Source organism: Felis catus, chromosome E2 (genome assembly GCF_018350175.1).
Source record: "Felis catus isolate Fca126 chromosome E2, F.catus_Fca126_mat1.0, whole genome shotgun sequence".
Classification (NCBI taxonomy): Eukaryota; Metazoa; Chordata; class Mammalia; order Carnivora; family Felidae; genus Felis; species Felis catus.
The window spans coordinates 39,835,691-39,907,779 of NC_058382.1; positions in this window are offsets into that span (position 1 = coordinate 39,835,691).

Below are 72,089 nucleotides of genomic sequence, written 5' to 3' on the forward strand. Positions count from 1 at the left end.
GTCTTAAAAAAACAGAAGAAAATGCAGCCATATCTTATTTTAAGCAAGGTTATACTAGGAGTCTTATTTATTTAATTACTGCTTGAAAATATATTCTGGAAATGTATAACAAAACTCTAGAGAGAAGGGTGTGAGAGACTCAATGGCAGGGAAGATATTTTGAGTTCATCTGAATTCTTATCACAGACAGAAGGAAAAAGAGACAGACATAAAATCATACTAGGTTGAATGATATATCAAGCAACTCTGGGTCAAAACACTAAACAATACTTACAACTCATACAAACAACCTGATTCTGTAAATTTCTTTCTAAATTGAAGAGTAGATTCCTGCAGGCTTTGAAAAGGAATTCTTTTCTAAATTACTGGGTAATTTTCTCCACTCCAATTGAGCTATATAATCAGACATGGTCAAAACATTGTACTAGGAAGCATAACAGAAAATGAATTCAACAAAACCATGACTTCATGGACCCACAGCTGCAGAAAGGGGTCAGAAATTGAAATGGTAAATGTATGACCTGGACTTTAGCTGGTTTTTAGTTGAAAAAAATTCATTGTTGTATTGTATTCATGGAGCTTTCAAATTATTGTGAGTAACTGAAAATACATTTTAAATTATATATTTTGCCATATTAGACCCTTAGAATTCTGGACCCATAGTGAGATGTGCTCCACATGCTCTTTATTTCTCACCCCTAATACTAATTAGAATGAAATGAGGCCCATGAAACTGAGCAAATTACTATAGCCAAAGTGTCCTTCATAGTAAAAAATTAAATCTTGTTTCCCACCCATGCTTAAAACAGAACTAACAGTTCCCTGCAGATATATTTTGCTTGATGTCAGCTGTCTTAAAAAAATTAAAGTACACAACCCCCACTCCCACCCAAAAAATAACAACTGGTTTTCATAAGAGTGTGTATTTCAATGCAAGCTAAGTATATAAACAATTTTTGTTTTTGTTAAAATTGTTCATTTGTTCCCAATTCTGCTGTCTATGACACTGGTTATCTCTACTGTTTTGGCCTCCAGAAATGAGAGAAAATTCCAAATTATGCCCCTGTACAATTGCTTGGCCTGATATCCACATATTCTTGGCCTTGGAAAAGGATGGAATAGCCAGATTAATGGCTAAGTAAATTTTTTAAATGCTCTTAATGAAAGAAATACCTCTACCCCATCCCCTCTTTGAGGAGAGTAATACACTTAGTATCACAGGGTATCAAGTTGTTGACAAGGCCTCAGGTTACTGGAATACAGCTGGCAAGTACCATTACAAGGGACAATTTTCTTTCATTCATTCATTCATTCATTCATTCACTCACTATTTTTTGAGCACCAACTGTGAGCCACACAATATTCTAAGCCCTGATAGTGCAAAGGTGAACAAAACAGAGAAGTCCTCTGAAGACCTGCATCTATTGTCTGGGAAACAAACAATGAAGACTTAAGTACATTGTGTCCATGCAAAGATTTTCTTTTTGTTGTTTTTTACACTTAGGTTTCATTCATTCATTCAAGTAATCTCTACACCCAATGTGGACTCAAACTCACACTGCATGCTCTTCTGACTGAGCCACCCAGGCACCCTGATTTTTTATTTGTAAAATTTTCCTTATAACACTTATTAGAGATTGGTATATTAGGATAAAGTAGTTATAGCAGACTTCCTTGGAATGTAAGCTTTGAGCTAACAACCACAAGATGAGACAAGAACTGGCCATATGAAGGGCAGAGAGTGGAGGTGGAGAGGGTAGGGGTGAATTATTTCAGAAAGATCACTATTAAAGCAGATACTTCTTCACAGAAAATTCTTATCTGTCAAATGCCAAAACATTCATGAATTTTACAGATATATGTACATTGAATTTGCTTTAATTTCTTTATTATGCATACTACCTTACCTCTTGGACCATACACATAGTATTGTGTTGGCTTTCTCTTGCTTATACATTTTCCTACCTTTATTTTTGGCTATATATACTACTCTTATTAGGTTTAAGTTCAAATATCATGCACTCTGGAAGGTTTCTATGACTCCTAAGTATAAGGATATATAAGTCTTCTTTTTATTCTATTGACCTCATTTTTATATTTAAACTGTAGATAAATATATCACCATTTCAAATAAGTAAGTGAAGTACTCCTACATTCACTGCAGCACTATTCACAATTATCAAGATGGGTAAACAACTTAAATGTCTATTGACAAATGAATGGATAAAGACAATATGATATAAATATGCAATGGAATATTATTCAGCCTTTAAAAAGTAGGGTATTCTATAATATGCGACAACATGGATAAATCTTGAACATTAAGCTAAGTGAAATAACCCAGTCACAGCAAGACAAATAGTGCATGATTCCACATAAATGAGATATCCAAAATAACCGTATTTATGGAATCAAAGAGTGGAATGGCAGTTTGCAGAGTATGGAGGTAAGAGAAAATAAGGAGTTACCAATCAATTGGCATAAGATTTCAGTTAATCAAGATGAGTAAGTTTTAGAGATCTATTATACAACACTGCACCTATAGTTAATAATACTGTATTGTACACTTAAAATTTTTGTTATAAAGATAGATATCATGTTGTGTTCTTATAATAATAATGATGATTATGATTATTATTATTGACAATAATGCAAATCAAAGATAACTAGTTCCAGGAAAAGTAAATTCCAGGAGCAGAGAGAAATCATCACATGAGTTTACACAAAATAATCTTGTAGAAAATGGTTCACAGTGAAGGACAGAATAAGACATTTATTGAGAAGGGGCGCCTGGGTGGCGCAGTCGTTTGGCGTCCGACTTCAGCCAGGTCAAGATCTCGCGGTCCAGGAGTTCGAGCCCCGCGTCAGGCTCTGGGCTGATGGCTCGGAGCCTGGAGCCTGTTTCCGATTCTGTGTCTCCCTCTCTCTCTGCCCCTCCCCCGTTCATGCTCTGTCTCTCTCTGTCCCAAAAATAAATAAACGTTGAAGACATTTATTGAGAAATCTCAAGAGAAGATATAACAGCAGATCCTTCTTCTCTGTTTCTTGGAATCTGACAACACTGGACAACCCTACTGGTGATTAGAATGTGGTGATCGGCATGAGAACAAGAGTAGTTATGGCAGATTGTATGGTGACTAGGCACTGTAGTAATGATAAGTCTGGGGGTGGAATTCTAGTAAAGGAACTATAGGTAGGCAAGGGGTTTCCTGATATCCTCCTGCCTACAATGGAATTACTTTGCTGGACTGGTTCACTGCTCTTTAACATGGTGAGTTAGGTATAAGAATTGAACAAACAAACAAACAAAAGTGGCTTCATGAAAAACTTTGAAATATTCCACACACCCTGACTACCATAGCCACCAATCCAGAACAGCACTGTTAGATCTGTACATAGAAAATCTTACGCGGTCTTCTAAACATACCTACAAATTAAGTGTGATTACCATTCCCAAGTCTACATGAGGGGCAGAAAGCAGAAAGGGGTTTGAGAACTTGCCCAAAGTCATGAAAGCAATTAATGGTAAAGCTGGGATAAAAAAACACAGGCACTGACTTTAAACTCTTAAACATATTCCAAAGCTGAATCAAGAAATAAATAAATTATTGAATATTTAGGAATGATGAAACATGTATCAATGAGGCTATTAACCTATGTGGATTAATATATTATGAAAGAGACATGTGTATAGGCAAATGGTTCTCACTGGGAGCAATTTCATCAATTTTCCCAGGGGATATTTCACAAAGTCTGAATATATCTTTGCTTTTTGTATCTGTGGTCAGAGGCATGCTACTGGTACTGAGTGAGAGAGAGGTCAGGGAGCCTACTAAACACTGTGCAGTGCCTAGGATAATACCTCACAACAAATACTTGTTGGACCTAGCAGGTCAATAATACCGCTGAAGAACCTGGTTGTAGATCTTATATGAATCATCTCAATTTTTCTGAATCTCAAATTTGTCATTTGCTAAAAAGGAGAGTCATATCTATGTAGGAGTCATGACAACCAAAAGTAAGATAGATTGTGACATCCATAAGAATGCCTGACATGTAGTAAAGAGCTTTAACATTTTAGGCTTATTGGGCAAATTATATGTTTGTTGTGTTTTATTTCATATATTGTTTTAGAAAAATCACTCTGATAGAAATGAGGGGAATGAATAGATGGATTGGTGAATTTCAGAGGGGAAATGAATTACAAAGATAATATAATAAACTAGGCAAGAAATAATGCACCTTTGGACCTGGGAGGGTGGTACTAGAGGGATATTCAGACCCATCTAGCACAAGTGACTCATTGCATTGATTAGAACATGAGGTCATTTTTTTCATTTGTTTAGTTTTTGTTGTTTGTTTGCTCTTAGTTTTTGTTGTTGTTTGTTTTTTTTTACTTTTGCCACTTCATCTCTATGAACCTGAGGATCATGTGAATTTAATCTTTTCTTTCCAACAATGATGCCTCATTTCTTATATCTAAAAAACAGTTTAGTCTATGAAATGAATTATATGTTCACAAATCAGACTGTCTTCAGGTAAGCTGTGTGTGCATGCACATACACGTGCATACACACACACATACATACACAACAAATCCAATTTGGAGCTGTGAATTATTATTTGAAAGGTGTAGGTTTCACATGAGAAATTTCATCATCTGAAATTGCCTTGTCGTTGAGGATAATAAGAATTAAATTCAGCTACTGAAAGGAACAAAGACAAATATTGAAAGATGGGAGACTTTTCTAATCCACTGCAGAACTGTAGAGTCTTCTATGAGATTAGACTGAGGCACCATTTGCAGAAATCTCTAACTGTTTCAGTTTATTAAAAGATTAACAGCAAATCTATTTGGGTAATATGTGGTTTGCAAGACAAGAAATTTCTCCAAAATCAATGCTTTTGCTTTTTTATTTCCTCTCAACTCACCAAGAGGTAATCAACGTGGGAGTAGCTCTGATCATACTAAGAGAACATTCTGATCTTCATTAGTGCAGGGTCGATGCAGGAAATTTTATTTCACATCAAATCTAGAGACAGTTCCCCTAAAATTAAAACCCTCTTCTGTTTCAATACATCAAGCCTCAGGGTTTCATAATCCCCATAATTAATACACTACTGTGCACACAACTTTCAAAATAGGGCTTTGGAAGGTGGAAATTGAGGCTGCATGTTTGAAAATCAATAAACTGAGATATTTATCTTCCTTTTTACTTTTCATTTTTTTCACTTCCTTTTGTGGGATTAGAGAGGGGTGATATGTGAGATGATGGTAAGGAAATGTCAGAAAAAAAGACTACTTTTCCTTAGCCTTTAAGGTTTAATGTTATCTTCTTTATATGCAGGAAATGAAATGCAAATTGTTTCCCAGTGATTTTGTTTTGGCTTATTAATGCATTGGTGAATCTATTCTTTCATTTAGTCAATAAAATGTTACTTGAGCATATATGCTAGTCATTATGTTGGGCATATAATGTCAAACTAACACAGGATCCATTTCCTCCAGGAACTCAGGGTCTTAAAAGGAAGCAGGCATAGAAATACAAAAACACAAGAAAAATTGTGTGAGAAGTACCATGATTAACATAAATACATGGGGCTATAGTAGCAATGAGGAAGGATTGAGCCTGTCCCTTTCAGAGTGCTACTGAGAAAGATTTAGGAAAGTAATGAGCAGTTTTGAAATGGGTGTGCTCAAAATGGGTGTGCACAGTCCAACCCTTCCCAACCCTCACCCCCACCCCTGCCAAAAAAAGCAACCCAAGAGCAATCCAGTATTGGATAACTTACTTAGTAAAGTTACCCAATGTGTGTGTGTGTGTGTGTGTGTGTGTGTGTGTATATATATATATATATATGTATATATATATATGTAGATAGATATAGATAGATATATATATATATATATATATATATATATAGAGAGAGAGAGAGAGAGAGAGAGAGAGAGAGAGACAGAGAAGGTGGGAGAATTTAACTGTGACTAGCCATTTTTGTTATGTTCCTAGAGTTTACAAAATTTCATTTCAAGAAACTGTAAGTTGGTTAATCAAAAAACAAGGATGCTTACTTATTTTTCTGTTGGCACGCAATTCTTGTTCTCTCTCCTTTTTGTGGTGACTTAGGAGTGAACTTCTCTCTCCCTTGTTCCATCATGGTTATATAGTGGCCTGTTTGAGTACTGTTCATATTCTGTAAGAGTTCTTTATGTTCATTAGGAAACACTGCTGACCTATCAACTCCTGTCTGTCATAACCAACTGCCAACTATCAGGACCATTTTTCAAAATGTATTATCCCAGCACACTACATGTCATTGAATTACTTCTATACAAAGATATTTATATTCTTCTATCTTATTTGTTTTACCATATGCAATACTATAGTGAATATCTGCAAAAATATCTTACAAAGATGTAATTTCTCAGAATTAGGGATATAAATATTAAGATTATTAGATACTGCCAAATTCCTATTCAACATTCCAGAACCAATCACTGTGCGGAAGTTCATGTCAATTTATATTTGTCCAAACCATCAATATTGACAGTAGTTTTGTTTGCCAATCTAATTTTATATATATATATATATATATATATATATATATATATATATATATATATGGCAAACATGTGTGTATGTGTGTGTGTGTGTAATTATCCATAAACATGTATACATGTGTATATATATTTCTATATACCCATATATGCATGGGTATGTATACTGTATTGAAAAGCTTAATTACCTTGGTCAAGGTTATACAGCTGATAATGAACGAGAGGGTTAGCTTTCCACAAACAAAATCACTGCTTTCATTGTCACCCCATGAATAAGTCCTCATTCATATATTGATTTTAACACTGTAATTTTTCTGTTCTGTGAAATGCTTCTTCCTTTATCCAAATTTCCTTTGATTATTTGTCGCCATACTAATTTTTAAATAGTTCTTATGTTTTATGGAAGAAAACAGTTATTAGCAGCTAGTGTCTCCATTTAGTATGCTATCAGCTGAAGCTGATTTATATTATTTTCTCAAGGAGATTTTTTGTGAAGGCACATGGATAAACAAGGCACAAAGTCTGGAGGAAAAAAAAGCATAAATTTAAAAATACTGTTAAGGGCAAACCTGATATCACTTACTTAGCTAGCTACTCTATTGAGTCCTATACTTTCATAAAGCTTACCAGATAAAATTTACTCCATGACATTGTGCTGAACTTTTGCCCATGATCATCTACGTATTTCTTTCAACACTTCCCTGATTTATCTACTATACTAGAAATTATCTCTCTAGCTTTAAAAACAAGGTATTCTGTATCTTTACATGAGATGAAAAGTTACAGTTTATTTTGTATTTTTCAGTGTTTCACGTGTGGAGTAGATGCTGAAAAAAACAGAATAGATGAGAATAGTTGAAATTTTTTACTGGCAATTCCTTTGACTGCTATTTCCTTTGGAAATCACTTCACAGTGGACAGAAATAATTTTCCATACATCTGTTTCATTTAGAGGCAGCTGAACTTAGACTTCAGAGCAAAGCCATTCTGGTCTTAAAAGCTAAGTCTCTCATTATCAGCTGCATAACCTTGACCAAGATAATTAAGCTTTTCAATATTCAGTTTCCTCATCTACAAGAAATGGGGAGTTGTTATGGTACACTCCCAGTAAAGTGTTTATATGGAAATGCAAGGAGGCCTTGAGTGCATTACTTGTCATGCCAGGATATAACAGATGCATCCGATATCTGCGACTGTTCTGATTAAGGCTAACCATGTACACTTCCTTTAAAAGTATTTTTTTTCCTGGTTCTTACTATAAGAGATCATAACTCAGGAAAACTGGATGAGGGGGGCACCTTACAGTCTATTTTAAAAATACTGCCTTTGGAATCTACTGTTTAACTATTTGAACAAAATTATCTGCTTTTTTGAGAAATTGCATTTTAAGAAACATAAATCTACTTTCTGATTAATATACTTCTTAGTGTAACTGATACCCAGTTTTCTTTTATTTCTTGTTAATAAAATTCTAATATTATTCAGACACCCTTCACCCAGAAAATGTGAACTAACTCATCTTTAATTTAGAATTTATAAACTTCTAAATAAATCATGGAAAATCCTCTTCTCTTTGATAGTATGGCCCATTGTTGTCCAAAGAGATATAAGATAAGACCTAATGTGGGATTATAGTAAAAATTTTCATTTCTCTCTCTCTCTCTTTTTTTTTTAATGTTTATTTATTTATTTTTGAGACAGAGAGAGAGAAAGAGTGTGAGCAGGCAAGGGGCAGAGAGAGAGGGAGACACAGAACCCAAAGCAAGCTCCAAGCTCTGAGCTGTCAGCACAGAGCCCGACACTGGGCTCAAACTCACAAACCATGAGATCGTGACCTGAGCCGAAGTCCGAGGCTCAACCAACTAAGCCACCCGGGAGCCCCCAAAATTTTCATTTCTCTTAAAAATAGACTAAAATGAAGATCATGCTTCCACTTTTGGTTACTGAAATGCTGAATGTGATTTATAAAACCATTGCAATCAAGTATTTCCTGTAGAGACAGTTAACGAGAAAAGAAAGTTCAGATATTGAGGACAGAAAAAATGGATATTCGAAAATCTATGAGGTAACTCACCTGTAAGCCAGGCTTCTGTTCTTTTGAGTAATTATTATGTGAGTTAATGCTTTTTTTTTAATTTTGATACCTCTTGATTTGCAATCAAAACCATTTCAATGGTTTATAAAATAAATGTGCCATAATAATCAGCACTTTCAATCATTCACCCACCCAGTGAAAAATTATTGACTGTCAGCTATATACCAGGTGTTAGCTAAGAAAATGTTAGGTCAAGATCTTATATGATGACATACAAGAAGGAGAATGTATTCTCTTCCAACTCTCAGAAGAACATGGTTCTACCAATGACTACATTCAGCATTTTCTCAGAAGAAAATCATTCTACCAATAACTACACTTACAATTTCCTCAGAGGATAGAGCATCACAATTGTGACAGGTAAGGTGAGGCTCCAGATATGACATGGAATTGTAGTATCACAAGGTGGATATTCTTATTCATTTTATGATATGTAGGTCTAATTTCTTAAACAGTGTAAACATATGTTTCAGCTCACAGGACACTTGGAATAGTGATTGTCTAATTCTATTTATATTTTATATTTGTATTTGAGAAGTTCTATTTATTAGATCATTACAGAATTAACTAAATTAAATGTGTTTTGTTTTTTTATTTGGTTGTTTGCTTTATGTGAAATATAGAAATGAGAATGAGAAAAAAATGTCTCTGGAAATGAGGAAATTTAAATGCAATAGTATAGTCTGGAGAAGGGAAAAGAAAGAAAGTTACTCTCTTTGAGTGCTTATCATACATCAGGCAATTAACTTATTTAAATCCTCAAAATAAGCATGCATTTTTATCTCCATTTTATATATGAGAAAACTGAGATAGAAGAAAAAGAAATGACAGCCCTTCAGCATGAAAACGTGAATTCACATATGTCAATACTTAAAATCAAAGCTGCCTCCTTTCACATCAGGTTGACTTAAAATTCCCTTCACTTGGAAGGTGGGATATTGTCGTTTCACGGGCTACCTTGAAACTTCTCTTGGCACTTTGAGGAAACAAATAAGAAAAATTGTTTCTTAAGTAAGTGAAATCTCAATGGGAAAAATTCAAGAAAAATTCACAAATTAAATCCTCGAAAGATCAGGAAGGCATGTGAAATGCATGAAGGTACACAAAACAGTGAGGCAGGGATCTTGGTTAACTGGAGAACACGTGTACCAGCCAATTACTGCATTAGAGAAATAAGAGTTCACTGTTGCCAGATGTTAACTTTTTTTCAGAGAAGCCAGAAATTTGGGTTTCTATATGATATCAGTGGACAAGCAATTCAAATTTACAGAAATGTAAGGCAAAAAAAGCTACTGAATTCTGAGAGACATATTTAGAAAGATGCATATCATACAGCCAAGAATTTATGACAAGTATAATTACTATACACCAGCAATTCCTAGCTAAGCTATTTACAAAGCATTTAGACAATATTTCCAAAAACTTCATTGATTGCCAAATTATACTATGCAAACTATTTGTGACCTAATTACTGTCACTGCTTACAATTAAATTGACTATCTAGTATCTTGTAAAAGGGAGGCAAGACTAAAATTCCTTTCAAATGTAAAGTTTTCTATCGCTATTCATAGAAATTAATGAAGTAATACTAGTTATTTATTAGATACAAAAAAATATTCCTAGCTCCGCTCATGATCGAAAGTAAGTTAATATTGTATCTGTTGATAAGTATTAATTTCTTGATTTTTCACATTTTATTTGGAATTATTTTTAAATAATTTCACACTTAAACATAAATGTTGCAAAAATAATACAAAGAACTTGAGTATACTTTTCCCTAGTCTCTCTTTCCCTTCCTCTATCTCCTACTCCCTTCTTCCTTCTCCCTCTTACTATACACACCCCCAAATATTCATACATAATTTTTTTCAAATCATTTGAAAATACATTACATGCATTGTGTTCCTTCATACTTAAGGAATTTAGAATGAACCTCCTAATAATAAGGATGTTTGTTACATCACCATAGGATTATCAAAATCAGGAAATTAATACTGATAGAGTAGTATCATCCAATCTACAGGCCTTATTCAAATTTTGATGAATGTCCAGCTATTGCCTTCGGTGCAAAGGACAAAAAAAAAATCTGTCCTGTTATCAAATTCAAGGTCACAATATGCATTTAAATGTCATATCCTTTATGGTCTCAATCTAAAAATTTTTCTTTGTCTTTGTTATTCATGATCTAGATATTTTTGAAGAATGCAAATATTTAGTTTAAAATTCTCTTTCAGTATGTTTCTTTTTGATATTTTCAAGTTTCTTAACATTAATACATAGCTGACCTTTAAGCGATGCAGGGGTTAGGGGCACCTGCCCCCATACAATTAAAATCAATGTATAACTTTGGACTTCCTCAAAACTTAACTACTAATAGCCTAGTGTTGACTGAAGGCTTAACTGATATCAACATACATAGTCAATTAAAACATATTTTGCATGTTGTATGTATTATATACTGTATTATTAAAGTAAGCTACAGAAAAGTAAACATTATTAAGAAAATCATGAGGAGAAAATATAGTTACAGTACTGTAAGGTATTTATCGAAAACCTTCTGCATGTAAGTGGATCCGTGCAGTTCAAACCCGTGCCATTCAAGAGTCAACTATAGTTGAATGCATTAATATTTTTTTTCCTATGGTTAAAGCTTCTTATTTAAGTACACCTTTCCTATCTCAAGGGCATAAAGATATTCTCTCACATTTTGTTTAGAAGTGTTCTTTATTTTTTAATCTTTCAAATTTAGATTAATAATTTTTTCAAATTATGTTTTTGTTTCTGGTATATTATAAAAGTCATTATTTTCTTATGCATGTATATGCATGTGATAATATATGTAGATAAAAAGGCTATATAGGAGTGTGGGTACATATTAGATATACATATATATATGTATATATATATATATATGAATATTTAGATAATAGGTAAACATGGAATTATATATGCATATTTGATATGACACCATTTATTGAAAAGAGCATAGTCAAAAATGTTTATCAAGGGCTTGTCAAGGATTATATAAGGAATATGCCAATCTCATTTATATTTTCAAATTTAAGAATATGAAATCATGAATATTATCAAATTCATTAACCTCAAACCTGAGTGATGAGCTCTATTTACGGTCTTCTCCCCCTTTAAAAGTTTTGGTAAACTGTAGTAGTAGTTTTAGTAGCAGTCCATATTATTACTCTTTCCAGCAACTAGCCAAAACTAAATAACTTTGGATCTCATATAACCTCTATTTCACTCTTTTCCATTTAATCTTGCTCTTACCTTTAGTATTTTTTTCTTATACATGCTTTGAAATTATTTTGCTATTCTTTCATTTTTTTTCTTATGGTGAGTTCATTAGTTTTGTTTTTTCTTTCATTCTTATAATATACATGAAAGGCTTTAAAATTTCCCATAATTATTGTTTTCAGTAAAACTTACTTTTTTGATATGTTTTATTCTCTTTTAGATCAAAATATGAACTATTTTTACTCATTTGCTATTTTCACCCATGGGTTATTAAGCAATGAATTTCTAAATGACCAACAAAAAGCAATGTGAGCTTTATTTTTATATTTCAATTTTGACTGAATTGCACTATTGGCAGAAGACACACTTTGAACTTTTGGGGAAATGGTTTATGACCAAATACATGGTCAATTTTTTGTAAATGTTTTGTGAATGCTTCAAGAGAATGGTGAGTTTTGTGGTACTGAATGTAATGCTCTATAGATCTCAACATGTTGAAATCATGCTATTTGATTATTTTATATTATTTGTAATATTTTCATATTGATTTTTCAAATATTCAGTTAAAATATAACCATTAGAATTTGCATATTTCTTCTGGTACCTCTGTCCATTCTTATTTATACAGTTTAAGGCCATATTACCAAATAGAAAATGGTAATTAAAATTTGTGATTTTTACTTCATTATCAAGTAATGGCCACCTTTATCTCTGATTTTTGCATTAACTTCCATTTTTCCGTTACTAATATAGATATACGAGTTTAAGTTTGGTTAGTTTTGGTATATATCTTTCATTTGTTTGTAAGTCTCATATTGTTGCTTGCTTGCCACTGCCCTATAACAACTTTGGGGTATTCCTAGAAACTTTGTTTGGTACAACTTTTTCTAGAGAAGCTTTCCATTTGCTCCTGCTGAACACCTAGGAGAACCTAGGGTCCCTTCTGCTTGGTACTGCCTCCAACCTTGTTCCAAGTGTAAAGGTCCCAAGATCATAAAGGCTATGAATACTCAGGATAGAGAAAAATACTATGCCCAAAGCAGGAGAAGTGGCAATGAGAGATAGGGCTTTCTCTCATGGTGAGAACATAGCCTTATAAGACGCCAGATTCTTATGGGATGGTCCTCCCATTAGACTTTCCTTTGTTCAAACCCTGAGTCCTAACCTCTGACTCTTGCTCAGAGGGTTTTAGAACCAAAAACAAGAACAAACAACAACCAAACAGCAACAACCACAAAAAATTATTTGTGATGTATATTTTAGGTTAAATGGGCTTCGGTGCTTTTATATTTATCATGACATCCTGATTATAGGGTTTCTTCCCAGAATTGGTCCAGACATTCTGCAATACTTTTTCAGATTTTCAGACATTTGTTTGTTTTAACTCAGTATTTAATAGCTGTTGTTTCCAGAGCCAGTGTTGTTCTGACTCAACCTAGTCTGCCACTACTACTATGATAAACTGAAGTCCTTCCATATATATTTTCTATTCCATGTTTTCTTCACTCACTCATGTAAAAATTGAGACTTTATATGATGCTAGCTCATCAACTCCAATATCCTCCTTCGTGTTTACAGCCCCCAAATAGTTTTACTAAAGGAGGTGTGTGTGAATTATATAAGGAGTAGAACTATTGACTTACTATAGAAAAAGCCCACAGAGGATTCATAAGTGAATTAGAATTCTTATTTTAAATTTGGGAGAAATTATTTCTACTTCCTGATACCTATACATATTCACGTTATCACGAAGTTTAACGTGAATCCCTCTTTCTGATATCTAAACCAATACTGTTTTCCCCCCAGCCAGCCGCTAAACCTGGAAAGTAACTCTAGAATGTCCATCTACACTGTTTTTATGATGAAATAAATCAATACATAGCAAAATGTGTGGCTCATGCTAGACTTTTAATGTATGTTTGTTGAGTGAATCAAAATGTCAAATTTTACTTGAAAATTACCTTGCCTATGTCAGATAAAATTTTATGATCAGGTAGTTAAACTGTTGTTTGATGTTTATAATGCATTTAAGACAATGGATATACCAACAAAAAAACCCAGTTAAGATTTGTGCAAATATACATTTATCTCTCTCTCTAGGCATATGTATTATGCATATATCCATGTATGTGTGCATGTGCATTCCACAATGTAAATCTTTGGCAATGTTTCATTATGTTTTTACATGACTTCTTAAAGACACGAATTAACATTGAATGTAATGTCTCTAAAAGTGAAAATTGAATTCTCTCTGGGGAATACGTTTATCCTTTATATTAATGCTAAGCTTTTATTTATTTATTTTTTAATACATGAAATTTATTGTCAAATTAGTTTCCATACAACACCCAGTGCTCATCCCAACAGGTGCCTTCCTCAATACCCATCACCCACCCTCCCCTTCCTCCCACCCCCCATAAACTCTCAGTTTGTTCTCAGTTTATTTTTTTATTTTGTTTTATTTTAATTTTATTTTTTTATTATATGAAATTTATTGTCAAATTAGTTTCCATACAACACCCAGTGCTCATCCCAAAAGATGCCCTCTTCAATGCCCATCACCTACCCTACCCTCCCTCCCACCCCCCATCAACCCTTAGTTTGTTCTCAGTTTTTAAGAGTCTCTTATGCTTTGGCTCTCTCCCACTCTAACCTATTTTTTTCTTCCCCTCCCCCATGGGTTTCTGTTAAGTTTCTCAGGATCCACATAAGAGTGAAAATATATGGTATCAAACTTTCTCTGTATGGCTTATTTCACTTAGCATCACACTCTCCAGTTCCATCCATGTTGCTACAAAGGGCCATATTTCATTCCTTCTCATTGCCATGTAGTACTCCGTCATGTATATAAACCACAACTTCTTTATCCATTCATCAGTTGATGGATATTTAGGCTTTTTCCACAATCTGGCTATTGTTGAGAGTGCTGCTATAAACATTGGGGTACAAGTGCCCCTATGCATCAGTACTCCTGTATCCCTTGGGTAAATTCCTACCAGTGCTACTGCTGGGTCATAGAGTAGGTCTATTTTTAATTTTTTGAGGAACCTCCACACTGTTTTCCAGAGTGGCTGCACCAATTTGCATTCCCACCAACAGTGCAAGAGGGTTCCCTTTTCTCCACACCCTCGCCAGCATCTATAGTCTCCCGATTTGTTCATTTTGGCCACTCTGACTGGCGTGAGGTGATATCTGAGTGTGGTTTTGATTTGTATTTCCCTGATGAGGAGCAATGTTGAGCATCTTTTCATGTGCCTGTTGGCCCTCTGGATGTCTTCTTTAGAGAAGTGTCTATTCATGTTTTCTGCCCATTTCTTCACTGGGTTATTTGTTTTTCGGGTGTGGAGTTTGGTGAGCTCTTTATAGATTTTGGATACTAGCCCTTAGTCCGATATGTCATTTGCAAATACCTTTTCCCATTACGTTGTTTGCCTTTTAGTTTTGTTGATTGTTTCCTTTGCTGTGCAGAAGCTTTTTATCTTCATGAGGTCCCAATAGTTCATTTTTGCTTTTAATTCCCTTGCCTTTGGGGATGTTTCAAGTAAGAAATTGCTACGAATGCTCAGCTTTTAAAAGAGAATGTTAATGTCATTTTGGAATGCGCCAACGTATGTGTGTGTGTGTGTGTGTGTGTGTGTGTGTGTGTGTGTGTTTGTGTGTGTGTGTGTGTGTATGTACATGTTAATACATGTCAAAATGACAGATGAATTAAGTAACAAATCATTGTCTTAGGCATGGTTAAAAAAAAGAGGTTGCTCTGCTGGGTGTTTCCCATGTGTTCTTCCATATTTACTTTCCTCCCACTGTCCTCTGCCCTGGGAGGCTGGAAAATAGACTGTACTCATAGTCTCCCTTGATACGTTGATTTGGTTTCGATTTCAAGGAGTTGAGGTACTGGTAGGAGTGGACAAGGGAAGACAGTAAATGTACAGTTTGTCCAGGTTGTGTCCCTCAACCAAAGGTCACTCTTTTATTAAATTTTCCTCCATTTATACTAATTTGAGTTGTCTATTTGCTTCCTGTTGCTACCCTGAGTGATGTAGGTTGTTGAGCATGGAAGCAGGGGAAGGAGTTGCTGGCGATCTGAAAGCCATAGAAACTAGCCTACATCATTTAGTTAGTACTTAGTACAAATATATATATTACTAAGCACAAAGTACTTGATTAAAAAAATATGTACTATATGACAAAAAATATTACTGTCAAAATAATTCAAATAACTCTGGGCCACTGATTCCCCATAATTAATATTAAAATGAAGATTCTGTCCTCTAACAAGGAGTCAGCCAAACAAGCTTTGAAAATTGTTTCTGCTCATTTATCAGTACCATTAGAGCAACATTGTAAAATATAAATGGTTTAAATTAAAATTTCAGTATAGAGTTCAGTTCTTATATATTGTTGCTGCTTAATTCAACTTATTTAAATAACAGCAACAACACTTCACACATTTCTCCCACCCCGACTCCCTGGCTCTAGCAACCACTAATCAGTCCTCTGTACCTATAAGCTTGGTTTTATTTTGTATTGTCAGTTGCCACATATAAGTTAGATCATATGGTATTTGTCTTTCTCTGTCTGATTTATTTCACTTAGCATAATGTTCCTGAGGTCCATCCATGCTGTTGCAAATGTCAAGATTTTACTCTATTTTATGGCTAAATCATATATATACACACACACACACACACACACACACACACACATATATACATACACACATATATATACACACAAATATATATACACATATATATACACAAAATATATATATATATACACAACACATAGATATTATATATATATACACACATATGTATACACTATATATTATATATATATATATATATATATATATATATATATATATATATATATACCATTCCATTGTGTGTCCAATTATTCATCAACAGGTACTTAGATTGTTTCCAGATGTTGGCTACTATAAACAATGAATGAATATGGGCGTGCATATATCTTTTTGAGTTAGTGTTTTCATTATGTTAAGAAAGTTTTAAAAGGCAAAGGTCTTACAATGCTCACCTGTATAAAGAATTCCTTTCAGTCCACACAATATCCAAGCTTATTTGTTTTTACTATTTTAAGGGTAATTTTGTAAAACAAAATTAATTTTAGAAAACTGTCTCCAAGATCCAGAGACTACTATAAATCAAGACCATACATTCATCACAAAACCTAACTCAAATTTACATATATACCAGAGAGACTTAGTGGATTCACATAACTAAAATTTCTAGAAGCTTCAGGAAAGGTGAGAGCCTACTCATTCAGTCATCGAGATTTGTCTTGCTCCATCTCTCGGCTCTGCTTTCCTCTGCCATTGCTTTACTCACAGGGAAGCTTTTCCTCTGAAGACACAAGACTATTCCCTACCTCTTAGAAAGAAGTTTTTATTCTTCCTACCTACCACTGCTGCATAGAAGAAAGCACTACTTTCCAAACAGTACAACTGATAGTTCTGAGGTAGACTATCATTGGCCAGACTTGGACTATCTTTCCATTCTTGAGCCCCAGCCAGGTTTATCTTAGGCTCTAATTAAAAAAAAAAAATAATAAAGGGGGGGGGGGGAGAGAGAACTCTTACTTTGTCCACATGTAACAAAAATTCTATAACCAGGGGTGCCTGGGTGGCTCAGTCGGTTAAGCGTCTGACTTCAGCTCAGGTCACAACGTCGCAGTCCGTGAGTTCGAGCCCTGCGTCGGGCTCTGGGCTGATGGCTCAGAGCCTGGAGCCTGCTTCCGATTCTGTATCTCCCTCTCTCTCTGCCCCTCCCCATTCATGCTCTGTCTCTCTCTGTCTCAAAAATAAATATTATTTTTTTAATTCTATAACCAAAAGATGCTAAACTGGCAATTAAAAACAAAATAAAAGCAAAGCATGCCCACCATAAGGCATTCTTTGTTGACAAATAATTCCTATTAGACATATCTCTATGAGATGTTTGGCTATTAGGTTGTCTTATTCTACTCCATTAATTCCATTTTGAGTCACTGAATTACAACTATAACACCGTGGGGCCAGATTCCTTGTTAGTTCTTCTGAGCAAGGTGATCAATTAAGTTTCCTAAAACTGTATGGAAGTATTAAGAGGTTCCTGAGGCATACAATAAAGAAAACACAACTGATGCCTTTTACTTTCAAATCCAAGTTCTGTTAATGCTCCTTAAACCTGTAGTGAACCAGTAGCATCACTAAGTCAGCAGTCTTGGAACTTCTAGTTTCAGATTCAACATGTAAAGACCTTGACAGTCATTACTCCCATCCCTAACACCAGAAAAAAATGAACAAATTGGAAATCAATTACTTTTTTTAGTAATATTCTGACATCTGGGGCACCCAGATGGGTCTTTCTGTTCAGTGTCTGACCCCTGATTTTGGCTCAGGTCATGATCTCACAGTTTCTGAGTTCCAGCCCTGCATCAGGCTCTGCACTGACAGTGTGGATCCCTCTTGGGATTCTCTCTCTCTCCCTCTTTCTCTGTCCCTCCCCCATTTGTGTTGTCTCTCTCTCTCTCTCTCTCAAAATAAATATATAAACTTTATTTAAAAAAAACATTCTGAATTCTGGAAAGACAGGTGAATTCAAGGAATCACAATAGAGATCAGGCTACTTAGGGTGAATGCCACTAGAAACATAAACCAAAAGAATATCTAAAAGGTAATGTTGATTAATTGTTAGATGCTGAGTGTAGACTTGGGTGACAGTGAGGCACTTTTGGGGGAGGCAGTCTGAGGGAGTCTCCCAAGTTTTCCTGGGACTTACCTTCAGAAGCCATACCAGGTTCCCATGGCAAGGAGTCAAGGAGACTAAACACTGTCAAATATTCCTGGAGCATTCTGTATAAAAAAGGGCTACTTTTTAGGGAAAAGGCTTTACCAGAGCCTAATCTCCCAATCATTACATTCTACAGGAATGGGAGAAGGACCGTCCTACCATTACAGTCTACAGTAACTTTCCTGTCAACAATGATGGACAAAAATAAGAACTACTTGTGAAGGCCAACATCTAGAGGTGCAGGTCTACTAAAGACTGAGATTTAATCATGATATAAATATTTATAAAATAATTGTAACATTTATAAGGAAATGCAAAAAAAAAGCCACAACAATTTAGAATAACCAACAAAATACTGAAAAAAGGAGGAAGAGGAAGAGGGGAAGAAAGTTGCAGGATTCACATATTATCCTTTTTCAAGATTTACTATGAAACTATAGTAATTTAGACAAAGTAGTATTGGTGAAACAATAGCTGCATATATCAGTGTAAAAGAACAGAGACCCCAAAAATATACCCATATGTGTAATGTCTGATGAAGGAGCAAAGTCCACTCAACAGAAAATTTATAGTCACTTCAAGAAATGGTGATGGAGCAACAGTATATCCACATGCAAAAAGTAGAAGCTAACATAGACTGCATACCTTTCACAAAAATGAAATAAAAATGGACCATATATCTAAATAAAAATGGATAACTGGAAACCATTCAGAAGGAAACACAGAAGAGAATTTTGAGGACCTTAGGTTCGGTAATAAGATTTGTACACAGCAGCAAAAGCATAACGTAGGAGAGCAAAAATCAATATAATGGACTTTATTATCACAAAATCTGCCCTGTGAAAGACACAGTTAAAAAAATGAAAAGAAGTAATAGACTGGGACAAATTATTTGCAAAATCATATCTGACAAAGGGCACATATCCACAATGTACACATAACTCTTAATAATGAACAATAAGGGGGGGAAATGGGCAAAATACCTGAACAGATACCTCACGAAAGAATATATCCATATAGAAAACAAGCAATGTTTTTCAATAGGGAACTGCCAGTTCAAACAAGGTATCACTTCACATCTAACAGAATGCCTGAAATCCCCCCCTCACCCCGCCAAACTGACAATATCTACTAATGCACAGGAGGAGAAGCAATACTAACTTGCATTCATTTGCTGTTGAGATTGCAAAATGGTAAAGCTACCTGAAAAATAGCTTGAAAATTTCTTATAAAGCAAAATAGGGTCTTAAGAACCAGAAGGCATGCTTTTCATCCAATTAATTTGAAAATTTATGTACACATAAAAACCCATACAAAAAATGTGAATGAAGCCAGTCTAAAAAAGACTTCATCCTTATGCTCTCAACTGCATTCCAGGAAACTGAAAGAATAGTAAAATAACAACAACAACAACAGCAGCAGCAGCAGCAGCAACCACAATCAGTGGTTCCTATGCACTTGTGAAGAGTGGGTGGGATAATATAGATGAGGCACAAAGAATTTTTTGTGTAAAGCTCTTCTATATGATACCTTAAGGGTGGTTTCATAACACTGTGCTTTTGTTAAAACCCACATAATTTAGAACAGAGAATGAAAATTAATGTATACAAATAAAAAAATCATTTAGAATGTCATGGGATCCTTGGATGGAATAGAGAATATGACAAAACAGCCTGACTATATCACAAATATATGAAACAACCTCAGTGAAGGATGTGGGGTTAAAGGATGCTGACCTAAGTAACTCTGGAAATGAGTGGAGTCTTCAGTCTAAAAGCAAAAGAAAGTGAACATAAGCAGTGTACTGTAGTTCCCACAAGGGCATAGGTTAACAATCATGATACTGCCTTACATGTATACTGAAAATGAACAAGTATGTAAACAAATGCCCAATGGTGGGAGCCAGATTCCTCACTGTGGGACAGGGAGGCTAATGACAAAGAGAAGAGGCTAGAATGATCCTTGTGTTAATGGATTTGAGTTGGAAAGATCAGTATGAAGTCAGATCTAGCTATAGACACTGGTTTAGTATACAGAGATATATCTTCATGCTTTATCAGCTGACAGCATGTGGAAGTATTTTTAAATTTTATTTATTTATTTTGAGTGAGAGGGAGAGAGCAAGTGGGAACAGGGGACGGGCAGGGAGAGAGGGGCAGAGAGAATCCCAAGGGGAGCTTGAACCCATAAACCCATGAGATGATGACCTGAGCCAAAATCAAGAGTTGGATGCTTAAATGACTGAGCCACCCAGGCATTCCTAGAAGTATTAATACTGGAGCACCAATGATCACATGCACCACCCAGAACTAGGTTTCAAACACCATTCTCCAATATAAGAAACAAAGACTCCTTGGAGGAAGTACTGATTCTGAGACATGAAAGAAATCATACAAGATGAGCTTCAAACAACTTCTTGTAGTAAAAAAAAAAAGAACATGCTGAAATAAATTTAGAAACAAAAAGGCCCTCAATGATGACAGTATTTCAAAGGGAAACAGGAGTCAAATGAAAGAGTCCCCAATGGCCAGAGCTAGAATAATTTAAAAAATAAAATAAAAAGAGGACTGGATTATAACCCAAAGTATAAAATAAAAATCAATTAATCCATACTTATATAAATAAATTACTGATTCAATAAATAAATTGGAGAGAGGAGACAAATATCCTACACAGAAGAATATCAAATAATTTATAGATACTCTACCCTCAAGGATGTGGGAATAACTCCCCATTCCCTTAAATGTTGGCTATACATAGCCCCTTCTTTCCAAATAGTACAGTATGAAAAAGCAGAGGAAAAGAGACCCTACCTACCATACTACCTCAGCCAGGTGATCAAGGTTAACACCAGTGGTAATAAGTCATGTTTATATGTGACCTTGATGTACGATTAAAATGGTATTTACCTTTGGAAATTCCTCTCCAAAACCCACAGTCCCAGTTTAATCAAGAAGAAAATATGAAACAAATCCCAATTGAAGGGAATTCTATAAAACACTTGACCAGTACTCTCCAAAACTCAAGGTCATCAAAAATAAGGAAAATATGAGAAATTGTCACAACCAAGATGAGCCTAATGTTGCCTTATGAGCAAATGTAATATGATATTCTGATGGGATCTTAGAACAGAAAAAATAATAAATAAATGAAAGACAAAAAATTGAGAATAAAGTATTGACTTTAGTTTACCTATCAGTATTGATTCATTAATTGTGCTGTAATAATGTAAGATACTGATAATCAGAGAAACTGGGTTTAGGGTTGTAGATTCTCTCTGTATTTACTTGGCAATTTTCAATAACTGTAACACTTTTATGAAATTAAAAAGTTTACTTTAAAATGTTAGTAGATAAGTACTGAAATCATTATGATACATGGTGTGCAACTAATCATACATTCTCTAAGTTGTGATGATATGAGGCAAACTATCTTGACCACTGTTATGAAACCAGCAGCCAGTTCTTTGAAAAAAATTTAAGAAAATTGATAAAACTCTAGCCAGACTTATGAAAAAGAAAAGAGAAAGAATCCAAATTAAAAAAAAATCACAAATTAGAGAGAAGAAATTACAATAAACACCATAGAAATATGATTATAAGAGAATATCATGAAAAACTATATGTTAACAAAATGGACAACCTGAAAGAAATGTATAAATTCCTACAAATGTATAAACTACCAAAACTGAAACAGAAGTAAATAGAAAAATTGACTAATAACCAATAACCAGCACAAAAAAAAAAAATCACTTAGTAAACAAAAAACTCCCAACAAAAGTCCAGGGCCAAATGGCATCACAGGCAAATTCTACCAAACATTTAAAGATGAGTTAATATATTTTCTTCTCAAACTCTTCCAAAAAATAGAAAAAGAAGGAAAACTTCAAACTCATTCTATGAGGACAGCATTACCCTGATACCAAAACCAGATAAAGACTCCACTAAAATAGAGAACGATAGGACAATATCCCTGATGAATGTAAAAATCCCTGGATGTACATCCATCCCTGATGGATGTAAAAATTCTCAATAAAATACCAGCAAACAAAATCCAACAACACATTAAAGCAATCATTTCCCACAATGAAGTGGGATTTATTCTTGGGTTGCAAGGATGGTTCAATATTGACAAATCAATCAACATGACATGCCACATTAATAAAAGACAGGATAAGAATCATATGATTATTTCAATAGAAGCAAAAAGCATTCAAAAAGTACAACATCCATTCATGATTAAAAAAACCTATGCCAGTAGGCTTAGAGGCAACATACATCAAAATAATAAAGATCATATATGAAAAACTCAGAATGAATACCATGCTTAAATGGGGAAAGAAGTGAGAGCTTTTCCTCTTTGGTCAGGAACAAGACTGGGATGATCACTCTCAGCACTGTTATTTGGAATTCCTGGGCCAAGGCAGTCAGACAATGACAAAAACAAAAACATAAAAGTCATTCAAATTGGCAAGGTTCACTATCTGCTGATGACATGATATTCTATATAGAAAACTCCACCAAAAACTGCTAGAACTGATAAGCAAATTCAGTAAAGTCGCAGGATACAAAATCAATGTGTAGATGTCTGTTGCATTTCTATATGCCAATAATGAAGCAGCAGAAACAGAAATTAAGGAATCAATCCCATTTATAAGTGCACACACACACAAAAACAACCTAGGAATAAACCTAACCAATAAGGTGAAATACCTGTACTCTGAAAACTATAAAACACTGATGAGAGAAATTGAAGATGATGTAAAGAAATGGAAATCCATTCCATGCACATGGATTGGAAAAACAAATTTTGTTAAAATGTCTATACTACCCAAAGGAATCCACCCATTTAATGCAATCCCTATCAAAATACCAAGAGCATTTTCTTCAGACCTAAAACAAACAATCCTAAAATTTGTATGGAACCACAAGAGAAACTCAATAGTCAAAGCAAACTTGAAAAAAGCAAAGCAAAGCAAAGCAAAGGCATCTCAATTCCAGACTTCAAGTTATATCACAAAGCTGTAGTGACCAAACCAGTATGGCACTGGGACAAAAACAGACACATAGATCAATAGAATAGAAAACCCCAAAATGAACCCACAACTGTGTGGCACACAAAGCAGGAAAGAATATCCAATGGAGAAAAAGACACTCTTCAACAAATGGTGGCATTAACACTGGTCGGAACATGCAAAAGAATGAAACTGCACCACTTGATCACACCATGCACAAAAATAAACGAGACAGATTAAAGATCTAAATGTGAGGGTGGCTCAGTTGGTTAAGCGTCCAACTTCAGCTCAGGCATGATCACATGGTTCATGAGTTCAAGCCCTGTGTCAGTTCAGCACAGCAAGCCCTGTGCTGACAGTTCAGAGCATGGAGGCTGCTTTGGATTCTGTGTCTCCCTCTCTCTCTCTGCCCCTTCTCCACTCCCATTCTGTCTCTTTCTCAAATATAAACATTATAAAAATTAAAAAAAAATTAAGACCTAAATGTGAGACTTTAAACCATGAAAATTCTAGAGAACACAGACAGTAACCTCTTTGACATCAGCCATAGCAACTTCTTTCTAGATACATCTCTTAAGGCAAGTTAAACAAAACAAAAACGAACTCTCGGGACTCCCTCAACATAAAAAGCTGCTGCACAGTGAAGAAAAAAAAAATGAAAAGACAATGTATGGAAAGGGAGAAGACATTTGCAAATGATGTATCTTACAAAGGACTAGTATCTAAAATATATAAAGAACTTGTAAAACCCCACACCCAAAAAATGAAAAACCCATTTAAAAAATGGGCAGAAGACATGAATAGACATTTCTCTAAAGAAGACATACAGATGGCCAACACAGACATGAAAAGATGTTCCACATCACTCATCATCAGGGGAAACTCATATCAAAACTATAATGAGACACCATCTCACACCTGTCAGAATGGCTAAAATCAACAACTCAAGAAACTACAGATGCTGGCAAGGATGTGGAGAAAAGGGAACCTCTTGCACTATTGGTAGGAATGCAAACTGGTGCAGCCCCTCTGGAAAAACAATATGGCAGTTCCTCAAAAATGTAAAAATACAAGTACTCTATGATCCAGCAATTGCACTGCTAGGTATTTACCCAAAGAATAACAAAAAAACTAATTCAAAGGAATACAGTTACCCCTATGTTTATAGCAGCATTATCCACAATATCCAAACTGTGGAAACAGCCCACATGTCCATCAATTGATGAAGGGCTAAAGATGTGAGATATATCTATATCTATATCTATATCTATATCTATATCTATATCTATATCTATATCTATATCTATATCTATATCTATATCTATATTTATATCTATATCTATATCTATCTATAGATATATATATACACACACACATACATATACACACACATACATACCTGCACGTACACACACGCACGCACACAGGCAATGTAATATTTCTCAACCATAAAAAAGATTGAAATCTTGTTATTTACAATGGCATGGATGGAGCTAGAGAGCATTATGCTAAGTGAAATAAGTCAGTCAGAGCAATACAAATATCATATGATTTCACACATATGTAGAATTTAAGAAAAAAACAAATGAGCAAAGGTGGGGGGGAAGGGGGGATGCAAACCAAAGACTCTTAACTATAAGGAACACACTGATGGCTACAGTGTGGAGGTGGGGGAGGGGGTGCAATAGATGATAGGGATTAAGAAGTGCGTGAGTGCATTTGTGATGAGCAGCGGGTGTTCTATGTAAGTTTTGAATCATTATATTGCATGCCTAAAACTAATATTACGCTGCATGTTAGCTAATTGGAATTTAAATAATAACATAGACAATATATAAACAAAAATGACAATTTCTGTCATCTTGTAGGCAGGGGATAATCCTGGAGTTCTGAAATGTTACTTTTGGAAACCAACCCATATCTTCAGCAACTACACCTGCTGGTTTCACACTCTCTCACTCCTAAACCAACTAATCTCACATCACAATAGTCATTTCATCAAATAAAGAGAATTTAAGTATTTTTTAATAATCACATTCCCTCAATTCTCATGTTCATAATTTTACCAGTAAGTTATCTTTATTTTTCGCCATATTCTCTTTTTAACCATCCCAAATTTCTTCATTCTTAGTTGATTTCCATTTCTGTGGCCAAATGCATTTATTCTATAGCTTTATTTTGCCTTTCATTATTTACATTTAACTGTTTCCTTATTATTACCTTCTTTTTACAATAGTCTAAATATTAAACTTCTCATAAATTCATTCATTTTGCTGTTTGCATTTGGATTTGCATGCAGTAGTTTCTAAAACCTACATCCTTGAGTCTTGACCAGCTTCCCACACCCCACATCTGACTTCAAACTGCCTTCCATACTGAATTTCCAGCAAGCACTTAACATCTAACATACACTAGTCATTGAGACAGCGTTCTTTCCCTTTCAAAAATTAACTTGGAACAGAAATGAAAATTTCGGAAAACACTTCCTGACATCACAGAAACTGGAAAGAATATTAAGTCTTTGATAATAGAACTTAAAAGGAGGGGCACCTGTGCAGCTCAGTCGGTTAACCTTCCAACTCAGTATCAGCTCAGGTCCTGACCTTGTGTCTGTGGGATGGAGCCCCACATCCAGCTCCTCACAGGATGTGGGGGCTGCTTGGGATTCTCTCTCTCCCTCTCTCCTTCTGCACCTACCTCCCCCAACTCACTCTCTCTTGCATGCATGCTCTCTCTCACTCAAAATAAATAAACATTAAAAAATAACTTAAAAGCAGATGCAAACATAGGTAATGGCACAGCAACAGAGGAGCAGTGAGATGACAGAATTAAAAAAAAAAAAAACTTTCAAAACAAAGACACTAAAATAACATTAGAAACAGCCAAGCAGTGTAAATAGAGCTCAAAGTGGGGAGGAAACACAGAAAAAGGACCAAGAACAAGGGCTAAACCCTCTTGTTATTTCCAAATTCAACCATACCAGCTCACTTTTTCTTTTTTCCATTCTAGAAACACCATTTCTCATAAACTTCACACAGCTCCTGAACAATGGCATTTACAGATGCATTTTATTTTCACAGAGCTTGCTTTCCTGTCCCCAGTGAGCTTCCACCCACCTCAAATCTCAGATCAAATATCATATCCTTAGAGAAATTTCCCCTTACAACCCTGTATAAGTTTCATCCAGATGTTTTAGACTTCATACTCTTCTAATACCATGCACGCACCATATAGATAGATGGATACATACATACATACATACATACACACACAGAATTGGGGTTGGTGGTAGTGGTCATGATTTTTGTTGCCATTGAGATTGTGCATAAATTTATTCTATTATTTGATTAAAATCTACTCCCCACTACAAGGTTATTTATACTTACTGGAAAACTTGCAGATTACAGTATTCCAGGAACAAAGTGGCTGTTCTTTAAATGCATACTTTATCAGAAACTTAAGATGGTAATAACATACATTATGGATCTACTAAAAGGTCCTATTGTGTATGTTTTTAAAATTTATTTGAATCTGAAATACATTCTGTATTCTTCTTTTGGTTACACGGCCAGCTTCATATATTTTCTACCTTCCCTGATGCACACACATGTATGTGTTTGTGTGTGGGTGTATTGTCCACTAATCTCAAACACAAGTGATGATTTAAAGTAAAAAAAAGGATTGAAGTCCAACAGTACGTATAAGAGACATGATGTTAATTCATATGTCATGGGTGTGGACAGCAAATTCATCTGTCATCATCATGATTAACTTTATCATCATCACAAGAAAATAATGCGATATAAAATATCCTACACTTATTAAGCTCTTACATTGAATTAAGCTCTGTTCTGAGCACTGTGAATACATGATTTATGAGCCTAATACCAACTTTCTAATTGCCTCCAGGTCACACTTGGTTAAAACTCACAATTATAGATGCACTTAAGAGGCTACACCATATACAAGACAGCATTTGAACCCAGGTCAGGCAAAGGCCCTGTGGTCTCCTGATTGGTGCTACTTTCCTAAACTACTTTCTCTTGAATTAAAAAAAAAAAAGGTAAGAGAGGCTGACTCGAGACATTTGTGTGGATTACATGCGATATACTAAAATAGCTATTCCACAGTTTGAAACATAGTAGGGGTTCAACAGACAACAATTAGGAACAAATTAACACACTTGTTAAATATTTACAAAAATGTATCAATCGACCTCAGCAGGTTGGAAGCCCCATGAAGACTAGAATAGGTGGTATTTCCACCATCAGATGAAATGGCAATACTGGAGATAAAATTGATAGAGGCAGTAGATGTACAAACCAATTAATTGTTCAACAAACATTCACCAAGCACTATGTGTTAGGCAATCTTTTAGGCTCTGGGGAAATCAAGATTTATCTATACCTCTTAAAGAGAAAGACTGCTACAGAGCTCAGAAACAATGTGGTTAAGGGTGAAGAGGCCGGAGATAGATGGTATATTGGCTACACAAACTTAGGTTTTTATAATAAAGCTGCCAAGCTATAATTTAAAACATCATTTAAAAAAATATCTTATCATGTAATTGTTTTTCAAGAGAACAGTTATGTAAATAACCTTTTTTCAAATGAACTTCCATGTATTTAGTAGATAGTCTATCTGACTATTACACTTAGCCTTGTCAGGTAAATGGATGGTATTCCATTCTTGCCTCATTTGCTTTCCTCAACAGTTATTCAATGAAAATAAATAATTCACCTACATTGTCACAGACTGAAATTCAGGATCTTTGCTCACTCCAGACATGAACAGCATAATTACCTGTTAATTGTTCTGTGATTACATTTACCTTTAACTGTCACAACTTTAACAGGTACCCTAATTGCAGCTCAAATAATAGCTTTCCTCCATCATGTTACCTTCAGCTTCACTGCAATGCAGAAAAAAGGTATTTAATTTCTTTGAAACATGATCATCTCATTCTGGACATTAAAAAATCTTTAAAAAGAACCAGTTATAAATGAGGAAAGCTCCTTCTATTTGCACTTGTCCAAAAGGGAAATTTATCAGAAGGCACAAGTAATGTGCTAATGTAAAAAGACGCTCTTAAAAGGACACATCTAATTGTAAACTTGTTTTGATCTTTTCTTTGTATAAAGCCTGACTGGTGACTGAAATCTTTTTAGAGTAATGGTAATTGGGACAGCATGGATCACTGACAAGCACAACTAATATTGTTTATAACTGGCAATACAAGATGCCTTCTTAATGAGATGACTTTTAGCCAGAGGGAGAAGGATTTAGTTAACCAAATGGAGGAAACAGAAACTGGCAAGTGTTTCCTTAGACTATTTTCTGTGGCTTTCTCTCTTTTTGTCTCTGTCTTTTTAATTTTAATAAAAATAGTTTGCAGGTGTTTTATGCTGGTGGTTAGCCTATTTATAAGCTGTGACTTTCCTTTGGTCCTATGCCTTGCTCAGTTGAGGTCAGTGGACCTGCTTCTCCCAGTCACAGATTATTCTGAATGGGAAAAAGAATACATTCGAAGCTATCCTCACCGGTGGTGAGTGAGTGGATATAAAACAGCTTTTGGCACCCTTAGCCCTCATGTCTTGGGGAGGAAGCTGAGTTAACTAGCCTTTTGGAAAGATCTCAGCTTTTTTAAACAGAAGGTGGGTGGGAGATTGGTCTATTTTGAAACCAGTGTGTTAAAGAAGCAGTGGTAACACCTCAGGCAAAGCTTCAGTGGTGGTAGCTGATATTAGCAATGAATGCTTGAGAAATGTGAATAAAGGACTACAATTTGGGACTGCATGATTATTTTGTTGCCTTTCTTTTTCAGGAGATGCAACTTCCAGTGATGCCAAAGAAATGCTGTGAGCCTGTGTGTATAATATTATGTGCATATATGCTATAATTTATATTAAAACATTATTTTTATTTATTTTCCATATTATCTATATTTATTTATTTTATTTATATTAATTTATTACAGAAGGTAATAGGGCAATGGGTAGCATAGAGGCTACGTGCAGGGACTTTGGAGTCAAACAGCTGCAAGTTAAAATGATCGTAACCAACTACTTTAACCTTTTGAAATTCAATTTTGGAAAATGTAACACGCAGAAGATTGAAGCACTAATGCGTTGTGCTGTAGTAAGGACTGAATGAAGTGATGTACTTAAAGTACTTAGAATGGTGTCTGGCACATAGAAACACCATTATTATAGTATTACAATATTATTATTAAACTGTGTCATGCTCTCATCATCTAGGGTCAAGAATATTTTTCTGTAAGATCTGAATCCTATCTTTGGCACATTTAAATCTTTTGCTAAGATGTGAATATATTTTATTACACTGTATATAATATGCATGTACACATGGGGGGAGTTATGTGTGCGTGTTATTTATCTAAAATGTTAAACTGCTGTATCTGACCTGGTATTTTTTTTTCCACAAGTATTTATAGTCCATGTATCCTTTAAACAATGATTTTTGTTTCTCTGTCTTACTGACAGATGTATCAATTTCTAAACTTTATTTGTCAAAAATATTAGTATTGGTGAACCCACACATTGCAGCTTTGTAACCTCTTATATATGAGGCGATATTTTCTGAAATTCTAGTTCACCTACCTCTTGCATCAAGTACTTGGTTAATATACAATTTATATATCTAAAATTTACCCAATGTATGTGTACATACACATAGTAAATTTATGTTCAATAAATTTATACATGGCCACCATCTAGTTTTACATTTCCATCACCCAAAAAAGCTAGTCATGTTGGGGCACCTTAGTGGCTCAGTCAGTTAAGAGTTGGCCTCTTGATTTTGGCTCAGGTTGTGATCTCCTGGTTGTGAGATTGAGCCCTGCATCAGGCTCCGTGCTGAGTGTAAAGCCTGCTTGGGATTCTCTCTCTGCCTCTCCCCTGCGCATGCTCGCTAAAACAAAATAAATAAACTGTAAAAAAAAAAAAAAAGTTATTCACATTAATCCCCACTCCCACTAAACCCCAAACTACTGATATGCTTTCTGTCTTTATAGGTTTCCCTCTTCTTAAATTGCATATAAATAGAATCATAGAGTACACAGCTTTTTTTGTAGCTGATTTCTTTCGCTTTATCATGGTTTTTTTTTAGCTTCATCCACCTTGTATACATCTATAGTTTGTTCTTTTAAATGCCAAGTAGTACTCCATTAAATGGATATGCCTATTTTATTGATCCATTTAAATATTAATGGATATTTGGATTGCTTTTGTGTTGAAATTACTATAAATAATGGTGCTATAAACATTTGCTCCTTTACCTTTTTTATGTGAATGAATCTTTGGATTCTAACAAATTTAGCTCCTATCCTCACAGAAACATAAACGTGTACCTTGCCAGAAAAACAGATTCAGTTTTAAGATTCACAGGCTCCTTGAACCTGAATGTCACCTACAGTTCCCTGGGTCTTAAATTAAAAGCTCATTCCCAAGAATCCTACTATGTTAAGATTCACACATTCTTATTTCCTTATATACAATTATAAGTATACTATGTTTTAGAGAAAATGAAGCAATTGGCCTCAAAAAAACTAAAAGCTAAAGTCATTTATCAACCTAATCATGATTAACAAACTACACACAAGTAGAGTGGCCTGGGGACAAGAAAGAGCTGTGACCTGCTGTGACATCTGCTATGATGGCAATGTACAAACAGACAAGATACAAGCAATCTATACCCCAGGAAGTACATAATGTAGTAAAACAGCAAGATGTTTCAATATGATGACTGGACATCAAGTCCTGAATCGTGGAAAAAGAGGGATAAGAAGTGACACGCATCATCAACAATCATCACTGTTTGAGTACATGTCCATGCTGTATGCAAACAGTTGTGGAGTTAACAATGAGTATCATGTGTTGTGCTTGCCCACAGGAACTTGGAGTTCAGTGGTCCGCAGAGAAATACTCTTCTTATTGAACTTTTAAAAATAGTGCCAATGTCAACATACTGGAGCCATTTTAAACGCACTCCCTGTAAGATTTATGAAGCTGAGTTGCTTTTAGAAATATGACATAATTATGTGGATACGGTGCCTAACACAGATTAGGCATTTAATTCATTATAGCTGTTAGGACTTGTCCCATTCCATTATGATCCTGATATAACAGCTGGGGAATGCGATGTATAACTAAGTAACTGCAAATAATTGATTAATGTTGCAGTGGAGGCATAAACAATGTGCTTTCCAAGCAGAAAGGAGGAAACAGGTGTCATAATCTGGCTCGGTAGGAGAGGGATCCAGATGAAGCACTGAAAGAAGAGAAAATCACGAACTGGGTTTTGAAAGATGAGAAGCTGACAGAGTAGATTAGAAATAAAGATTAACCAGAGTATTTGAGACAGAGGAAAAACATGTAATAAGACATGAACACATGGAAGTATGTGGAATATTCAAGGACCAGGGAGTTTTTCAAACATGGCTAATTTGAATGGGTGTAACAAAACAAGTAGGGTGGGGTTTATGCCACCTCAGGGTTTTTGCAGTCTAGGAAAGCAGGCGGAGGGGACAATCCAGTGCAGCTGATTTCTGGCTATGCTCTACATTACTGTTTTACAGGGAGATGTTACTGTGGCCTGCATTTGCCTGCTACTTCATGCTGCAGAAAACTTTTCATTTAGAATTGTCTCATTTGTTCCTTAATACTACCTAGACATAGAGGTGGCTTAGCCATCTTTGGACTCATTTTTAATCAGGAAACTTTGCCAGAGAGGTTAACTGATTTTCCTAAATCTCAGAGGCAGGTAGTTGTCTGATTTAAAGTTAGGACTACTAACTGTAAACGTAATGGTGCTTTTCAATTGCCCTTAATCTTTGAAGTCGGACTAAGTATTAATATGGAAGAAATGAAGATTTCCAATAATGGTGCTGGTGGCGATGATAATGTTGATTCCCATGGTGTTTTTTGTTTATTTTGATTTTGTTGTATTTTGTTTTGTTTTGTTTTGTTTTGTTTCCTGGGTGATTTATTGTACTACTCTATATTTCAGGTTAAATAAATGACTCTTTGGTTTGAAATCAGAATAAATCTCGTGCCAGGCACTTCACTAACCAATGAGAATCAGAAGATGAGGAATCTTGAGCCTTCTTTCAGAAACTTGGAAGATGTCTCAGAATCGCCATACTATATAATAACATTATTATGCAAACTGAGTACATTTCTTGTTATACAACATTTACTCCAAATTCAAATTGTTTGTCCATATAAAGGGATCACAGAAAATTAAAATGACCATTTAAAATCAATCTTCTCTCTTCCCCACACTCTACATTAACCTAAAGAGCAATAAAATACAGCACACCCTCCTTTGCTAGAAAACTACTCTGCAGCACCCCGAGGTGTGCATCACAAGTGGTTGAGTAGTAATTACACGTGGAGATGTGTCCGTTGTAGACGCTGGGTTCCCACTGCATAGACAGTCTAATTACCAGAAATGGACAATGTTGCCTGATAGGCTGTTCCCTGTAAACACTGCCTCTGCCCACCTTTTTTCTTTCCCCAGACTGTATTATGTTGTGCTGCATTTGTCAAACTGGAAGAAGATGGGGAAAACTGACAAAGAGAACTTATGCTGTTGTTTTATTTTCTGAAGGAAATAAGTCATTATAACATGTATGAGTAAATAGGAAAATATAATAAAATACTTTATAAAGTAAAAAAATGTATTTTAAGTTGAACCATCTACTTTTACTACTACTCTAAGTGATAGCAGAACTTAAAAGAAGGAAAGGATTCTAAATATCTTTAGGGCTCTTAGGAGTAGTCTATTTTATATTTTACCCAATCTTCAGCTGAAGACAGGTAATATGAGAGGATGAAAATACCTTTTAGGCATTGCTTAAAATACTGACAGGGACTTGCTTAACAATTCCACTATCTAACTTCCATTTAGCTCTTTTTTTGGGCCCAGCATTGTGCTAAATTTTTCAAACAGTGAATAATAAAGAGTTTTCTATTGTCGAGGTTTTCATCATGGCAGGTGGTATGGAGAGATAAAGGAATAAATGGGTAATTGCCCTGAAGTGTGTGAAAGTCTATGGTAGAGTTAACTTGCTACCAAGACCATAGCCCTACAGGGTATTTAGGGCAACTTCACATAAACGGAGAAAGTTCGAACCTATAAGAATTGGAATTAAAACTCTAAAAATATGAACTAAGAAAAAAGGAATTTCCAGACAGTAAATCAACAAATAATGGAAATGGCTTTTCCTAGGTTAAGGTAAATGGCTGGAGTAAAACATCTTCAATAAGTGGGATGTGAGGAGTACTAAAGAGGAGGCTACAAAAGGAGATTTTTATATAACTGTGTGAATTGGGATTTGTAGCTGTCATTTACCATGTTTTTCTTAAGTTCCTTCTCTACTAGTTAGAAATAGATTTGAAATTAAAATTGACATGGTCCATGGCCTACTGGCAGGTAAGAAACTGTCTAGTGGAGGATGCAGAAAATTCAAAATAACAACAGAAATGACTATGTAATTAATACAACTTTATAAGTATTGAGAAGATGAGTCTAAAGGTGCTATACAAGAATTTTTTAGTCTTGGGGCACCTTTAGTCTTGGGGTGGCTCAGTCGGTTAAGCATCTGACTTTGGCTCAGGTGATGATCTCATGGTTTGTGAGTTCGAGCCCCGTGTCAGGCTCTGTGCTGACAGCTCAGAGCCCGGAGCCTGGTTTGGATTCTGTGTCTCCTCTCTCTGCCCCTTCCCCACTCATGCTCTGTCTCTGTCTCAGAAATAAATAAAAATTAAAAAAAAAATTAAATAAATAAATAAATACATAAATAAATAAATAAGGAGGCACCTGAGTGGCTCAGTCAGTTAAGCATCCAATTTCAGCTCAGGTCATGAACTGGTGGTTTGTGAGTTTGAGCCCCGTGTCAGGCTCTGTGCTGACAGCTCAGAGCCTGGAGCCTGCTTCAGATTCTGAGTCTCCCTCTCTCTCTGCTCCTCCCCCACTCAGGTTCTGTCTCTCTCTCTCAAAAATACATAAAACATTTTTTTTAATTAAAACAAAAATTAAAAAAAAAAGAATTTTAGTCTTTGGCTCTTAGAGAGTCAATGCATTATAAGCATGAAGAGTAATGATCAAATATTCTTCAAGATTAGAGTTTTTTTGTTTGTTTTGTTTTGTTTGCTTATCACAGATGAAGTGGAGTCCTCAAAACTGGACTTGGTTCAAGCCATCTTCACCTTAGCTGGTCTTTTACTATCAGCAGCAGAGGGATAAAGAGACCCAGACAATTTTAGTAGAACTCTCAGAAGGAAATGCAATTGACTGTACATAAAGGAGAGGTGAGAAGAAGGGATTTACTGAGCTTATGTCAATACTGACTGAAGAAAAATGCATCCATGCCTCTCGTGCAGAGTCCAAGAGAAGATCAGGGAATGTTGAAAGGAACTCAACCCATTTTTTTTCCTTCTCAGAGGGGAGATACAAACGTGTATTGTATTGGAACCTTGGATATCTGATATATTTCAGAAAACTGAGCTCTATTTTTAAACATAGACTAGAAACCTCTCAATAAAGTTAGCATTTTCCCCCAATTTAATATTTCCCCACTTGGGTGATAAGTGAGTTATTCACAGTGCTTCTGAAGACACACTCTTCATTCATTTGTGTAACAAATCATTCAGTGAGCAACTACAATATATCAAGCACAATAGTAAGGACTTAGTAATAAGAGTCAAAAAGAAAAGGAGTTCCTATCTTTACCTGGTACATATGGTCTAGTAGAGAAACCAGACATTAAACATGTTATGACAATGTGCATATGAATTATAGTAAGACAGGATTTTAGGTACTGCATGATCTCCCAATATCAGGAGAAAAAAATGTAACAAAACTTGAAGTGTCTACAACATTAAAAATACGGTGGGGGTGCTGTCATGCAAATGGGTCAAAATAGCATCCAACATTCAAATGTCTTCCATATGGGAAGAAAAAAAAACTCTTTTGATGACCATAGGAAGCAGAATACAAAAAAAAGTTAAAGGGTATCAGATTCCTATCAATATAAGATATAATTTTCTAATAATCAAAACATTATGCTAATGGAAAAGTATTCCTTGTCACTGGAATCATTCATGCTCACGCTGGAAGAATTCCTAGAGATGGGTTCTGGGTGTGCATATTCAAATGCATAGGGATAAACTCAGGTGAAAAAATTAAGCAAGATGGACCAATTGAAGAGAATGCACATCCTATAATGTGTTCATTTTTATATTGTATTAATTCTGGACTTAGAAGTTGTTTACGCTCAAAGAACAAGTTTAGTCAGGGTGCCACAAGACTTCAGTCTGGTGAACTGGCAGCAAGTTTGTGACACTTGTAAGGTTATGTGAAATGTGAAAAGTCAACTTATTTTATTTTTTTTAATATGAAATCTATGGTCAAATTGGTTTCCATACAACACCCAGTGCTCATCCCAACAGGTGCCTTCCTCAATACCCATCACCCACCCTCCCCTCCCTCCCACCCCCATCAACCCTCAGTTTGTTCTCAGTTTTTAAGAGTCTCTTATGGTTTGGCTCCCTCCCTCTCTAACTTTTTTTATCCTTACCCTCCCCCATGGTCTTCTGTTAAGTTTCTCAGGATCCACATAAGAGTGAAAACATATGGTATCTGTGTGAAAAGTCAACTTAAATACAGGATCTGAAGTCATTCATTATTCTTCCTTCACATCCTGATATCTAATAGTTTTGTTATTCTCTGATAAATTCCATCATCCTGAGAAATGCATTGCTAAGCACACTTACCCCAAAACCTTCAAATTATACCCTGCCTGCAACCACTGGTGCAAATGAAAGGGCCAAGAATACTCACTAGCCAGGATACCTCAAGTGTTTGAGATCATTGCTGAATTTTGGTTTCATCATCTGCAATTTGGGAAAACTTGTTTTAGCAGAGAAAAAAAAGTCAAAGTCCTACAAGTTAACTGTCTTGTTGAATGAGCCAGAACTCTTGTCTGGGCACAAGGAGGTATGTGGGAAATACATTTTGTCCTTATATTCCAGTTAACCCCTGAACTGCCACTTCTCCCTTGCTCCTATTGTCAGATACTACCCTAGGGACTTCCCCACGTCTCCCAATGCTTATGTATACAATTTCCAAGGGACGAGATAGGAACTTACAGGACCTCAGTCCCTACGTGGCTGGTTCACAAAGGATCACTTGATACAAATTAGGTCATTCATAATATTCTGACTCCCAGGGACCACTGTGCTGTAGCTGGGCCAATAACTTCCTTCCCTAGGCTGACTGGATAAGGGGGAAAAGGCTGAAGTTGTACCTCTGAGAATTGTCAAGGGCAATGTTTTCCATCATATTAAAAAAGAAAAAAAAAGTCATGTAGAGAAAGTAAGGTATATAAAACTGACCCACAGAGAGGAGGAAAAACACAAAAATGAAAGCTCTGAAAATGCCAAGATCCCCATAACAGTTGTCCCTGTGGCTGAGTCTACCCCTTCTAACATGGGTTGGTGGTTTCACGAGATTATTTCAGTATCCTCTCCATGAACTTTCTTTCTTCATGTAAAGTTCCTACTTATTACCTATTTTACAAAGTCCTAATAAACACATCAATATAATCTTACTCAGAAATTGTAAGTCTAAAACATGTATTGGTAAATAAAACAAACAAAAAAGGACATGGGTCCCTCTTTCTTCTTCTTCTTCTTCTTTTAATGGAAAACTCAAACCAAAAAGAAAATATAAGTATGTTCATTAACTAAGTGACACCTACAATTAGCAAATTTTATTAGAAGCATTCTACTAAGTGATACATTTGGTCAGTCCTCATTCTAGCTCCTGTGAAGCCGCTGGCTGCCCTTGAGTCATGTACTAGAATGACTCCTTAGAAGCTGGAGGACTAAAGTCTGTGCTTCTCTAAGGTCACCACCTGAATGCACAGAGTCCTTAGACGGATACCAAAGAGATGGGGAAAATGTAATTAAAAAGCAATCCAGGACCTCTTGTCCTTACATTCCTTGCACCATGTGGGCAATTGCCACTTAGTAGTATCTGGGCAGATGTTATTGGAACAGATGGCAAACTCAGGGGAAATGTGGTGTCCTGCAGAGAGCAAGGACTTCACAGACAGAGAGACCAAGGTTCAGATCTTGACTTTGCCACTCTCTCTTGAGCCAATGATTTAGTTTCTTTGACCCTCAACTACTGTAACTATTAAGTGAAGTGATTAAGTGAATAATACATAAAGCACCTTGACATCCGAATGAAGTCATGTATACGAAGTACACATGACTTGCATATACTAAAGATGTGATTAAAATACATGTACATGCAAGTACATGACTTGCATATACTAAAGATGTGATTAAAATATTACTTCTTCCCCAAATGGATCCCTCTAACACATCCACTGGGACAGTCTAACCAGAAAATTAGAGGAGGTGGGGAGGAGAAAGAGACAAAGGGGAGGGTTATATAAACTCATTATCATTAGTCTCAAATTATCTGGCTAAAAGCCAAGGTGAGAAAAATTGCATTTCAAATGCATACATGCTCCCAGCTGTAGCTAAAAGCCTTTAGGTTTCTGTTTCCAAGATAACTTCTCTCAGGATGTTTTAAGAACATATGATGTGGATACCTGTGTGGTTCAGTCGGTTAGGCAACCAATTCTTGATTTCAGTTCAGGTCATGACCTCACAGTTCATGAGATGGAGCCCCACATCAGACTATGCACTGACAGCACAGAGACTGCTGGGGATTCTCTCTCTCTCTCTCTCTCTCTCTCTCTCTCTCTCTCTCTCTCTCCTCTCTCTCCCTCCCTCCCCCCCCCCAATCAATAAAATAAAACATTTAAAGAAAAAAGAATATGTGACAGATTTTCTGGAATAGTTCCCTCATTCAAGCTAGAAATCCATCTGCAAGACCTGTTAGGATTGAGAGCGGACAATCAAATAAATACCTGGTATCCACTCTCTATTTTAATGACACATAAGAAAATTGTTATACTAGACAGAAAGGATTAGGATAACAATGACAAATCCCATTTATTGGGCACTTAGTGTATGCCAATCACTCTCCAAGCAATTCTATCAATATTATATTTCAAAAAGAAACTTTCTAAGAAAAATACCTAGGGATGTCACCTTACATTTGTTAGATACAGCATGTACAAGACATAGTTAACAAGATTTTTAAAGGTCACCAGGACTTGTGACAGGCATAGAGAACCAAGAGTTGAGTAAAACAGTGTTCCTGATGTCAAGAAGCCCAAAATAAAGAAGACATTGTAAAATCAGGACAAAATACAAAATAATAATAGTAGCTGTTCTTTATTATGCAAATTTACTTATAACTTATTTAGAATGATTTATTTTTACAGAAAAATAAACAGAAGCAGAGACTATATTATATATACCAACTCACTCTTTCTGAATCCTCTATGTATTAGTAATACCATTGTGGACATAGATATAAATATCTCACCACAATGATAGGCAGTGGGATATCATTAAGGATTTAAATGCCCTGTTTTGCTGTGTTATCCCTTTCCACTGGGAAGTTAATTCTTCAACTCCTGATAATTTCTTGTTACTTCCTTGACAAATACTTGCTGAATTCCCAATAGGATGTAAGGAGACTAAGATGAATAATACCATGACAAATGACAAGTTTACTGAAGAATTTACCCAGGAACGCTCATGGAACACTCAAACTCTTGGCATTAAGATACCTGGAAAGGTAGAAAAACCTATGGTAAAGGTTAAAAAAAAGGCACAGGTCCACACCAATATCCCAAATTGTGTTAGGGGCTGCATCTCTCAAAAATGTTACTTTAGGGTCACCTGGGTGGCTCAGTGGGTTGAACCTCTGACTCTGGCTCAAGTCATGATCTCAAGACTCATGAACTGGAGCCCCACACCAAGCTGGCTGATGTCAGCGCAGAGCCTGCTTCGGATCCCCTGTCCCCCTATCTGTTTCTCTGCCCCTTCCCCGCTAGCTGAGTCTCTCTTTCTCTCTCAAAAATAAATAAATCTTTTAAAAAATGTTAGTTTATTTTCTAGGTGAACCAGCCTTCTACATTTGGTTTCTTTATGGGTAATGCTATGTGATATAGTTATGTATTTGTTTCACATGTTGAAAAATATTTTAAAATATATTATATTTTGCATTATTAAAAAAACAAAATTCAACTGAGTGAATTTTAAGATCTGATTGGCTTTATTAAGCAATTCATGCATGGGGCAGTATCCTAAGTAGCAAGTAGAGATGCTCTGGGGAGTAGTACAAAATAGGTTTTGATAGGAAGGAGAGTGGGGCAAGAAGTTATTAGCAAAAGAAAAGAAAAGAATTGTTACCTTCACAGGACATCACCAAGGCTGATCAAAAAATTTCAGATGGACTACTGAAAGGTCACATTCCTGAGACAGGTATGTGTTGCCCCTTTGCAGTTACTCTGTTAGCCAGTTGTTTTGGTTTGGTCCAGGGTTGTTAGGGAACGGGGCAGTCCCATTTAGTATGGAGTAGCAGCTCCAGTCCAGTGTTGTAAGGAATGGGCAGTCCCATTTAGTACGGAGTAGCAGCTCCAGAGAGCTTGGGGAACACTGATCCAGATGAGGTTTTAGTTGGCTCATCAGAAGTAGTAATGATGGAATATGGAAAGTGGCAGACTTCTTTTACTTATTTTGAGAGGGGGGAGGGGCAGAGACAGAGGGAGAGAGAATCCCAAGCAGACTCTCCACTAACAGTGCAGAGCCCTATAAATCACCGGAGCTGAAATCAAGAGTTGGACACTTAACCAACCAACCCACCCAGACATCCCTCTAGGGGCAGATTTTAAAGTAATCAGCAGTACAGGGCAAATATGAATCGTTAAAAAAATAATAAAGTGCCTGGATAGCTCATTTAGCAGAGTGAAGCAACTTGAGAATTAGCTATGTTGCCTACCAAGTAACTTTTTTTCTTCTCTCAAAGAGTGAATTGCTTACTGTGAATATCAGAATTACTTGAGCTGTTGGTTAAAATCCAGAGTCAGAGGATTGCAAGCAATGACACTGTAATGTATGACATCCATACAAATGAAATGTTATGGAGATCAGGGCAATCCTAATAGTTATGTGTTTTGTTTCATATTGTATTCCAACTCTTAGCACAATGCCTACCAAATTACAGATGAAGGAAGGGAGGGAGGGAGGGAGGAAGGAATGACGTTTTGGGGTGATGGTGGGCTTCAGAGCTGATGGCCAAGAAAGAATTCTTGAAGATGTCTTTGGTGCAAAAATGGTGATTTTATTAAAGCACAGGACGAGGACCCTTGGACAGAAAGAACTGCACTTGTCCAGGGAAATAGAGTCAAGAGGGAATTTCCAAAGAGACATTCATATGCTAAAGACTCACAGATTACTGGAGGCCTAGCTGTTGTCAAGCTAATGTTGTTTTCCCCTCTAACAAATCATTAAGACAGTAGGAGTTCCTGGAAAAAAGTCCTAGTCTGTATTGCCCTCAAGTATTTATCCATGAGCTACAGGTTATAAGGTAATTTAATTTTACCTGCCATTTCTTTCTTGCCTTTGTCCCCATATCACTATGAAGGGGTGATGCTGGGGCTCCAGGAGCCAGAGTCTACAGGTTACTGGAGATTAGGCTATTGATAAAATTACCTTTTTCTTGTAATTTACTAAGATATTTGTAAACTTACGGAGATTCATTAGTTTAACCATTTCTTTTCTGTCCTTTCCTTTGTCCTCTGGTAGCCAGGAGAGCCTGAGGAATATCACACATATCCCACCTGGGTGGGGGTGGTGTGTGCCAGCTTGTACTTGGTCCTCACCTTCCCTTAGGGTCCCTTATCAGTAGGAAGGAGAGAAGGAAGGAAGGAAGGAAGGAAGGAAAGAAGGAAGGAAGGAAAGAAGGAAGGAAGGAAGGAAGGAAGGAAGGAAAAAAGGAAGGAAACAAGGAAGGAAGGAAGGAAGGAAGGAAGGAAGGAAGGAAGGAAGGAAACAAGGAAGGAAGGAAGGAGGGAAGGAAGGAAGGAGGGAAGGAAGGAAGAAAGGAAGAAAGGAGGGAAGGAAGGAAGGAAGGAAGGAAGGAAGGAAGGAAGGAAGGAAGGAAGGAAGGAAGATAGGTGGGAGGAAGGAAGGGAGGAGAAAAGTGCACAGGGCAGAGGAGGACTGAGGATGGGAAGAGGAGGGAAGGTGAAGGGAAGGGGGAAATTCAACAATATCAAGAAGCCATATTACTTTTTCCTTTTTTAAATTTATTTATTTGTTTCAAGTTTTTAGGTCTAACTTTTCAATGGTGTGTGTGTGTGTGTGTGTGTGTGTGTGTGTGTGTGTGTGTGTGTTTTCAAGAGGGTCTGGGAAAGGTAACAAAAGGTAGGAAAAGATGAGTCTCTACCTCACTCCTGTGTTTTGCTTTTTTTGATGCTAAGAGTGAGGAAGGGAAATCATTTTGACCTATACATTCAAGAGCTCAGTCCCAAGAATATTTGTGTCAAAGGTCAAGCTTTCTTAGCCCCTCTACATCCTTTTGTAAATTAATCATGCTATTAATTATTTGTATTATTTTAATATTTATTGTTCTCCTATATGCATGACAGGAGACAGGACCTGGTAGATTACTTGATGACAGAAAGTATGTACTAAATAATTGTTAGCTGTTTATGTGAAAGGCTAATGATTGAAGGCTCAATCTGCATCACAATGACTTGATGTCTAGTGTTTATTTTTTATATCATTATCTTGTGACCATTCATTTCTGCCTCAAGTTCTGTGCAAGCTGGGAGGACTATCATGAGGGATGTTGTTGGATTCACATGTACAGAACACATGGTTATAGTGAGTTATGAGGGAAGGGAGACCTGGGAGATGACAAGTTGACCAAAGTACAACCATTTTGGTTTTAGGCTAACCCTTAACCTAAAAGTCATTAGGTCATAAAAAGAGTCACACAGTCCAATTCATGGAAAACCACAAGACTCTACTCCCTCCAGCAATAAAAGCCACAAAATTTGGACATTCTTAAAATTGTTCTCTGTAAGGGCACCTGGGTGGCTCAGTGGGTTGATTGTCCCCACTCCAGATTTCAGCTCAGGTCATGAAGTGGAGCCCTTCATTGACCTCTGTGCTGACAGGATTCTTTCTCTCTCCCACTCTATCTGCCCCTCCCCTGCTCTTGCTCTCTCTCAAAATAAATAAACTTAAATAATAAAACATAAGAAATAAATTTAAAAAAAAAACCTGCTCCATGTAGATAATTACACAAACCTAAGCATAACATTAAGACAATGGAAAAACTAACCACCTTCTACAAATGATAAATGCAAAGTTAAAGAGCTAATTTAAACACACACACACACACACACACACACACACACACACACTTACAAAACCCTTCCTTAGAGGCAAAAGGGGATCCTTTACCTCATTTGGGAGGAGAGAACACTACTTTGTCGGAGAAGTAGCTCCATTCTTACTTCTAGACTCGATAACTCTTTGTCTCTTTCTCTAAATGGCTTGCTCTTGAATTCTTTCCTATAGAAAGCCAAGAACCCTCTTGGCAAGGGGCCTGGGTCCCGCCATCTCAGGGCCTCAGCCCATCCAGCTTCACTAGTAAAAAAAGAAACAACTTTATGGGAGAAAGAAAAAAATGATGGATGGGAGGAAGGAATTAAAATATCCTCAGGGGTATTAAAATAAAAAATTTTAAAGGATAATAAAGAAAATGGGGAAAATCTTACTTTCCAGCATTGATTGAAAGTAACCTGTTTTTCAGGGGACATCTTGGGTCTGCCTCTCTTGGTGTTGCTTTTGCTATTGCTGTTTTTGTTACTGTTTTTTGAGGCAATTATGCTAAATGCAGATGTGTTTTTTTTCTTTTACAATTCTTTCCTTTATATAATGATTCTTTACACTCTATAGTACCTTTTCTTTTCTTCTTGTTTTGTGGAGGAAGGGATAAGCTTTTTGTGAGTTCATAATCAGAGCTACATTGTGCTTTATGCCATCTTGCAGACCCTTCTGTTATCATAGGGATATTGTAGAATCATCCTTGTAATTAGGATATAGTTAAATTTGCAACTTGATTTTGCAGCCAATTGTTATCTAGGTTCTGTGTAATCTTGGCAACCTTATCGTTGATGACTCATGCAGTGCATTACAGAGTACAATGGTGCCAAAATTCCATGAACATTCTCATACAAATAAGAGCTTTCAAACTTATTTATTACCAGTGTGCATACCAAAACACATTAACTATTCACAGGAGAAAGGTTAAACCACAGCTAAGCTAAATCCCATCCAGTTAGCACAATGGTGCTGAATTAGAGCACATGGCAAGATAGTGTCTTGTGAGTCTCCTGAAAACTGGGCCTTTCTCACTTTGGCCTGAAACATACATAAATAAAGAGAAGGGAGGAGGGGAGAAAATTAAAGATAAATCAACTATAAGATCAATTTATATATATTCAATATTGAGATGACATTTGCAGAATTCTCTTCCTGTAACTGATCTTCAACATAATTTTATCTGTTTAGTCTTGGCCAAGCTTTCAGTAAATCTTTTTTTTTTCAATACAGATTCATATATTCCATTTCTTCTTTGACATCTCTAAGTGCATAGACAAAAGAAGACTTAATATGGACAAATGCTCTTCATGACTCTTGATCCCTCTAATTCATTCTGAACTTTTCCTTCATGGATCTTTGCCACTAAAGATAAGCCACTTAACTAGCCATTCACCAGACTAAAAAAGGAATTTTCTCTTACCTTGTCTTTCCTTTATACCTTGCATCCAAGATATCCATAAGCCCTGCTATGCTTCTATTACTACTTCCTGTTTCCAAGATTTTATGGTTCTCATTTGGACAATGAAAGCCTCCTAAATAGTCTCTTACATTGATTCTCACTGTCACTATATTGTTTTTCATACAAAAGCCAAAATAAGCTTAAAAAAATATCATGATTCTCCTTTGCTTAAATCTGTTCAGTGGTTTCCCCAATAAACTAGAATAAAATCAAAATTCCTTTCGTGGTTTACAGATATGGCTTGTCTACTTTCCTCTGAATGTCATACTCCCAACTTCTGTCATTTCCCTTAAGCCATACTCACATTATTCTCTTCATCAAACATATGAAACTTATTTTTAATCCAGGGTCTTTGTAATAGCTCTTCCCTTTGCTGGGATTCTCTTTAAATTTGGTATGACTGAGCGCTTTTAAAGATCTATGCTTAGATATTTTCTGCTGGAGAGATCTTCCTGGCTACCCAAATTGAAATACTCCATTAGGCAATCCTTATCACTTTATTTACTGCATAGTATATTTGTACACTAATAAACAAACAAAAAGACAACATATACTTGTTATTGACAGTCTACTCTTTCTAAATTGTAAGCTGCATAGGAGCAGAAACCAGGTCTTTCCTCTTTGTGATGAATCCATAGGATCTAGAATATTTCCTATCAGTAGCCTCCCATGAAACATGGTGAATAAATATGTATTCAACAGGTTATTATTCCATGTTGAATCCTATGTTACTTGTTGGACATTCAATGCTGAGTAAAACAGATATGTCTATTTCTTCATGGTGGCTTTGAGAAGGGAAATCTCATATTATTTAAATATTAACACAAATAGCTAAGTATCATTCAATAAAAAAGAAGAGTATTGGCAACATACTACTGGAAGATTCAGGAAGAGGTTTCTAAAAAAAAAATAGTGCTTATGGGATCCAATAGTAGAACTTAAGTTAACTAGGAAAAAGGTTGAACATGGGAGAATGTTGGTCAGTGCCCTAGTCATCCAGGGGGAGATAACAGCATTTGTTAAAAACCATGAAGCAGAAAAGATGATGATCCATTTGAGGAAATAAGTAAAGGCCAGTGGGGTTTGAACATGGAGGAAAATGGGGACAGAAGTTACAGGTGAGAGCAGAGAGGTGCATAGGACACTTTGAGCTGGAAAAGAAATTTGAGCTGGAAAAGAAGATAATTACCTTGAAAGCATTAATGATATGGGGATTACTAGCCTCTCTCTTTGCCACACATCTGGTTCTTAGGAATCAAAGTGATAAAGCACTTACATGAATAGAAAATGGTAATAATGAAAGTGTGCAGAGTATATAGAGGCCATAGTGTTTTTTTTTAAGTTTATTTATTTATTTTGAGAGAGAGAGCGAGAGAGAGAGAGAGAGAGAGAGAGCGAGCGAGCAAGCAGGGGAGGGGCAGAGAGAGAGACAGAGAAAGAGAGAATCCGAAGCAGGCTCCTGACTCCCATTGTGGAGACGGACATGGGGTTTGGCTCAAATCCACAAACCGTGAGATCAGGACCTGAGCCTAAGTCAAGAGTCAGACACTTAACCAACTAAGCCACCCAGGCACCCCAAGGCCATAGTGTTTTTAAAGATGTGGAAGTGAATTAATTATATGTGTAGCCTTTAAGCCAAAATAAAGCAGGAAGATGATTCCTAAGCAAGGTTTAATGGATACATAGGATTATATTTAGAAGAACAGAATGACAGGGAGACATTCCAGGTAAGTAAAACAATTTTCATGAAAGCCAAGTCTTCTATTCTGGCTACTGGAACTAGTTTGAAATTGGTGAAGAATAAAGTATGAGTAAGAGGTGCTGAAATATGATAGTATAAGAATAACGAGCATTAGATAATGCAGGCATAGTGTTATTTGCTGAAGAATTTGGACCTTCCTCTGGTCAGTGCTTCTCAACTTTTCTCAACTTCTCTTCAAATATCCCTAACAGAACATGAGCTAGGATGCATATACTCAGGGGACTAGAGATATAGCCCCAAAAGTCACAATAAGGCCATTTATTTCACAAATTGTCCTAGCTCAGCTTAAAAATGCATGTGATTCCAACACTGATTAGTTGTTTTTATTGTAAAAGATATACAGTGCCCAAATATTTGTAAAAATCAGTACCATGCTTATCCATACTATTGCATATCCTTGGCAAATCACTTCATACCCCTGATGTTTGGGTCCTCCAGGTAAAAAGATAGGTAGCCTGTCCCCACCTGGGGGCTTTGGGAAGGGGCCTGGGGTGATGTCAGAAGCTGGAGGCCCAGGCCCCGCCCTTGGGAGCTGGCCCTCCCACTCTGCACATTCCCGGGCTGGAGGGAAGGACCTCTGTGTATATCTTGTGCTCAATAAGGTTGCTTTTTGTTTATTTAATGCCATGGGGATGGGTGAGAGGAGTGGGAAGATGCTGGCTCTTTCCTTCTCACAAGAGTGAGGCTAGCTGGCCTACACAGCTTGATGTACTCTATCCTCCCCACATGCCCCAGGGCCCTCAGGCATCACACCCCCACCTGTTTCCACAGTCCCCAGTCTACCCACAGTGGTTGGTTCTGTGAGGAGGGAAAAAACAAACAAACAACAACAACAACAACAACAACAACAACAACAACAACAACAACAACAAAATGTCCTGTCATTGAGGTCTTTAAAATACAGGAGTGACATAATCAGATTTGTGACTTAAAAAGATCACTCTAGCTGAGAATGTGGAGGCTGGATTAGAGAAGGGAAATAAACAGGCACTCAATAAACATTTGTTGAATTACTCTGTTAACTCTCATCAACGGCAAGTTGATACAGTCACATGCAATCACATTGGTATGGTTTATCCAGGTTCAAATACCTCCTCTTGAGAAATAGGCACAGTGCTTTGACCTAAATCATCTGGAATCACAGTCTGTGCTAATCAAATTCACCACAGCTGCACTTATTTTTCACTCTACAACCTCAGGCAGAATAAAAAGTTATTATCAACCACATCTTTTATCTGGTAAACAGCAACCACTTATCACAGCCGGAGTAAAAGTTATCCAATTAAGTCATTTATTCTAGCATTCTTTTTGGAATAGACTTATGATATCATTATGAGATGGGGAAAATGTTTCCATATTTTTATTTATTTTTATTTCTGATACATTTTCCAGTACTTATTCCAATAAGTATGCATTTTATTTCCTATCTTCCAGGAATGTTATAAGGTAACCCTACTGTACAAGAAATTTTATGTAACCAAGACATTCTTTTTTTTTTTTTTTTTTAAGTAGGCTTCATGCCTAGCAAAGAACCTAATGTAGGGCTTGAATTCACCTGCCTAAGATCAAGACCTGAGCTGAGATCAAGAGTTGGATGCTTAACTGACTGAGCCATCCAGGCACCCCTGTATAAGACATTCTTAATGTTCCCCTAAGATTGAAAAAGAAAACAAACAAAAAAAAAAGATTGAATAAACTTTAGACAGGATTCTTTCTCTTTTTTTCCATGTTTCAAGTTTTTATTTAAATTCTAGTTAGTAAACATATAGTTTAATATTGTTTCAGCAGAATTTAGTGATTCATCACTTACATAGAACATCCAGTGCTCATCACAGCAAGTGTCCTCCTTAATCCCCATCATCCACGTAGCCCATCTTCCATCCACCTCCCCTCCAGCAACCCTCAGTTTGTTCTCTATAGTTCAAAGTCTCTTTTGGTTTGCCTCCCTTTTTTTTTTCCTTCCTTCCCTTATGCTTATCTGTTTTGTTCCTTACAGTCCACAGAAGAGGGAAATCATGTGGTATTTATCTTTTTCTGACTAGCTTATTTTGCTTAGTATAATATACTCTAGCTCCATTCACATCATGCAAATGGCAAGATTTCATTCTTTTGATAGCTGAGTAATATTCCATTTTACGTGTGTGTGTGTGTGTGTGTGTGTGTGTGTGTGTGTATTTGTGTACACACATATATCCCATATCTTTATGCATTCATCAGTTGATAGACATTTGGGTTTTTACCATAATTTGGCTATTGTTGATAATGCTTCTATAAGCAATGGGGATGTGCCCCTTTGAATCGATATTTTGGTATCCTTTGGGTAAATACCTAGTAGTGGAATTGCTGGGTAGTAGGGTAGTTCTATTTTTAACCTTTTGACAAACTCGATACTTTCTTCCCGAGTGGCCACATCACCTTGCATTCCTACCAACAGCAGATCCCCTTTCTCCACATCCTTGCCAACATCCATTGTTTCCTGTGTTGTGAATTTTAGCCATTCTGACAAGTGTGAGCTAGTATCTTATTGCAGTTTTGATTTGTATTTCCCTGATGATGAGTGATGTTGAGCACTGTTTCATGTATGTGTTACCCATACGTAGGTCTTCTTTGGAAAAAAAATGTCTATTCATTAGACAGAATTACTTCTGATTATAGGCCCTTGACCTCTGTTTTCTTTAAGCATTTACTTTAGAAAATTTCCAGTTCTTAAGTCTTTTTCTGTGAGATGTAAATATTCTCTTTGCTTCTTCCAGTTTTACAATCCAGGAATGTCATTCTCAAAGACCCAAAACTCATTCTTTGAAATGTAATCATCAAAGAGTGCCCATCTCTCTGTTGCCAGGGGAGGCAAGAAGCCTGACTTCCATAAGTGTCAGTTAGCAAACACAGATGCCTAACCACATTGACGAACCTCCCCTGCAATATCCTCTAGCACTTTGTCACTAGATCACCCCAGCACTTAAAACCCCTCCACCCTTTGCTCCAGCAGAGTTGAGGTCAGTCTCCCTTCCCTATTGCATAGTTTTAAAGTTTTCCTTAACTGTGTCCCATGTGATCTTTCTTTAACAAATACATATCAAAGTGAGGTATTAGAGAAGTTTGGGCAGTTAAGCAGGCAGCAATTTAATGGGCAATATTTACTACTGTTTATCTACCATGAGCTCAGTCAGTGATAGTAAATGTAAAAAACTTAGTATACCCTAACAGAAAAGAAAGGAAGAATAAGCATTTTCTTAATATTTGTGTGCATGTACATATCACTGGGATATAGCTAGGAGGACTAATATTTTCTCCTCTGAGTCCCAAAGGAAATAATTTGGACATGACACTGCTTATTGCCAGTTACTGTAAGATGTTTTGTGCGGCAACTTAGGGTGGCAGAGTAAGTAGATGTCAAGGATGCTTCCCTTAGCATAATAAGGGCAAGGTTAAGGACAATTAGTTTCTGTGAAATTTAGTGCTATTAGAAGCTACATCGAATTCTCAGACTCAAAAGACATTACAAAAGAAAGTTATTCCTCATTTTGTCAAGGTATGATTTTATATGTTCTAAAATATAAATACATACAGCCTCAAGGGGACGCTCCCCAGCCCCGCCCCCTTTCCATTCCTGCTACCACTATATAAAGAACAGTAATATATTGTTTAGCCTTTCTATGTCAGGACCTAAATCCACAATTACCTTTGCAGAGCAGCAATAACTAGACAGATACAAACCACCTAATAAGTCATTAATACTTCAGAATTTGAAGCAATAAATATATAAGGCAAGACTGAGTATGATTATTTCTATAGGTTACTTGGAATATTGTAGATGTAGGTGAGAAAAAAAATTAGAAGAAGAATTCTGTGGGAAATGCAAAGGAATGGGTAAAATTAAGAAAGAACGAGATGTCTTTGTCAGATACTCAACAAAGTTCAGTATTGTATCAGGGGTATAGCATGGGTTCCCACTAACAAATTCATAAAAATAACTGGTTAAACACTTGGCAAGTACTTGAATACATTTTATTGGGCCCTCCAAAAGGTAGGTAGATACCTACCTTTTGGAAAGCAAAAATAAATGAGTCTATCACCAAATTTACATATGTATCACATTTAATTTTAGAATTTATTAATCCATTTACACTTTTATTCATTAGAACAATATTAGTGTTAAGCATCTACTATGTAGTAGGCACTGTTCTTGGTTCAATGGATGCATCAGTAACCACAGCACAGTCTTTGTCTTGCTCTCATGGGGTTACATTCTAATAATAGGTATGGGGTAGAGATGGATGTGGGGACAGATAATATACATATTAGAAAGTAAATATACGGAATGCCCACTAAGATTAAGTACTGCTGTTTTGGGGAAATAGCCAGGTAGCCAGAGTGACTAGGTAGCCAGAGTGGCTAGAGTAAATGAGAAAAGGAGAGAGTTGTAGGAGATAATGTCAAAATGTAGTATGAGACCAGATCCTTCAAAGAAATGAAGGGATTTGATTTTACTCAAGTAAGACAGGAAACCTTTGGAAGGTTTTATGTGGAAGAATTAACTGATCTTGTGTTTTAGAAGCTCATTCTCACCTTGAGATTGAAAACAGACTGTACAGGATTAAGAATAAAAATTAAAATCCATTCACAGGACAGAGAGTATTATGAGAAGTGGTCAGATACCAAATAAACTTGGAAAGCAAAGCTGATATGACTTAGGGATGTATTAAATGTGAAGGTAATATCAAGAAAGGAATGGGGCACCAGGGTGGCTCAGTCATTAAGCATCCGACTTCGGCTCAGGTCATGATCTCATGGTTCCCCAAGTTCCAGCCCTGCGCCAGGCTCTTCACTGACAGTTCAGAGCCGGGAGCCTGCTTCAGACTCTGTGTCTCTCTTTCGCTCTCTGCCCCCCCCCCCCCTTCATGCTCTGTCTCTGTCTCTCTGTCTCTCACTCAAAAATAAACATTAAATTTAAAAAAATATATAAATAAGTAAAAATTTTAAAGAAATAGTAAGAAAGAATCAGGTATGACTTTAAGAGTTACAGCTGAGAAACAGAATTAAGTCCTTATTTACTGAGTAAGGAGAATATATAAGAGTGGAATTAAAAGGATGCAAAATCAGGTGTTCAGCTTTCAAAAGGGGTAGGCAGTTAGAGATACCCATTTTCAGGTCAATGAAGGTACCCCTAAAGGGAAATATGAAGTTATCCACATACAGATAACTTTTACAGTTATCCAGTTGAGATCACCTAGGCCCTAAGTCCTAGGAGGTCCATAAAGGGAGAGTGGAGAAAAGATGTCATTTACAAGTTGGCTCCATGAAAGAAATCAGGAGAGAGATGCTAGAGTGAGAATCCAGCAAGAGAGGGGGAGAATCATGCGGAAATATATACTAGAAGATAATTAAAGAGGGAGAATCTTAACTCTCAACATGAGAATTAAGACCATTGATCATTGGGTTTATCAACATTGCGACTATTGGGTCTTTGGTAGGAACAGTGTTGATGGACCTGGGTGGAGGTGGAGGCAAAATTGGACTGTAGTAAGAAATTCAGGTGAAAGGAGAAGAATATTGTTGCTATAATGCAGAGCACATAAATGGTTGACAGTTACAAGGTAATATATTAAACATAGATTTCGATGAGAAAAATAATACCATTTCTCCATGCCATTACCTGTGATGCCTTGTGGAGAAGAATTGGTGATACATGAAGAGAGACAATACATTACTGAGACATTATCCTTGAGTAAGCTGTGGGTAAAGGTAGTTGTAATGCATAGGGAGAGGACACGGCATTAGCTAGGAACCCAGATAATTCATTCAAAGTAATAGTAGGAAAGACAGAGGATGAGGATATAGACACAAGTGTTTAGAGATAGATGTAGTAATTGGGTGTATAGATATTAATTCTCTGACGGCTCCTATTTTCTCAGTGAACTGGGAGACAATATCATCAGCTGAAAGTAGGATGAGGTAGAGGATGTTCAAGGTTTCAGGAAAGAGGCATGAGTGTGAAATAGGAGACAGGAGAGGAAGATGGACTAGGGGAATGAAGTGGATTGCCCGGCAACACTGATGCCTGGCTTTGAGTTAACCATTGTGAATTTAAAGCCAGATCATTCAGCATGGTTTTATGTGTTCCCCTCTCCCCACATTTACATTAAGTTTCAAGAATACAGATGGACTGAACCAATGTTGGAGGTTGGCAGAGGAATATTCAAAGGTACAAGAACTAATTGAGTCAATGATATAATTATGATTGGTCATAGAATCTAAAATTGAGAAGAAGTGAAACAAGAATGTGAGGGAGGTGAGAAACATAAAATAATAGTGTCAAAGTATTAAAAATCTAGTTGGGGTGAAGAATTATTGGAATTTCCAAATCTGACGGTGTGGCTTAGAATGGTCAGAGGCCAAGATGCTTGAAATTTCTGTCAAGAAGGGCATATATCTTCTGTTCATATATAATACCTATCTATGGGCTGATATAAAGTTGAAGACCAAACCAGATCATTGGATCAGCAGGAGGGAAACTGAGAGGCCAGGACCTTAAAAGTACTATCTACATGGGCATTAAAATCATGAAGAGCTATGACTGCAGTTGTGTTGGGGAAAGAGACAGGGAGCCAGGGGTTAACATCCTCAAGCAATGAAAGGAATGATGGGGAAGCAGAAGATGACTACCCAAAAAGGTTAGAATTTAGCTTGGCAGGATGCCATGCTGTTTAAGTCAGGGTGTTCTGAGGGAGGAGGTGGGATAATTGTTAGGAAGCAGCTTCATAAAAGCACTGAGAAGACCAACTCTGTCTCCTCATCATTGAAGGAAGATAACAGGGAAGATCTTAAAAGGAAAGGGGGATGTTAAAAGAAGAGGTTGGAGATAGAATACTGCTGAAGAAATACTGTGGATTTCTAAGGGCACAATGACAAAGTTTCAGGTAAAAAAAAATAAATAAAAAATAAAAAATAAAAAATAAATAAATAAATAAATAAATAAAATGAAAATGGTCTGCATGACAAATTTTATCTGTTTCTAATAGACCTATAAACTAGAACTCTAAGAAATTATTTGCTCAAAATCATAAACTTCACAATTTGAGATAGAGTTTGAATACCAGTAACATACCAAAGCTCAAGAACTTCTAAAACTTTTTGCTACCATGATTCAGAAACTATCTAATGCAGTTAAAGTGAGTCATTTTAGTGTGGGAATTACCTCTGACATGTAATACTCTCTTATTTTCCACATCTATACTGTATGACATGCTAGAAACTAGGACATGTCTTTACCAATTTTAAGAAACTTTCTGAAAATTAATTTTTCCTGCAATAGCTGCTATTAATTATTTGATTATCTTTATGGATCTGCAAAATGGTATAAAATGAAAATGGACAGATATGGAATTAACTGGGTTCAAATCTTAACTCCAGTGCTTTATTAGATATGATGTTTAGACTAATCAATTAAATCAGTTATAGTAAATCAATTAAACTTTCTGGGTCTGTTTGCATGTTTGTGATGGTGGGATAACAATACCTACCATGTAGTTACATTAAAATAGTATTAAGGTGGGTTGGGAACAGAACTTCAATACAATTTTTTTTTTAGAATTTCTACATTATGAGGAAGAGATAATATAGTTCATTACTAATGTGAAGAAAATTTTCCTCATTCTCAGAGAGACCAGTAGAGAAGAAGAGGAATGACATTTTGAAGTTGTTTCTAGACCTTCTGTACCTAGATTAGTGTCCTACTTTGCTGAATATAGAGTAGGTTTTCTGTTCTTTAATAGCACAGAGCAATAAATGTTCAGATATCCAAAGGTAAGCCTAGGGATGAATAGGGGGTAGAAAGGTAATTTACACTGCATAATAAAAGAAGAACATTAGGTGTGGGAGAAAGTTTGAAAATGAAGAAAAGGAATTACTGAGGTGGGGTAAGGCTTATGTAGTATGGTGGAGAAGATAATGGAGTTTTATGAATGGGATTTTAGTTGTTTGCATGTCTCTAATGTAAAATTGTGCAGTTCTATAATGTCTTCATTAAATTCAGCTACAAACCCGTGCCTTATTAGCAGGAGACTGAGCCAACTTTTGGGGGAAAGTCAAAATCACCCTTTCAAAGCCATAAAGTATTTAATTCAAGTGCACTTAAAACTCCAAATCAGCCCTACCCTACTGCCTTCTGTGCTTCACCTTACTCTTTTCTCCTACACTTCTTCAGTATGAGATCTGGGCTCTCTTCATTATGCATACTGCCCAACCTCTGGGGAGTACACAGCCTCTTTGCATGTCAGAAGCCAGGCTAAAGGCAGCACCCAAGCAACTTTATGATACAAGATAAGCCCACAAAATAATTTAATCTGATGTGTCCCTACTGAAACAAAAACATGGGTAAAAATCTGATGTTTTTTTTAAATTTTTTAAAAACGTTTATTTATTTTTGAGACAGAATGTGAGTGGGGGAGGGGCAGAGAGAGAGAGAGAGAGATGGAGACACAGAATCTGAAGCAGGCTCTAGGCTCTGAGCTGTCAGCACAGAGCCCAGCGTGGGGATTGAACCCACGACTGTGAGATCATGATCTGGGCCGAAGTCGGACACTTAACCGACTGGGCCACCTAGGCACCCCCAAAATCTGATGTTTTAATTACAATGCATCTGTATCGACCTAGATAGAGAGATCATGTTCCAAAGAAAGGGAAGGGGATAGGCTTGTGCAATTTCCATGAATGACAGAGGTCTGAGAACAAATTATAATCACTGCCAAAGATGGGATGAGTAAATACATGGAGAGCTGTGAGCAGTTGGACATTAAAGACATTGGCCATGGAAGCAGTGCTAATATTTTCTGAAGATGAACCAGTTAGTAAAGAGGACTCCTGTAGAAGGAGTGGTGGACTTATAGTCGTGGACAAATACATATATACTGGACAGATACAACCTATACAAAAGGATGAAAGGAAGTCATTGAGCTGCCAGGACTGAATGTCAGAATCAACTCTATTTATCCCAGACCAGAGGAGCCTCAGAAACACCGTAAAATATAGCCAAAGTAGTAGGGAGCCCTAATAGTGGGTAACATTAGAATCAGGAAAATACTGACATGTGAGGTTTGATCCAGTTTAACTTGATGCTGAAAAATAAAGAGAGCTGATATTTCTGGAACCCAGGAGTCAAGAACACAATGAAATCAGATCACACAATTTGTAATATACAGAGTTAAGTATCTATCTGTATACAAGGTACCAAGGGAAGGGTTAGGACCTACGTCAAAGGGAGATTACAAGCAATGACTGAGATAATTCATGTAAAATAATTCATCACAGTTCAAGGCACACAGGAGGTGCTCAAGAAGTATTACCTTTATCAATAGCATTATTCTAAGTGATTTTGAAAATTTTGCCAACCACATACCAGTTCTCACTACATAACACAGAACTAAAGCCACCCAAAATTAGGAAAAGTATAATCTTACTATATATGGGTCCATTGGTTGCAGAAGTGCAAGAACATCAGTCTAAATTTTTCTGGGAGATAAATCCCTCAGCTGGGCTCCCTCCCTCCAACATGGGGGTTGTTGGAAACAGCTGGTAATGTTGAGCTCCTGCTACAGAACTGCTATCACTAAACCTGCTAAGCCTGTTTGTTGCTCTCATGTATAAATACATTATCTGTTTAAAAAAAAAACAAAAAACAAAAAACCCTCAACCTTTTGTATGAACAAAGTTTAGAGACCCACAGCACTTAAACTAATTAGATTTTAACAGAAGGGCTTTGTTTTGTAATATTTCACACGACAGACAGATGCTTCCTACTGGCTACAGTTGTCTTCTAGGGCAATTAGTCAGCCACCAACTGAAGACTTTTAACACCAGCATTTCTTTTTCAGCTTTCAGTATCAGGCATTTAAACATGTTATGAGTGTTAATTAATTTACACTTTCAGACAAAATGTCAAGGGTTTCTGAGAAGTAGGAGAAGATGTGCATAATCAGTTGCTATATGGCATTAGGAGTTTGTATCCCTTCTCATTCTTAGAAATATTAACCCCTATTCCAAATTGGAATCACAGGTTTGAAATGTAGATTAAGAACCGTTAGTGTTCTTCTGTTATAAAGTTGATTAAGAAGTCAAGGATGTATGCAATGTAAGGACTATTAATATAGCTACTAATACTAACGTTACTGGGGATACTGTTTGTCATGCCTCATGCACATTGCATTTTACAAGTAACTTTGATATTTTCATTCTGCAGTTTAAGAATTATTGTTCACATTTGGCACATGAAAGTCTTAAAATTCATAGAGCCCAGTTAACTTGTCCCAGGCACACATATACTAAAAGTGTAGCCATGATTTGAATTCTAAACTTTTAATTCTTTTTTTTTTCTTTTGATACAGAAAGAGAGAGCACAGCAGGAGAGGTGCAGAGTGGGGGCAGGGGGATAGAGGATCCAAAGCCTGTTCCACACTGACAGCAGAGAGATCAATGTGGGTCTCGAACCCACCAACCATGAGATCATGATCTGAGCCAAAGTCAGACGTTCAACCAACTGAGCTACTCAGGCGCTCCTCCCAAACTTCTAATTCATACATGCTTTCTGCTACCCCCACTTTGACTCACTTATTGGGTTTGAATGGATGCTTTCACTGGTGATAGTTGGAACAGTTAGAGACTCAACAGGAAACAGATGGTATACTCAAATTAGCATAATTTGAAGAAAGTTTATTTTAAAAAGTACTATATATCGAAGTGTGGGTAGTAGGGTAACCACAATGAACGATGCACAAAACCCTGTGTTGGTAACGTGAGAACTATTACTACCCCTGGGCCTAAAGGGACAAAGGTGGCAAGCACTTACTGAAATGCAGGTCATTCTGAGTGAAGAATGGCCCTTCAAGAAGAACAAAGCAAGCCCAAGATGACTTTGTGAAAGGAAGATGGGGTCCTAAATACACTCACTTCAGTTTCATGTTACCTCCTGATCCCCTGCCAGGGCCCCCTAATGTACTAGTCCAGTCCCAACACGAGAGGCATGGGAGCTCATTGATGCCCTTTACATAGAGTTTTACAACAGTGAATAGAGTAGAAAATGAAAAAAAAAGTTAAGTGTGAAGGGCAAAGAGAAGAGAACACATATGAAAGCACTGTTTACATTGAACCAAGTGTGGCTATAAGAGACAATGCTGTTTCAAAAGTAGTTTGTTATAGCTTCGCTGGTCTTCAGTCTCAAAATTTATTTTTTATGATAATTCTTGATTAAATAATATGGTGGTTTTTAAACAAGAGACAATATAATTGTGAATATATGCATTCACTATATTTATACATATATATACATATACATACATACATACATACATACATATGTATACACGTACACATTTGTTTTGTTTTTCAGTCCTTTGGAACTGCAGAGCAAGTATCTGTTGTAACAAGAATACTATTCTCTACTTATGAATTCATGTGGTGCCTCTTCCCTCCACCAAAAGCTATTCCCAAGAGTAAAACAATGGTCTGCTATCTACCAAAGGCCAAGGATGGCTCTTGAAGCTATTAGATACCCACACCAGAGTCAAAGTCAGAAGTGTGTTTTTGAAGGAATCAGGCATTAATTGGAGAGTCAAAAACATATAGCTGCAACTGTAGCTTTGTCTCAATACAACCCTCTTCTAAAATTAAAAAAAAAAGAAGCCAGTTCACCAACAAGTAACAATAATAGATTCCTGTGACATCTTACTTACATGTATTCTTATTTGTTGTCTCTCTCAATCACTAAAGTGTGAGCTTCAAGAGAGTAAGGACCTTGTGTGTCTCTTTAAAAGCAAATCCTCAGTGCCTCAAAGCATGCCTAGCATAGAATAAGAATTCAATAAATATTCATCAGATTTACCAAAGAATTATAATTAGTCATCACTTGAATATTTGGGGAGAAACAAAGTATGTTTTGTTTGCAGAACTTCTTACATTGTTTGTACTTGAAAGATATGTAAAAAACAGATTCCCAAATATTGGATGATCATTTTAACTAAATAAGTGTACATTATAACCACATTTTCTTTATCCTCATTTCACAGACAAATAATCTGAATCTTAGAGAATTTAAGTAATTCTCACAAGGTCCTATTCTTCATAAGTGAGTGTAGCCCACATGCAACCCAAATACAGTTCTATTAGTCAGAAAACATGTAATTTCTATTCCCTTAGTTTGGCTGGGTGTAGCAAAGAATTCCCTGGTAAGATTGCTTGGAATTAAGGAGGGCACGTGTGATGAGCACCGGGTGTTGTAAATGTTGAACCACTAAATCGTATACCTGAAACTTAATATTGCAATGTATGTTAACTAACTGGAATTTAAAGAAAAACTTTAAAAAAAAGAGTGTTTAGATCCCCCCACAAAAAAATAAAAATAAAGAATATTTAGATTCACACCCACCCCCCAAAAAAGACTGCTTGGATTTGAAGACTAAAAGGTACACTACACTAGTAATGATAGTACATTCAAAGGCAAGAGAAGTGTGTGGAGAGACATGGGTAGGTGGCTAGCATTTAATTGATCAGTTTTACTCAATGTGAATAGACTCTTACCAACTTAATAAAAATAGCCATCATTTTCCTATTACCCCCACTTACTGTGTCCATATACATATCAGAGTGTCTATAATGTTCATTCAGAGTATTTTCTGTTGATTTGGAAGGAATAATAGTGCAGAGTATTAATAAATTCCTTGAAGCTCCTGACGGCAGAATGGTAGCCTGGCACACAACACTCAGGCCTTTTTTGTCAATACTTGACTGCATCCCCTAGCTCTCTTGTCATGCTTCATATGTTCCGAGTGTTAAGCAAGAAACAACTTCTTGAAGGTGTAATCAATTTTTCATGCTGCCAGAGAGTCATGTTAACATAAATGATTCTGTTCTAAATTTCCTATTTTAAGGGGAAAGAGTCCTATTTAAAATTTCATAGTCTGACCATAGGTCACATTTTTAGGCTGAAGCTTAAAATAGTTTCAGGCAAAGAAGAAAACATAGTGTAGTTCTATTCAGATACCACTCCCACCATCATCACCTTACCACATGGTGCCCCTATTCACTGTCATTAGGTTCCAAATATGTGGCCCAGGATACAAAGGACTTAATCCAGTGAGTCACTAAGATTTAATAGTAAAATAATAAAGAGAATATCACGGTTGTTGTTTCTTAAAAGTGGGCAAAAAGCTTATCTCTATCAGAAACACCTGAGAGCCCCATCAAATATGAATATTTCTGGCATCCACCAAGACTTACTAAATCCCTAAGACTGGATATTGAAATAAGAATGTTAAACAAGATCCCCAGATGAGTCTTACGTACACTAAACTTTGAAATCTCACTGTTCTTTGTATCTCATCTATATATTCCAGGACAGTCCGGTAATTACTACCTCTAGAACCACAAACCTCCAGTATTGTGCAGCTCTTTCCATTAGAACATCTTTTTGTACTAGCTGATAATGTGTTTTTCTGAAACTGCCCACACATTAGGTGAAAACAAGATCACTTTTGACAGTTTTATAATGAGTGCAGAAGTCAGTGTTCTAGAACATTTTTCTAAACCTAAAAAGAAAACTGGGAAAATCTAAAAGAAATAGTATAACTGGGAGATTTTAAAAGCAATAGAGATTTTTTAAAAAAGCAATACAGATTCCCAATGACACAAAATAAAGCTATGTTATTCAATAGGGGAGCCAAATGGAAGCAGAAATCAATATCATCAGCTGGTTCCCCTTGCCAACAGAATGTTTTTTCATGAGTGTGACTTTTAACATTGTGAAAACACATAATTCTAAAACAAAAAACAAAAAACAAAAACATAAGTGGGCCCCATCATCTCCTTAGTTCTCTTTTCCACTTGCTACTTAAAAAGTTGGCTGGCCATTGAATTACAACATGATTAAGCACCGGTGGTTCTGATTACTATACTTCATTGCCTGGTGTCAAATATTTATACAACTTCCTCTTCTGTATGTCCCAACGTGATGCTCTACAATCTGCCAGAGTGAGTTCCTCAACCTGCTAGACATATCAGTTTTCCTGACTCTTTACCTTTCTATCAGCTGTTCCCTATAATTGAAAACCACCTATCTACTTCCCTTCTTCCTCCAACAACCATATTTGCCTGTTATGGACTGAATGTCCGTGTCTCTCCAAAATTAATACACTGAAATTCTAACCCTCAGGGCAATGCAATTCAGAGGTGGTGTCTTGGGAGGTGATTACGTAAGGAGGGTGAAACCTTCGTGAATGAAATTAGTGCCCTTCAAAAACAGACACGGGAGGACTCTCTCAACCCTTCCACCCTGTGAAGACACAATGAGAAGGCCTTCCATGAACCAGGAAGCAGACTCTCACCAGACACTCAATCTGCTGGCTCCTTGATCTTGAACTACTCAGCCTCTAGAATTTTGAGAAATAAATTTCTCATAGTTATAAGCCAATTCTGTGAACTGCTATTCTGTAATAGTAGCCCAAATGGACTCAGATACTGTCCTCTTCACCACCAAAATTTGCACATTTTCCAGGGCCAGCTCAGAATTCTCTTCTTAGTGATATCTTTCCTAGACATGTAACAGTTTTACACATTTTAGTGAAATTTGTATTTGCCTGATGGACTGGGCTCTTACCAATTTCAGTAACAATGTTCATCATTTTCCTGGAAAATAATAAAGGCAGTTACAATTGCCAGTCCCTTTTCTGAATATATTCACTGCAGAAGAGGTGGGATGATGTAATGCTTAAAACAGCAGGATTTGGTGTCTGACATCCAGACTTCATCACCAATGGCTACGTGAGATTGATCAAATTCCTTAATCTCTTTCTGTGCTTTGATGTCCTCTTCTAAAGAGTAGGGTAATGAGAGACTCCACCTTACAATAGGGTAACATATATAATAAGTTCATGCATTATAACTATATAAATGTAGTACTATTTAGGTATACTTATATTTAAACATAACTAAATAAATACTGTGAGGTTGAGAAGTTCTTTGCCATCTGAGAAATTCTTAGAATATTGTGAGCACTTACTTAATTCTAATCATTTGAAATATAACCAATGTTAATATTATTTCAACCTTTTATTACTCCATTTCCCAGGCAAGAAATTGAGCCGTGGATGAAAGCCATCTTAACCATCATCTGATAAATATCAAAAGGTGGGTGCTATAACAGATACTCTAATACATGTGTAAATGTTCACCTACCCACATTCCTCGTCATGGATCCAGCAGCGAGTTTATTTTCCACCTGAGGATGCTAGATATACTTCTGTATGTCTATAATTACTATCTCTGCCGAAACCTACAAAATGTCTCTGGCAACCTTCTCAGATTCATGTAAATTGTAAAGTAGGTTAGGAAGCAGTAGAACATTCTATCATCTGGCACCTAATTTCGGATATTAGTATTTTAACAACACTAAATATTGTCTTTTCCCTTGTTACTCTTATATTTCATTGCACTGAATCATCAGGAGTATTACACTGTTAAAAAATATCCTATAAATTGAATATGCTTTTCTTAAACTTAGACCACGTTTTGATTAAATCATAATATGCCAAAAATATAAGTAAGAAATGTACATATTTTTAGGTAATTAACAGTTGGAATTAGAGATGAATAGCACTTCCTCCCCCTTACCAGTTGGTTGGTGATTATAACTGGTATTTTTGTCCAGGCCAATTTTTATCATCAGTCTTTCTTACAGAAACTAACAGCCACTTCATCTTTTCAGCTGCTGTAATTCATCCAATTTCATATAAGAACTAGAAGAGATGGAATTGAAATCAGAGAAGAAAAACACCACTTCCCAGAGTTTGGGGCCCCACTGGTATCAAACAAATGGGTTGTATTCAGATATTTTCACAATAATTGATGTAGAGGGTTAAATAAAATACTTTGCATTCTCTTGCTATAGAAATTCTCCAAGATGTGTTGTTTTTGATAGTACTCACATTTCTAGCATGCCCATTGTTTTCCCCTCTTCAGTTATGGCACTGACAACTCTCCATCCTCAAAAGGCAATGACAAGGCTCCTCCCTAACTCTCCATCATCAAAGGAAAGGACCCTATGATTTGTAACACAGCCTGCAATTCCCTTCTCTCCAAAGCAGGTAAGTCACACAGACCTTTGAATCAGTATTGGAATTATTATGATAAATATATTTACCCTCATTCAAGTGAAAATGAATGGTTAAGCTCACATCACTTGCATACAGCTCACACCAAACAGAGCTGGGAATCAATCCTACGTGGGCTTCCTGAATTCAAAAACTTACGTTCTTTTTATACTTTCTATCTACGTTGGGTTAAATGCCAATGACAAAAAAGAGAAAACTGAGGAATTTACAGAGAAATCAGAAGGAATTCTGTGAGGGCCTGAGCTAAGGGAATAGCAGTATGAACAAGAAACCTGACACAGTGAGACGAAAACCTATAAATTGACCACATTTATTAAACACCTATTATGGACTATAGACTGTTCTAGACACTATCCTCTGTTAACCCATATAATATGAATTGACCCCTCATTTGAGTCTTAAGTTATCAAAAGCACAATGATTTATAGATAGGAAACAGCAAGTAGAAACAGGAAGAAATAATAATTTTTTATTTATTCTTTCCTCAGTTAACTAAGATATGTAGCCACTAATAGGGGCTGAGGTCAATGTCAAATTTCCAGGGCCTTCACATAAGTTGTGTCACAACAATGAAAAACACATAAAATTGATGTTAACTAAAAGCCAAAAGGTTTAAAAAAACTCACATATAATACAATGTAAAATGTTTTCAGTGTATTTTAAATTGACCCACAAATAAACCTAAAAGTTGATGTTACTATTTTACTTGAAAATAAATAAAAAAGTAAATAAAATGTATTTTATTTTTCAAATGAAGGAATAATGGGGTCCTGTGTAATACTTTTTCAACTCTTCTAGAAAAACTCTTCAGCATGGCTATATTACTTTTAACATGGAAGAGTAATGCATTAAAAAAATGAAAATTCCTACATAGTTAAATGATTCCCATGGTTTAGGAAAATATTTCTTTTACTAGTATGGCTTGTGATTATTGTAATTGAATTAATCCCTTAAATTTTAGGTCTATGGCTATTCTTGGCTCAAACCAAACTCTTCCTGAGGAATGACCCCAGCTTAGTTCAAATCAAACTCTCTGGGGAAAAAGTTCACCATGCGTTGTAGTTGGCCAAACCCCATTTCCCTGGGTTTCCTATCGTAAGTCACCAAGAGGTGATTCAGTCTTTCCACAAGGACCCACTCATGGAGAAGGCCTGCCTGACCTGGCACTGAAGAAGGGAGTCAGGTCTGTAGTGTGGTAACCTCTATGATATTCCAGACAGTCACAGAGACTTTCTCCTTCTCTTATCACAAGAGGTAGCAATGCAGTATACTGTCACATTCGATTGTTTTTAACAAGCTTATGTGTGTTTTCATCTTAACACTTTGGAAAAAATGTGTTAATTTGTGAAAACAAATTCAAAATTAAAGTCACAATTTTGGGAAAATCCCACCTGCCTGAATATATGTAAACACTAAAAAAGACTACCTATGTTCTTGACGTTCAGACAACAGCATTGCATAGTTCATACATCATATAGGCTTTAGAGGTGGAGGAAGCTATATTTGAAAGCCAACTGCATCAGTGAGCAACTGGGTATCTGTAATTTAGAGTGCTTCAGAAACAAGACTCTGGAATATGTATTACAGTGCAAGTGGTTAATTTGGAAAGTGATCCCAGGAAACATCAGTGGGGAGTGGGAAAATAATAAAGAGGAAAGGAAATTGTTTAAAGGTGCTACACATAAGGCACAGGTTACTGTTACAGGCAACTGGGGCTCAATTCCATTGGAAAACCCTTGGAAACAGTAATTGTCTCAAAAGAACAAGAAAGCTCAGGGGCTATACACCTACTCCCATCAGACACTGATGAAGGAAGAGCTATTGAGAGGATGTGCTAAGTACTGCCTGTGAATGCTATCTACGTACATTTTGTGCTCTGTAGATGTTCTCTCTCCTCATTTAGGATACAAAGTGTTGACTCTGTATACTGTTCACAGGATATAATTAGGTTTGCATTCCTTTGTCTTTTTTAAATTTGCTCACCTTGGCCTCATAACTTCCTAAAAGCCCTGAATAATCACATAAAAGAAGATATTTCAAGATTTTCCTAAGTAGGACTTAAAAAAAAATCAAGTCTGTGTTTGTGTTAATATCAATACGATTGCTTAAGATTATCTAGTGAAGTGAAACTATTATACTATCACAATTGTCTGAATCATCCCTAATATTATCTGGTCATTTTAAGACACTGGAGAAAATGATTCTTTGCTTAGATTCACATTTCTCAGCTAAAACAAATATAATATAAAAATGGAGCTGCTGATCTAGTATTAGTGGCAACAAATATAAAGTTTCCCTCCTTGTGGGTTCACTGGTTGATCCTTCACGTTAAAAACCCAGCATTTTCAACAATGTACTCCCAAAACTCAGGAGTAAGAGTACCTGGGTGGCTCAGTCAGTTAAGTGTCCAACCCTTGAATTTGACACAGGTCATGATCTCATGGTCACAATCTCACAGTCATAGAATCTAGCCCTGTGTCTGGCTCCACACTGGGCATGGAACCTGCTTGAGATTCTCTCTCCCTCTCCCTCCACACCTCCCCTGCTCATGTGTGCACTCTCTCTCACTAAAAAAAAAAAAAAAAAAAGGAGCAAGACAAAGCTTTGATTTTAAAGACAGATCCTAATTTACATTCAATATTTAAGTTATACCCAAGATCACTGTGTGATCTAATTGTCTAGGCCTGGAATTTCCTTTCCTATTTTAAATCTGAGAATACCAAAGTTGACCAATTCTCTGTTCAAATACAATTTTATGTGGATTACAAATGTGTAAGGTCAGAAAAACTACGCTGGTCCAGTTTAGGCAAGAATGTAAACCCATAACTCTAGGTATAAGTATCTGAGGTATCCTACCTATTTAACCCTGAGGCACATTTGAGGAACTTCGGAGGTACAGAAATTCATTAAACTAGCTCTGGAGTGCAGGTGGGTGAGCTGGTCCACAGCTACGTGAAGGTGAGGCCAGGAACAGCAGTGGACACTGACTCCTCCTGAATGGCATTCCTCCTAGTACTTGGAGTCTAAGTGCACGTAATTAGCCCAGATATAGCTCTCTGGTGAAGGAGGGCTTATAAATCTCAGCTGGCTTTCGCAACACAAATCACTCTTGGTTAGAATTGCTCCAGCAGGATTTAGAGTCAGGAAAGAGTACATTCCCTGAAATTACTGTGAGGATGGATTATTCCAAAAGGAGGTATGCTGTCTTAGATATGTAATGTCATAGAATACAGATTCCAAAGTATACTGCACAGACAGACCGCCAAAGAACAACCACACAGGGGGGTGGCACTCTATATGGGAAACAGAGAAACTGATGCCAAATATATACATCAGTAATGTGACACATGGTAAAAGAAGAGGCCATCATCGTATTAGGTAGCTATTATCAATATCGAAGTTGTAACCAGGTAAAACGCCAATATTTTGGATAACTATGCCATTAATTCTGATTTCGACAACTTTTATGGAGTTTGGTAATTATACTCATTAACCCTGAAAAAACAGTATATGATTTTTTTGTTTATCATAAAGTTTTTGGAAGGGGGTTGATTTACACAGATGGGATGACATCATGCAGATAGTGTAAAACTGTTGGCATTGTTTTCCTTCTCCTGAATGACAGCTTTGCCTATATTTCAGTAAAGGCTGCTTTAAATTATAGTGTTTTTGGTAGGAAAAGGTCAAACACTTCCATGTTAGAGGTCATCAAGATTCAATACTCCTTTTTGTTGGTAGGTTGAGCCCCTTTGATTTCTCACTAGTTTTATTATTTTAGTTCCCTATAGTTATATAGAAAACAGAAAACTGATTTTCCATATTTTTAAATCCAAAGATCCCCATCTATTACTAATATTCAACATGCTTTAGCACTACCAACTGTTTTGAAATCTGTTTAAAGTTTTAATTTAACTCATTTGATATGGTTTGAAATCATTTTTTATAGTCTTGCCTGCAGTGAGAAATGTTGATATTCTGATTATTAGGTAATTTTCAATTTCCTCATTAAATCAATTATCCAACTTGAATTCATTTAATTAATCAATTATGTAAGTATTTGTTTTCCTAATAAATATTTATTGAACCTTGATTATGTCAGGTGCTGAAAATAAAGTAGTGACTAAAGGGAACCAAGTTGCTGTATTCATAGACCTTATATTTAATTGAACATATTTTTGTTTTTGTTTGTTTTTGTTTTTGTTTGTTGGTAATACTACTCTTTTCATTTTACAGGGAGACTATTTTGTGTCAACTGTCTTGCTAACTCTAATTATCCCGGCATTCTTGCAAAGTTGATATTATTATACCTATTTTACTGGGATGGAAACTATAACCTTAGATAGAGTTTAAATAAGGTGTATATAATAAAACTGCCAAATTAATGACTAAGCTATATATGGAATTCAAGTCTTTTTGGCTGGCTGAAATGCTGTAGCTATCATATCACACTAATCTTAGAGGTTTCCAGGGGAGGGAAATGATGGCTAGATATCTCACAGACTGAAATAGGTAATTGCACCTTAGCTTGGGAATACCTACAGATCACTATTGCAGTTCCAAGTTATGGCAAGGCATTAATGAGAACATTTCTCCACTTTTTATTTCACATATTATAGCTTTAAAAAATAAAACTGACTCTTTTGTGGACACCTCTGGGATTGTATGTCCCTCCTCCATCCGCATGTGAGACAGCATAACTTTACCACCTTAATACCACATTTGATTTGATTCATCCAGAGCTGGGCCCCTGGGAAGAGAACAATATTTTTTTTCAAGTTTATTTTTGAGACACACACACACACACACACACACACACACACACACACACACACACACACAGCAAGCAGGGAAGGGCAGAGAGAGAGGGAGACAGAGGATCTGAAGTGGTCTCTGAGCTGATAGCTGAAAGCCCAATGCAGGGCTCGACCTCACGAACTATGAGATCATGACCCGAGCCAAGGTCAGATGCTTAACTGACTCAGCACCACCTAGGTGCTCCAGAATTTTTTAATTAAAAAAAAAATTTTTAACATAAGAGCAGAGAAAACATTAATCAGTTGATGAGTCAATTTTTTTCTCATAGTTAAAACCATATGATATAAGATTAGAATTTGTCAGTGGTCCTATCTCCCAGTATGTGAAACCAGAACTGTAGAGCAAAACAAAACAGACAAAAACCCCAACATGTACAGAGAAAACTCAGTAGAGACAAACATCTGTATCACTAGAGAAATGTAACATAGAGAAACAGAGGCAGAGACAGGAATTGATCTAGTGACATTAGAGACCATTATTCCTACTGTTCTAGATGTCCAACATTTTGGTTTGACTTTGTCTTAGATTTTATGAACGTGTTTAACTGTGTTTCTGGTATGTGTCATCTGACTTGGTGTTACCCTTCACTTGCATCTTGGTAATGAGATAACCCTTACTCATAACAAAGCTGTGTAATAGCATATCCAAATATTTTTTTCTCAATCAGTCACTTACTATCTAAGATTATTCAAGTGATTTCATACCTCTAGATATCTCTTCCATAATCTGAAATCTGAAGTATTACTACTTCATAATGATATGAGAATCAAATTGGGCACTGCATGTAAAGGCACTTCATAACCATACATCACATGCCTATATACATGCAAAGAATGATAAGAAATTAAGCGATATATGGACATTTTGAAAGGCTCTCCATGACATCACCTGTAAGGCCTTTGGAGAGCATATGTTTGCTTGCCTCTCCAGTCCATTCTGCACCTAACTTATGCTTCAGTCATGCTGAATTACTCACCAGTCTCTAAACATATTTTTTAGCCTTTGCATACACCATCCCCTCTTTCTAGAATATCATTTTCCCTCAATCTCATGCACACTTATCTAACTTTTTCTTATGCTTCAAGATGAAGTTGGTGCCCTTTTGTAAAGCTTTCTATGATTTCCTTATTTATAGGAAGAATGGACAGTGTTTGCCCATTGTATTCTTTGAAAAAAAATAACTGTTTTCCTAGAACTCGTGGAATTTCCAATTAGTGTTTAATTTCCAATTTCATCCCCATGGTTAGAATCTTTGGACACAAAAGCTATGTCTTATTCACCTTTTATAAACCATCCAATATCTTTAACTCATCATCTTTAGTTGTCTACAGAAAATAAGAATTAAATACACATTCTAGGGGCTCTTGGGTGACTCAGTCTATTAAGCATCTGACTTCATCTCAGGTCATGATCTGGTAGTTGGTGGGTTTGAGCCCCACATAGGGCTCTGCACTGACAGCTCAGAGCCTGGAGTCTGCTTCAGATTCTGTGTCTCCCTCTCTTTCTGCCCCTCCCCTACTCGTGCTCTCACTCTCTCTGTCTCTGGGATAAATAAATATAAAAAAAAAAATAAATGTTCTAAGATGATAATTTTTTTCTTGAGTCTCCCTTTTGTTTTGTCCTTCTGGGTATTCCCTAGAATATGGTGATACCATTGCATTTGTTTTCCTATAATGCAAGTGCATTAATATCTCTTGAGAATCAACATCTTTGTTTAACTTTAAGAGAACTATGTCCTTGCTCAGGGATGAATGATAAAAGGTCACCAAAGAATAAACAAACCTCCTATTTATTTTTAGGAGACCAGTATTTTCATATAACTAGATTATATTTTAGCAATCCTGATTCAGTTCAATTTATGTATTCCACAGGATCAAGAGAGATTTGATCCACATTTTTCTTAATAAATTATTACTTATCAGAGAGATTAAAGAAGTTTGTCATCATCCTGAAATAATCATGACCACACCCTATTACTGTACTTTTTAGTAGAATTGCTTTCATATATCCAAAATCTATGCTAGATAATTTGTGAAACTCTATGCTAAATAATAGTTGATACTGGCATAACTAACTTATACGAATTGTTTCACTTCATCTTCACAATAACACTGAGAATTTTAATAGCACCCCATCTAACAGATAAGGAACCACAGACTTTACTTGACATGCTTGAAATCAAATAACTTTGTTCCTTCTGGAAAGGATAGTTATAAAAGCGTTCCTGGCATTCATTCCCAATAACCTAAAGGAAGAAGAATTCTTTCTCTATTTATCATTCTTTAAAGCCTTAAATTTCTTGTGTACCTCTTCCCAACTTGTTACTTTCCACATGCCTCATCGATTATAGGTCAGGCATCATGTCCTAGACCATTAGCATACATATAATATTCTTCTACTAGCTCCCTTTTTGTGCTCTCTCTGCTAAAATCTTCTTCTAAAAAACTATTCTATGGATCTTTTTATACAATGATCTCATTTTCAGAAGGAATGCTGGTAAAATCAGATAAAAAGGACCAGCCAGATGTCCGAGGTGAGACACTCCCCTTGCATGCTTTTGGTTTCTGCAGTCTTCCTTGCCTCTTGCATCAGCCAGCAGCCAGGAGCCAGAAGCTTGACTATATTAGTCCCGCCCAGCACGGAAGCACATATGTATAAAAGATCAGTAAAACCCCAGCCGATATTCAGCTTTTGGAGGTGACTTCGCTGGGCCAGCACCGGTGCTAAATAAACAGTCTTTTCTGATTTCCCAAGTGTGTGTCACTTGTCTCCTCCTGGGCACTGAGTATTTGCTGTAACATTTTTGGTGCATGGGCAAGGAAGCCAACAGCCATGCTGGTCCCTTGCACCACCGGTGTCAAGAACCAGTGGGGGAACTGCCATTTTGGGCCCCTGCGACAAGAAGGAAAGTGCACCACCAGTGGTTTCACTGAATGCTGACCCTCTCCAAGCCTGATGATAGCCAGCCACTGCCACATTCTAACGGATGCTGTGGGGAATCAGAGAATTTTGCCAGGACGGGACATTGGATTGGGTGGGTCCCCAGGGGCCCAGGACCGAATTCGGGTCAGCCCTAGAGGGGAAGCTTGATCACATCCTGGGAGATAGAGTTACCCCATAGACAGGGAAGTCCTGGGTGGAAGTCTGCAATCTGTCTCAATATGTGTGTGAGTGCCTGCGTTCCACGATTTTAGCTATGGAGCCTGAGTGGATCCTACCCTGCAATTCCATGATGACCTCATATGGCTCAAGGCAGAATCAGGTCCACAGAGGCCTGATCTGAGTCAGGGGTTTATACTGACCTGCCAATGCTAAGAGGTGTCTAAATCTCTTAGCTAAGAGGTGCTAACAGAGTGGCCAGGCAGATGAAATGACCTCTTCCCTCATTGTTTGTCTGGTGACATCATACATTGGGAGGGATCAATCTAGGATACCAGGTTTGGGGTGCTGGGGGCTGGGGGGGGGGTGGAATTCCTCACAACCAACTGTTAGAGCCAACTGTATATGGTCAGTCTACCTCAGAACAGGGACTTTAAGGAATATTCCCAAGCAGCTACCAAAACTCCCTTTGTTTCAGGGAAATTCCCTATCTTCTCTGGACAGATATGGGCTGCCTAATTCCACTAGTGGAAAACAAAACAAAACAAAAACCTGGAGTCTGATCCTCTGTCTGAGCCCACAAGATTTAAAACTTGGAATTCTCTTTCTCTGCCTTCTGCTAACACCTGGACTCTTCTGTCTTCCCTTCCCCACCCCCTCCTGTTTCTGCACCACTTGGGGTGTGGACAGCATAACTGGCTCCCCAGTGCCTCAGGTACCATCAACTCCTCCTCCCACCCTAGATGTCTAGGAGTGAAGACCACCCATTTCAGATTTCCCCACCAGTGTTCCAGGTAAAAATTAACCATGGGGAACAAATAGTCTTAAGTGGACCCAAGTAAAATGTATTCAGTGCTTAAGGTAATTTAAGTATGTTGGTTTTGAGACAGATCTGTTTATAAACATTAAGGAAACAATCAAACAATAAAAAACAAAACAACTTTTATTCCGCCTAGATTTGCTGAAAGTCAAGTAAGCTCATTTAACCTCTTTCTAATTTGTTAGCAAAAGGATGACTTAAAGTGATGGTTAACTTTGTCTGATAGTTTTCATGGGTAATTTTAAAGATAGCTTTCAAAGTCTTTGGTAACCCAAAATATTAAAGTGTATGATAAGTTGGATTGAATTCATTGGATATCAAATGAGATAAGAGGCTAAGGCACTAATTACTCGATGTACGTTTTTGCTTATGACTTGAGAAACTAAGGATATTTGGATCTGTGGGAAAACATGCTTTATGCTTAAATGGAGATAAGGGACACCTTTCTTCCTTTTTGCTATAGACGGGTAATTCCCGAATGAAGGCCATTACTTCTTTGGAATGCATTATGATTCATTTTCTTTTGCACAAAGGCTTTGCCCCAATACAAATTGGAGGAGGAAACCTGGACACAAAAGAAAATATCAATTATAATACTATCCTACAATTGGACATGTTTTGCAAATGTGAAGAGAAATAGGGAGAAGTCCCCTATGTTCCTTGTTTGGGGTCCTTAAGACAAAAAAAAATCAAGATATAAGCAATGTAAGGTGGATCCTGATTTAATGGCAACTCTTTCTGAAATGCAGCAATCAGGAGGGGAAACAATTAAGGGTCCCTAACATGTATCCAAAGCAGATCTAGAGAAGGAGGAAGGGAAGTCTTCCACCTCAACCTCCTCCTCCTCGAGTCCTCAATCTATATAAAAAAAAGCAGTTCTGCTCCCTACTGACCACCTTTTCCAGACTCTC